The 62,084-nt window shown below is 42.6% G+C and overlaps 1 protein-coding gene across 1 annotated transcript; it reads right to left on the reverse strand.

Moving 5' to 3' along the window:
- Positions 1 to 3,699: 3,699 nt before the first annotated feature.
- On the reverse strand, positions 3,700 to 58,367 carry LOC118387817 (lysosome membrane protein 2-like). Its single transcript, XM_035776556.2, has 12 exons — positions 57,760 to 58,367; positions 47,671 to 47,828; positions 32,873 to 33,020; positions 32,322 to 32,513; positions 32,022 to 32,113; positions 30,074 to 30,193; positions 24,159 to 24,337; positions 10,213 to 10,331; positions 9,867 to 9,940; positions 9,634 to 9,685; positions 7,669 to 7,821; positions 3,700 to 4,054 (listed from the first exon to the last, which is right to left on the reverse strand). Exons 1-12 carry the CDS (start codon positions 57,880 to 57,882, stop codon positions 3,947 to 3,949), a joined length of 1,518 nt encoding a protein of 505 aa, XP_035632449.2. The 5' UTR covers positions 57,883 to 58,367; the 3' UTR covers positions 3,700 to 3,946.
- Between the last annotated feature and the right edge of the window lie 3,717 nt (positions 58,368 to 62,084).

Below are 62,084 nucleotides of genomic sequence, written 5' to 3' on the forward strand. Positions count from 1 at the left end.
CACACACACACACACACACACACACACACACACACACACACACACACACACACACACACACACACACACACACACACACACACACACGCACAGCAAGGATGGAGAGACACAGTGCGGGGCTTAAAGAAACTCTCCAAAACTCTTGAACGTGCCGTCCTTGGCCAGCTCTCCCGCTATCTCTCTCTCTTCTTGATCCAAATCAGTCAGGCTTCAAGACTAGTCATTCAACTGAGACTGCTCTTCTCTGTATCACGGAGGCGCTCCGCACTGCTAAAGCTAACTCTCTCTCCTCTGCTCTCATCCTTCTAGACCTATCGGCTGCCTTCGATACTGTGAACCATCAGATCCTCCTCTCCACCCTCTCCGAGTTGGGCATCTCCGGCGCGGCCCACGCTTGGATTGCGTCCTACCTGACAGGTCGCTCCTACCAGGTGGCGTGGCGAGAATCTGTCTCCTCACCACGCGCTCTCACCACTGGTGTCCCCCAGGGCTCTGTTCTAGGCCCTCTCCTATTCTCGCTATACACCAAGTCACTTGGCTCTGTCATAACCTCACATGGTCTCTCCTATCATTGCTATGCAGACGACACACAATTAATCTTCTCCTTTCCCCCTTCTGATGACCAGGTGGCGAATCGCATCTCTGCATGTCTGGCAGACATATCAGTGTGGATGACGGATCACCACCTCAAGCTGAACCTCGGCAAGACGGAGCTGCTCTTCCTCCCGGGGAAGGACTGCCCGTTCCATGATCTCGCCATCACGGTTGACAACTCCATTGTGTCCTCCTCCCAGAGCGCTAAGAACCTTGGCGTGATCCTGGACAACACCCTGTCGTTCTCAACCAACATCAAGGCGGTGGCCCGTTCCTGTAGGTTCATGCTCTACAACATCCGCAGAGTACGACCCTGCCTCACACAGGAAGCGGCGCAGGTCCTAATCCAGGCACTTGTCATCTCCCGTCTGGATTACTGCAACTCGCTGTTGGCTGGGCTCCCTGCCTGTGCCATTAAACCCCTACAACTCATCCAGAACGCCGCAGCCCGTCTGGTGTTCAACCTTCCCAAGTTCTCTCACGTCACCCCGCTCCTCCGCTCTCTCCACTGGCTTCCAGTTGAAGCTCGCATCCGCTACAAGACCATGGTGCTTGCCTACGGAGCTGTGAGGGGAACGGCACCTCAGTATCTCCAGGCTCTGATCAGGCCCTACACCCAAACAAGGGCACTGCGTTCATCCACTCTCTGGCCTGCTCGCCTCCCTACCACTGAGGAAGTACAGTTCCCGCTCAGCCCAGTCAAAACTGTTCGCTGCTCTGGCCCCCCAATGGTGGAACAAACTCCCTCACGACGCCAAGACAGCGGAGTCAATCACCACCTTCCGGAGACACCTGAAACCCCACCTCTTTAAGGAATACCTAGGATAGGATAAAGTAATCCTTCTCACCCCCCTTAAAAGATTTAGATGCACTATTGTAAAGTGGCTGTTCCACTGGATGTCATAAGGTGAATGCACCAATTTGTAAGTCGCTCTGGATAAGAGCGTCTGCTAAATGACTTAAATGTAAATGTAAATGTAAACACATAGCCATCAGGAGCATTCCTGAGGTCCTCCCAATCTGTGCAAGCGTAACCTTGACCGTGTGGCATTAACCCTTAACAGTGAAAAGAAGGTGTTTACATCAAACAGTTTGCAATGACTTCTCTCCCCATAGGAATACATTGCCTGCTCCACGAAATTCAACATGAAGCCTATGTGGGTTATGAATGCCTTATGAACGTGTCTTCGATGACAATTCCTCAGGTCGCTATGAGGTCTACCTGTGTTGATTCTAAGCTTCCTGGATCAACCGGAAGTGGTTAAAATCACCCTAAAGGTGTTTTGATGTACAAAACCTGTAGTTTGTGAAAATGACTGCATTCAACCCTGTGTAAATCAATTAATTCTTAACGTAACGACTTTAAACTCAGGATTCTGTAAAAGCCTACCCCAATGAGGATATGTGTTTACTTTCAGCTTCCTGTGCCAACAGGAAGTGCCTTAAATTGGGGTCATAGGGGCTGTTCGGAAGGGTTAAAAATGTCAGATCTTTCCAAAACTTCATATGTGTGATTAGGCAACCCTCATGAACTGTAAATCAGTCATTTCTCCCAACAGACGTCAAAAAAAAAACTCTCACGCACACACACAGCAAGGATGGAGTGACACGGTGCGGGGCTTAAAGACACACAGAGCCTGCAATGGCATTACCGTACTCTCTCGGCTGTGCCGAGTTCAACTAGATGCCCATCTTGACCGTAGCTCACTCAGTCTGAGCGCAGTGACCGTGATAAAACGCCAGGACAGCGGAGTCAATCACCACCTTCCGGAGACACCTGAAACCCCACCTCTTTAAGGAATACCTAGGATAGGATAAAGTAATCCTTCTCACCCCCCTGTTCCACTGGATGTCATAAGGTGAATGCACCAATTTGTAAGTCGCTCTGGATAAGAGCGTCTGCTAAATGACTTAAATGTAAATGTAAATGTAATAAAAGTAGGCCCATTGCGCACACCTGGCCCCTATTCCCACAGATTGTATTTGTATGTATGTGCCCTTTGTTCACCATAGTGGTGTCGATTATTGTCCGTTGAGTACCTGTGCTGTGTGTTTTGGCTTTCGTGCCATTCTGGATTGCGCAGATTATTACGGGTCTCGTCCAATTTGTTAATCATTTTGTGCATGTGTTATTTATTTGAGGTACTCCTCGCTCTTTTGTTTTGGGTTTCTACCCTGTGTTGCTTAACGTGTTTGTTTGGTCTTCGTCCCAGTGCCTTTACATGGCAGGGCGTAATTTGGGTTTAACAAAAAAAACTATTACGCATTCCTGAGCCTGTCTCCCGAATCTATTCATACTAACGTGACACTTGCAACCATATCACCATTTACAAGTTCATAGTGAAGGTAACCTATGTATTAGGTATGGACAGAGATATTTTCTGGAACATATTTTATAAACATAGTTAGACTTCATTTTCGTTCCTTACATATTTGAACTTATTCAACCAACCAACTATCAATTTAATCAGTGCATTAAAAACGTGATAAGCTGTAGCAATGTAATAATTAGAACATTTACAAAATTGCAGTGTTAATATGAATCCAAATTCATAAAAAGGACATCCTCAGTGCGTGAATTGTTTAGCCTTCGTTGCTCAATAGAGCATTTTACCACTTCCTTGACCTTCTTTGACACTCATGGGTAGAGAATTATACTACATTTTAATCCATCCCATGATGCACAAGGGCATAGTTCCTAGCATAGTACCTAAATGACTATACATACACCTTTAGGACACACACATGGAGTAGGGCTGGTTTCCCAGACAAAGATTAAGCCAGGTCCTTGGACTAAAAAGCTGTTTCGATGGAGATTATCCATTGAGAAGGACTAGGCTTGATCTGTGTCTGGGAAACTGGACCATAGTGATCAGCTGGATTCAAAAAACATGTTCCCTTCCCATCTCTAATCATGCAATATAGCGATGGCTTTACTTAGCCCTCCACCATACTGTTTTCATCCATTCAACCAGGGGAAGAAGGAAGGATGCATATTTTTGTTACAGGATATTGTATTTTTATTTACATTATATTACAATGAGATTAGAAGTGAATAACAGGTATCAACCAGTTTAACTTTTAGAGAATGTCTGAAACAGCAGGTCAAAGGGTCACGTGTATTATCAACCAATATTACAGGGACTCTTGGAAGAATAGCCTCCATTGTGGGTTAAACAAGATCCAAACAAACAAACAAATTGGGAGATATCACAATAATAGTGTAACTTGTGTCACATTGATCAAGACTATAACTTTGAGGCACAGAAAGGCAACAATTCAACTCTGAACAGCATCTCACACACAGAAGATCTGTGAATCTCAACAACAACAAAAACGTCCCATTCCCTCCTCAAGACTTTTCAATAATTGGAGTCATGCCAATGTAGGTGCTGACATTTTTTTCGTCACCCTCCTTGTTGCTCACAGGAGAATAAGATGTGTCCTCCTTTGTTGTCATCTATAGATGGAGAGAGTTTAAGGAGGGAGAGAGAGAGTAGAAGGAGGGAGAGAGAGAGTAGAAGGAGGGAGAGAGAGAGTAGAAGGAGGGAGAGAGAGAGTAGAAGGAGGGAGGGAGGGAGGAGGGAGGGAGGGAGGGAGGGAGGGAGGGAGGGAGGGAGGGAGGGAGGGAGGGAGGGAGGGAGGGAGGGAGGGAGGGAGGGAGGGAGGGAGGGAGGGAGGGAGGGAGGGAGGGAGGGAGGGAGGGAGGGAGGTTACAGAGTACAATATTAGTGGCAAGACATTGGACAAAAGAGCTTTTCAGGATCATAATCTTTCAGACACAGTATTTGTTGTCCAATGGCGCCGGAGGAGAGGGCTGCATCCTAACAAATTATGTGTGTTATTTCGCGTTATTTGTAACTTTTGTACATAATGTTTCTGTCACCGTCGCTTATGACCCAAAATAGGTTCTGGATATCAGGACAGCGATTACTCACCTCGTACTGGACAAAGATTTTTTCTTTAACGAGTTGGATGCAAAGGATTTACTTCAGACATCCGACAAGGACCAAATCCCTGTCATTCGCATGAGAAAGACACAGATATCGGGGACTAAGGTTGAGGTGCCTTGTAAGGATCCGACGGCGAGTGGGCAATCTGCCTCTATCATCAGTCCTATTAGGCAATGTACAATCATTGGACAACAAAATAGATGAACTACTATCATGAAAATCCTACCAACGGGATATTAAAAACTGTAGTATCTTGTGTTTCACCGAGTCGTGGCTGAACGACGACATGGATAAGATACAGCTGGCGGGTTTTACGCTGCATCAGCAAGATAGAACAGCTGCCTCCGGTAAGACAAGGGGTCTTTATGGAAGTCTCGAGTTTTTGCTCACCTGAGGTAGAGTATCTCATGATAAGCTGTAGACCACACTATTTGCCACCACAAACTGATGCTGGCACTAAGACCACACTCAATGAGCTGTATAAGGCGATAAGCAAACAGGAAAACACTCATCCAGAGGCGGCGCTTCTAGTGGCCGTGGACTTTAATGCAGGGAAACTTAAATCCATTTTACCAAATTTCTATCAGCATGTTAAATGTGCAACCAGAAGAAAAAAACCTCTAGACCACCTTTACTCCTACAAAGCTCTCCCTCACCCTCACCCTCCATTTGGCAAATCTGACCATAATTCTATCCCGAATCCTGCTTACAAGCAACAACTAAAACATGAAGAGGATTGTGGACTACAGGAAAAGGAAGGACGGAGCACTCTCCCATTCTCATTGACAGGGCTTTAGTGGAGAAGGTTGAGAGCTCCAAGTTCGTTGGTGTCCACATCACCAACAAACTATCATGGTCCAAACACACAAAGACAGTTGTGAACAGGGCACGTCAAAATCTATTCCGTCTCAGGAGACTGAAAGATTTGGCATGGGTCCTCAGATCCTCAAAAAGTTCTACAACTATCAAAACTCAGGAAAAAACCCAGAGGTCCGTAATCCAGGGCAGAGTCAATAAGGTACAGAACAGCAGGCAGGCTTGAGGTCAGGACAGGCAGAGGTTTGTAAACGGGTCAGAGTCAGGCAGGTACAGAACTGCAGGCAAGCTTGGGGTCAAGGCAGGCAGAATGGCCAGAACCGGGGAAACTAGGGAACAGCACTTGAGAAAGCACTGAGAAGGGAAAACACGCTGGTAAGACCTGACAAGACAAGACGAACTGGCAACAGACAAACAGAGATCACAGGTGAAAATACACTGGGGATAATGAGGAAGATGGGCAACATGTGGAAGGGGGTGGGGACGAGCACAAACACAGGTGAAACAGATCAGGTTGTGACAACAGCTGCACCATCGAGAACATCCTGACTGGTTGCATCACCGCCTGGTATGGCAACTGCTCGGCCTCCGACCGCAGGTCACTACAGAGAGTAGTGCGTACGGCCCAGTACATCACTGGGGCCAAGCTTCCTGCCATCCAGGACCTCTATACCAGCTGGTGTCAGAGGAATGCCCTAAAAATTGTCAAAGACTACAGCCACCCAAGTCATAGACTGTTTGCATGGCAAGTGGTGCCGGCGCGCCAAGTCTAGGTCCACAAGGCTTCTTAACAGCTTCTACCACCAAGCCATAAGACTCCTGAACAATTAATCAAATGGCTACCCAAACAATTTGCATTGTCCCACCCACCCCCTTTTACGTTGCTGCTACTCTCTGTTTATTATCTATGCATAGTCACTTTAATTCTACCTACATGTACATATTACCTCAATTACTTTGACTAACCTGTGCCCCCGCACATTGACTCTGTACCGGTACCTCCTGTATATAGCCTTGCTACTGTTATTTTACTGCTGATCTTTAATTATACATTTTTCTAAATTTTTACTTATCTATTTTTTACTCAACACTTATTTTTCTTAAAACTGCATTGTTGGTTAAGGGCTTGTAAGCATTTCAATGTCAGGTTGTATTCGGTGCATGTGACGAATGCAATTGTATTTTATTTGACCTATGTTATGCTGTACAAAGGTCTGGTTTTCTGGATACAGATTAGGCCTAGTCTTGGACTAAAAAGGAGGACAGAGGAGCCTCTTAAAGAAGAAGTTACAGGTCTGTGAGAGCCAGAAATCTTGCTTGTTTGTAGGTGACCAGATACTTATTTTCCACCATAATTTGCAAATAAATTCATTAAAAATCCTACAATGTGATTTTCTGGATTTTCTTCCCTCATTTTGTCTGTCATAGTTAAAGTGTACCTATGATGAAAATTACAGGCCTCTCTCATATTTTTAAGTGGGAGAACTTGCACAATTGGTGGCTGACTAAATACTTTTTTGCCCCACTGTATTTTATTCAAAATAGTGTATAATTTTTATCAATCAATAGCTCAAACATAAGAGAGGATTATGATTAAGCGATCATGCTAATTATACATGTAGGAAGGCAATGACATAAAGAATCAAGAATAAGCAATATATCCTAATGATAAAGGGAAGAATTATGTAGGATTATTAGGATTTACAGGAGCTGAATAGAGAGCTTCGCCAAAAACAATATGTTTAAATTTATTCTGAACAGAAACATAAAGGAAGCACATGCATACAGTGGACTCTCACAATGGTTTAAGATGCACTGGTTAAGACATTTACTGAATCATGGTGGCATCATAGTTAAGAAAATGATTAGTTACATAAACATGTTAGTAATTTAGCATTGTGTTAATGGGCGTCTTAAGACAACTGGAAACTTGTAAAAACAAAAAGAAGGTCAAATCACAACTTCAGTGATCTTCAGGTCAGAATGTCAGAGCTTTAGAAAGATGACAGAGTTTCTGACTTGTAATTCCAAGTTGGATGGCGGTTCAAACCGATTGAGGTGCTCTATGCAACACCCTTAAACAATTCCCTTAAGTAAGGGGAAAATATCCCTTAAGGGAAACACTTAATATGTTTTATCCAACCGAGCCCAGGACTTATTCTTGACCATGTGACTTGACCAGGAAAAACTCTGGGCCCTAACTATAGTAAATTGATTCAAAGACATGTTGTTCTGCTTCTACCTTACCTCACATCTCCCTCGGCTAAGCCCTCAACACTCCCACAGACACACAGGTCAGTGGTACCTTCAGTTTGCGTTCACAGACGATGAGGCAGATGAACACCAGCAGCAGCAAGACCCCCAGACCAACAATGATGAGAGGGAAGTTGGCCACCATTGTCACCATCAGCAACAGCTTTTGGAGCTTCGCAGCCGACGCGTCGTCTATCACCACCGTCTGAAGAAGGGGGTAAAGAAGGTGCAGAATATGTCAGCACAGACAGAGTAGACACTGTAAACTCACTGACAATGTACAGTCGTGGCCAAAAGTTTTGAGAAAGACACAAATATTAATTTTCACAAAGTCTGCTGCCTCAGTTTGTATGATGGCAATTTGCATATACTCCAGAATGTTATGAAGAGTGATCAGAAGAATTGCAATTAATTGCAAAGTTCCTCTTTGCCATACAAATGAATTGAATCCCCCCAAAATATTTCCACTGCATTTCAGCCCTGCCACAAAAGGACAAGCTGACATCATGTCAGTGATTCTCTCGTTAACACAGGTGTGAGTGTTGACGAGGACAAGGCTTGAGATCACTCTGCCATGCTGATTGAGTTTGAATAACAGACTGGAAGCTTCAAAAGGAGGGTGGTGCTTGGAGTCAATGGTCTTCCTCTGTCAACCATGATTACCTGCAAGGAAACACATGCCGTCATCATTGCTTTGCACAAAAAGGGCTTCACAGGCAAGGATATTGCTGCCATTAAGATTGAACCTAAATCAACCATTTATCGGATCATCAAGAACTTCAAGGAGAGCGGTTCAATTGTTGTGAAGAAGGCTTCAGGGCGCCCAAGAAAGTCCAGAAAGCACCAGGACCGTCTCCTAAAGTTGATTCAGCTTTGGGATCGGGGCACCATCAGTACAGAGCTTGCTCAGGAATGGCAGCAAGCAGGTGTGAGTGCATCTGCACGCACAGTGAGACAAAGACTTTTGGAGGATGGCCTGGTGTCAAGAAGGGCAGCAAAGAGGCCACTTCTCTCCAGGAAAAACATCAGGGACAGACTGATATTCTACAAAAGGTACAGGGATTGGACTGCTGAGGACTGAGGTAAAGTCATTTTCTCTGATGAATCCCCTTTCCGATTGTTTGAGGCATCCGGAAAAAAGCTTGCCCGGAGAAGACAAGGTGAGCGCTACCATCAGTCCTGTGTAATTTCAACAGTAAAGCGTCCTGAGACCATTCCTGTGTGGAGTTATTTCTCAGCCAAGGGAGTGGGCTCACTCAAAATTTTGCCTAAGAACACAGCCACGAATAAAGAATGGTACCAACACATCCTCTGAGAGCAACTTCTCCCAAACATCCAGGAACAGTTTGGTGACAAACAATGCCTTTTTCCAGCATGATGGAGCACCTTGCCATAAGGCAAAAGTGATAACTAAGTGCTTCGGGGAACAAAACATGGTCCATGGTCAGGAAACTCAGGAAACTCCCCAGACCTTAATCCCATTGAGAACTTGTGGTCAATCCTCAAGAGGCGGGTGGACAAACAAAAACCCACAAATTCTGACAAACTCCAAGCATTGATTATGCAAGAATGGGCTGCCATCTGTCAGGATGTGGCCCAGAAGTTAATTGATAGCATGCCAGGGCGTATTGCAGAAGTCTTGAAAAAGAAGGGTCAACGCTGCAAATATTGACTCTTTGCATCAACTTCATGTAATTGTCAATAAAAGCCTTTGACACTTGTGAAATGCTTGTCATTATACTTCAGTATTCGATAGTAACATCTGACAAAAATATCTAAAGACTAAATCTAAATGCAGCAGACTTTGTGAAAATTAATATTTGTCATTCTCAAAACTTTTGGCCATGACTGTACTATCTGGGGGTGTCAGCACCCTGTAAAGGGATACAGTACAATCGAAAAGGACAGAGTTGTCATTGCAAATTTGCGTTCAGTGCTCAGATAAAACCTTTTTTTTTAAATTAAATGTTATATTCTCCCAAAGTTGTATGTTTTTGTGTAGTCGATGTGATCTTACCTCATTGATAAACATGACAGGGAAGATAGTCTCATTCAGGGGTTTGGTTTTCCTGTGAAGGAGAAGAGATTGTAAGAAAATCATTCAACAAAGAAAGGAAATCATATAGAAATAATTGGTGGTTGTGAGATGGAAATCATTAAACAATGGAAGGAAATCATATAGAAACAAAGATTATAAAAGCCTTTAGCTATTTGAACTTGGGTTGTGGTTGTGGATTTGTGATATCTCACGGGAAGCCAGAGATTCTGTTGATGAGGATATTGATCTGAGCCTTCTTACTGGCACGGATAGGAACACCAGTGGTCTGGAAGTGTAGAAAAACACATACACACGTTTGATGAGCCATGTGAACTGCAGGTGTTATGCTCAATGTACTAGATACATGATTTATGTCTAGGTTAAACATGAATAAATATAGGCTGGGAGGTTGGGAACACTATTTAATGTTTTACAGTTGGTGCAATTCTCTATTCCACATTTGTGACACTAGGTGGTGCAACAATGCATTTTAAAGTCGATTATCTATTCTACTCTAGGGCAGACCGCCAGAGAAGTGAACACTAGAGGGTAGTGTACCGGGTTCAGGTCCAGGTAGGTCTGGTGGTGCTCTCTCACAGGACTCAGTCCTTCAATGGCGTTAGTGTACTTTTCTTCGCCCAGGTAGAAATGAGGGAAAGACACAACCACTGGAGCACCTGGAGAGCAATGGTGGTCAGTGCAGTTTCAGTGCAATTTTTTTCATGATCATCACCTTATTTCTATTACAGCATATTGGATGACTGTCACTCATATTCCATTCATCCAGTTAAAAGAAACAGCGATAGGTTTAGGCTTCTACATGATACTCAAATTTCCCCTATACTCATCATGAGGTTGCTACAACCTAGCCTATGAATGAAAGTTTACAACGTAGGTGCACACAGGTCAAGAGACAAATTTGATGTGTCAGACAGTGACACATGGACAGACAGTGACAATCAATACCGTCTTACACACTATTGCCTGTATCTAGCTGGTATTGGGTGTAATCATTAGTCCAACAGTTGCAAACAATAGATTCTATTGGACAAATTCAGGTACGTTTATCCCCGTTTTGTTCAGTTTGCTTCTGTTTAAGAAACATTTTCAACAGATTCGGCAGAATGAATACATATGTGACCAGGCGAATAAACCTCTCCAAGCCAAACCGCAACACACAGCCTACATCATTGTCACCATATTAGCTAAAGTAATGTCATAGCTAATAGAACTAACGTGTTAGTAAACCTGCTACAATCATGCAGTAACATTACAGTGTACAGTCAGTAAGCAGTGGCAATACATTTGTAAAACCAAAAGCTTACCTTAACTTAGAAGAGTTCCAGTGTTGTGTTGGATAGTCATAGCCAGCTAGCTAACATAGCAGCCCTCTGTTTGAGCAGGGTGTTTCAGTAGGCGTAACTAGCTAGCTGCATTTTCTAGCTAAGTAAGTGAAACTGAAAAAAATGACACTCTCTCTCTCTATTTCTCTCCCGTTTCTCCTTCATTTAGGAAAAAATGAATTTGTTCAAAACTGTTCAACTATGTTCTACTATTCACTACATTTTATGCACTGCAGTGCTAGCTAGCTGTAGCTTAAGCTTTCAGCACTACATGAATTATTCTTTGAACCATGTCAGTTCATGCTGCAAGAGCTCTGATAGGTTGGAGGACGTCCTCCGGAAGTTGTCATAATTACTGTGTAAGTCTATGGAAGGAGGTGAGAACCATGAGCCTCCTAGGTTTTGTATTGAAGTCAATGTACTAAAAGGAGGACGGAAGCTAGCTGTCCTCCGGCTACACCATGGTGCTACCCTACAGAGTGCTAATTGAGGCTACTTTAGACCTTCTTTGCAAAATAGTTTGTTTTAATCATTTATTTGGTGACATGACTGTATTTGGTATAGATTATCTAAAAATGATAACTTTTTAAATGTTTCAAAATAAAACAAATATGAAAGGATGGTCCTCCCCTTCCTGCTCTGAAACTCTGATGACGAGAAAAGGGAGAGGCTGTTCAAGCTCAGTGAGGAAGTAATCAAATGCGATTGGATCCTCTTGTTTGCAATATATTAGTGGAATATGTCAAATGTGAATGGGCAGCAAAAGAAACAAACCCTTGAGATGCAGCTAATACTAGATCAACACACAGATGGCTCAGGATTCACAAGACCAATAAAACTACATCCTAAACAGTGTTGTTGTCACGACTTCTGCCGAAGTCGTTGCCTCTCCTTGTTCGGGAGGTGCTCGGCGGTCGACGTCACCGGTCTTCTAGCCATCATTGATCCATTTTTCATTTTCCATTGGTTTTGTCTTGTCTTCCCACACACCTGTTTGCAATCCCACTCGTTACCTGTTGTGTATTTAACCCTCTGTTTCCCCTCATGTCTTTGTCAGAGATTGTTTTATTGTCAGCATAGTTTTAGGTTGTATAGGTGCGCGTGGGGTCCTCGTACCCATGTTTGTTTATGTCTGTACATTTTTGTGTTATGGAGCATGTTACGTGGTCAATTATTAAAAGACTCCATTTACACCCCATTTTGACTCTCCTGTGCCTGACTTCCCTGCCACCTATACACATGACGCTGACAGAATCTCTGACCAAATTATGAAGTCAGTAGGAGAAGACATCGCTCATGGAGGTGGAGGAATGCGTCATGGAACAAGCGGAGGCGATTGACTGTCTGAGTGCCGCCTTGGATCGCATTGTCCAGAATATGGACCACTGGGGAGAGACAGAGTTTCTCCAGCGCCTCCACCACCACAACCGGGATCTCCCTTGAACACTTTTCCCCTCCTGAACCTCAGAAGATCCATTTACCCCTACCCACGGGATACAACGGAGATACTGCCGGCTGCCAGGGTTTCCTTCTTAAGCTGAACTTGTATCTGGCCACGGTCTCCCCAGTACCATCGGACCGTGAGAAGTGTTGCGCCCTCGTCTCATGCCTCACCGGGAAAGCCCTGGAGTGGGCCAGCGCTGTGTGTAGAGAGGAGGATGCGGCGTTGGACCAATTTGAGTTCACCCACCATTTCAGGATAGTATTCGACCACCCACCCGAAGGCAGAGCGGCGGGTGAGCGCCTCTATCATCTGAGGCAGGAGACGAGGAGTGCACAGGAGTTTGCTCTGGAGTTTAGGACCCTGGCTGCCGGCACTGGTTGGAGCGACAGGGCCCTGATCGACCATTACCGTTGTAGTCCACGCGAGGACGTCCGTCGGGAGCTGGCCTGTAGAGACACCACCCTCACCGTTGACCAGTCCATCAGGCTGGACAACATGCCGTCTACTCCTGGACGTCTAGATCGGGTTCTGGTTGTTCCATGCTCCCGCACTCTCTCTCCCGAACTTATGGAATTGGGAGGGATGGTGCGCAGGGAGACTGGAGGGGGTTCCCGCTCGAGCACCATTCATGGTCGCAGAGGGCACACTGCTGGTTGGTGCCGGGTTGGTTCCTCTGGGAATAGAGAAGGCAGGGCACTCTGGCATCACCCCAGGTGAGTAGGCACCATTCTCATCCAGAGCCCTCTGTTGCACTAATGTTTGTCTCTGCCTCTTTTCCTGATTTTTCCCTGCATTCCCAGTATAAGGCGCTAGTAGATTCAGGCACGGCTGGGAATTTCATTAATAAAAGTTTAGCTCATAGTTTAGGGATCGCTATTGTTTCTGTGGATATACCTTTCCCTATTCATGCCTTAGATAGTCGACCATTAAGGTCAGGGTTTATCAGGGAGGTCACCGCACCTTTGTGTATGATAATGCAGGTGGGTCACAAGGAGAAGATGAGTCTTTTCCTTATTGATTCTCCTGTGTATTCTGTGGTGCTAGGCCTACCCTGGTTAGCTTGTCATAACCCCACTTAATTTCTTGGCCACAGAGGGCTCTCACGGGGTGGTCGCGAGACTGATCAGGTAGGTGTTTAGGGGTTTCCGTTGGGGAATGATCTATATGTCAAGGCTGAGAAATGCCTGTTCTTCCAACAATCCATCTCCTTCCTAGGGCATCGGATTTCCACTTCAGGAGTTGATATGGAGAGCGACCGCATTGCAGCCGTGCGTAATTGGCCGACTCCAACCACGGTAAAGGAGGTGCAACGTTTTTTAGAGTTTGCCAATTACTACCGGAGGTTTATCCGGGGTTTTGGTCAGGTGGCTGCTCCCATTACCTCACTGCTAAAGGGGGGCCTGGTGCGCTTGCAGTGGTCGGCTGAGGCGAACAGGGCTTTTGGACACCTGAAGACTCTGTTTACCTCGGTGCCTGTGTTGGCTCATCCGGATCCCTCTTTGCCATTCATAGTGGAGGTGGACACATCCGAAGCTGGGATAGGAGCAGTGCTCTCTCAGCGTTCGGGTACGCCATTGACGCTTCGCCCCTGTGCTTTCTTTTCGAAGAAGCTCAGCCCGGCGGAGCGAAACTATGATGTGGGGGACCGGGAGCTGTTAGCTGTCATAAAAGCCTTGAAGGCATGGAGGCATTGGCTTGAGGGGGCTAAACACCCTTTTCTCATCTGGACTGACATCCGCAATCTGGAGTACATCCGGCAGGCGAAGAGACTGAATCCTTGCCAGGCAAGGTGGGCCATGTTTTTGACTTGTTTTGTGTTTACTCTCTTACAGACCAGGCTCCCAGAACGTTAAGACAGACTCATTGTCTCGGCTGTAAGACACAGAGGAGCGGTCCATGGAACCCACTCCCATACTCCCAGCTTCATGTTTGGTGGCGCCAGTAGTGTGGGAGCTGGACGCGGACATTGAGCGGGCGTCACGTGCAGAGCCCTCTCCCCCTGAGTGTCCAGCTGGTCGTCTGTACGTTCCCTCTGCTGTCCGCGACCGATTGATCTATTGGGCTCACACGTCACCCTCCTCTGGTCATCCTGGGATAGGTTGGACAATACGCTGTCTTGATGGGAGGTACTGGTGGCCCACTTTAGCTAAGGAGGTGAGGATTATGTTTCCTCCTGCTTGGTGTGCGCCCAGTGCAAGGCTCCTAGACACCTGCCCAGAGGTAAGCTACAACCTCTACCCGTTCCTCAGCGGCCGTGGTTGCATCTGTCGGTGGATTTTTTGACTGATCTTCCACCTTCACAGGGTTACACCACGATACTGGTCATTGTGGATCAGTTTTCGAAGTCCTGTCGTCTCCTCCCTAACCCCTCGTTCCATGTGTCTCTCCTCAGGCCGGTGGTGGCTGGCCCGCTCCAGGAGGCTGAAGTGCGTGATGTTCCTCTGCCTCCTCTAGACATCGAGGGCGTCCCGGTGTACTCTGTTCGATCCATTTTGGATTTGAGACGTCGGGCGAGGGACCTTCAGTACCTCGTGGACTGGGAGGGGTACTGGCCGGAGGAGAGATGCTGGGTTCCGGTGGAGGACGTGTTAGATCCTTCCATGTTATCAGAATTCCACCGTCTCCATCCTGATCGCCCTGCACCTCGCCCTCCGTGTTGTCCCCCGAGGCCGGTGTCGACGCGCTGCTGGATCCGCGCGTCAGGGGGGGTACTGTCACGACTTCTGACGAAGTCGTTGCCTCTCCTTGTTCAGGCGGGGCTCGGCGGTCGACGTCACCGGTCTTCTAGCCATCATTGATCCATTTTTCATTTTCCATTGGTTTTGTCTTGTCTTCCCACACACCTGTTTTCAATCCCACTCATTACCTGTTGTGTATTTAACCCTCTGTTTCCCCTCATGTCTTTGTCAGAGATTGTTTTATTGTCAGTGTAGTTTTAGGTTGAATTTAAGTGCGCGTGGGGTCCTCGTACCCATGTTTGTTTATGTCTGTACATTTTTGTGTTATTGAGCATGTTACGTGGTCAATTATTAAAAGACTCCATTTACACTCTATTTTGACTCTCCTGCGCCTGACTTCCCTGCCACCTATACACACGACGCTGACAGTAGTTCTCAGGGGGTAGGTGTTATGGGTGTAAGATGGCACAGTGATAACATCTGTGTTTTACCGGTGTGCTTGAGATACCCGGGCGTATTGTGATGTACTGAACAAGACTGGTTACTCGCATCAATGCCTCTGTCTCGTCACTTAACATTCAAACAGCAGGGTCCTAAATATGCATCACTGTTATCATTCACCAGAGCAACAAGGTTTAAGACAAAACAGTAGTTGGCCTCTAACTTCCCAGCTTACTGAGAAGAGACCTCCCACACATAGTGGGCACATACTGATTGAATAAACATTGTTTCCACATCACTTCAATGAAGGAGGTTTTGTCCTTGAAATACTGTTGTGATAGGATCTGTCCCTTTCCCTTCAGAGCACGGCTAGTCATTCTATAGGTTATATAGTTGCCGTGGCAGCCTATGCAGAGAATCATGTAAATTCTGTACATATGTAATCATTTTCATGTAAACCTTTTATTTCTCATTAGCTAAAGGATTAGAATTACACATTCTGACGTCGGGTTGTTTTTCACCAACTGTGATCCAAGACGAGGATATACATGCAAACTTCATAGAGTCCCAATAAAGAATCTGCAGATGTCAGATACACCCTGATGACATCGAGCTGCCTGCCTGCCTGCCTGCCTGCCTGCCTGCCTGCCTGCCTGCTTGCCCTTGCACGTGTTGACCTGACCACCACCTCCGACCACCGCCTCCGCTGAGCATCTAGCTTCCGGATCTTCTCATGACCATCTGGAGGCACTCAGAAGCACTCAGACTTGATCCGACCATAAGCCGCTGCAGAGGGTACTGTATACGGCCCAGTACATCACTGGGACCAAGCTTCCTGCCATCCAGAACCTATATACGAGGCGGTGTCAGAGGAAGGCCCCAAAAATTGTCAAAGACTCCAGCCACCCAAGTGACTGTTCTCTCAGTCCAAAAAGCTCCTTAACAGCTTCTACCCCCAAGACATAAAAATGCTGAACAATTAATCAAACTGCTATCTGGACTATTTGCATTGACCCCTAACCCCCCCACACACACACACACTTTTGCTTTACACTGCTGCAACTCGCTGCTTATTATCTATGCTGAGTCACTTTACCCCTACCTACAGTACATGTACTTATTACCTCAGTTACCTCGACTAACTTGTACCCCCCGCACATTGACTCGGTACCGGTGCCTCCTGTATATAGCCTCATTATTGTTATTTTATTGTTTATTTAAAAGTGGTTTTACTTTAGTTGATTTTGTAAATAATTTCTTAACACTTATTTTCTTAAAACTGTATTGTTGTAAGTAAGCATTTCAAGGTTGTATTCGGCACGTGACAAATACCATTTGATTCATTCCATCCAACCTGTATACCCCAGACCCAGACTACAAAGACTTCAAAGACAACAAAAACAGCCTGGATCAAATGTGAGTAATCTTATTATGATACAGACTCATCACATCTCAGCTACAGGCACTAAACAATTTATCAGATTTGGCCTATTAGAGCTTTCAGTCCTAAACCTGCACTTAAACTGTAAATTAACTTATTACTAAAAGGCTCTCGAGTGGCGCAGCGGTCTATGGCACAACATCTCAGTGCTAGAGGCGTCACTACATACACTCTGGTTAGAAAACAAGCTGTATCACAACCAGCTGTGATTGGGAGTCCCATAGGGAGCCGCACAATTGGCCCAGTGTCGTCCAGGTTTGGCTGGTGTAGGACGTCATTGTAAATAAGAGTTTGTTCTTAACTGACTTGCCTAGTTAAATAAAGTTTATTTTTTTTAAAAGACGGATATTATGAGTTTATCTGAGACCTGATGAGTATGTGGCTCTAAATGAGGCATCTCCAATGGGAAATCTAGTGAATCAGGAAGAGGTAGTGGGATAACCTTCATTCAAGAGCCCAGACTATGTTTAAAACCTATTGCTGCTGCTGACTTTTCCTGCTTTGTGGTACTCACTCTGAACTATACCATACTTAAGGCAAAATACTACTTGAATTTTACAGGCCACCTGCTCCTTATACTATGTTTTTGCCAGAATTTTCTGAATTCTTATCAAGCCTTGTAATCCTATATGACAAAATAGTAATTATAGATGATTTTAATGTACATGTGAATAATAGCAGTGATGCCCTGGGAATAGCATTTTCCTCTCTTATAGAGTATTTTGCCTTTGCTCAGAATGTATTGTGCCCACCCGCTGTCATAGCCATACGCTAGATCTACCCCTATCCTATGGTATTGATATTTTAAATGTATCAGTCTCTCCTCAAAATCCTGTACTCTCAAACCATGTACTTAGAACTTTTTAAATTGAATTGATATTCCGCCCTAGAACTGAACCTGGATTTTATTTTAGCCACCTCCCAGAAATGATAGATTCTAGCATTAATACCACAATAGCATTCCTCCAAGCTTGAAGTATGCTGGCTGGCATGGCAAGACAGACAGCATCACAAATTACAAGCAAGCCTTAGGGTCTGCGCATGCATCCTACTCCTAAATTAATAGCTGATAACAAATAGATTAGATTTCTCTTCAGCACTGTAGCAAGTCCCACATAGAAGCAGACCCCAGCCTGCCTGAGCATTTTCTAGCCTCACCTGTAAGAGATTTTATGATTTTTTTAAATGAGAAAATTACTACAATTAGAGTTAAAATCTCAATGAAGTCATCTGATATGCCACAAACCCTACAGGAGTATGAGGAGAGCTATTCTGGATTGTTTAACACCCCTGACTTGGTTGAACTCATTATGCACTCCAAGCCTTCCACCTGTCAACTTGACCCAAAACCCACGAAGCTCGTCAAATAACTTCTCCCACTAATAATTGTAAACACATCTTTCCATACGGGAATAGTCCCTGAATCTCTTAAATAGGCTGTAATTAGACCTCTTAAAAAAAACATATTATAGGCCTAAAAAATAAAAAACAATTAGGCCAATCTCAAATCTCTGTTTCCTTTCTTAGATACTAGAGAAATCAAATCAAATCAAATTTTATTAGTCACATACACATGGTTAGCAGATGTTAATGCGAGTGTAGCGAAATGCTTGTGCTTCTAGTTCCGACAATGCAGTAATAACCAACGAGTAATCTAACCTAACAATTCCAAAACCACTACCTTATACACACAAGTGTAAAGGGATAAAGAATATGTACATAAAGATATATGAATGAGTTATGGTACAGAACGGCATAGGCAAGATGCAGTAGATGGTATCGAGTACAGGATATACATAGGAGATGAGTAATCTAGGGTATGTAAACAAAGTGGCATAGTTTAAAGTGGCTAGTGATACATGTATTACATAAAGATGCAGTAGATGATATAGAGTGCAGTATATACATAAACATATGAGATGAGTAATGTAGGGTATGTAAACATTATATTAAGTAGCATTGCTTAAAGTGGCTAGTGATATATTTTTACATCAATTTCCATTATTAAAGTGGCTGGAGTTGAGTCAGTGTGTTGGCAGCAGCCACTCAATGTTAGTGGTGGCTGTTTAACAGTCTGATGACCTTGAGATAGAAGCTGTTTTTCAGTCTTTCGGTCCCTGGTTTGATGCACCTGTACTGACCTCGCCTTCTGGATGACAGCAGGGTGAACAGGCAGTGGCTCGGGTGGTTGATGTTCCCTGATGATCTTTATGGCCTTCCTGTGACATCGGGTGGTGTAGGTGTCCTGGAGGGCAGGTAGTTTTCCCCCGGTGATGTGTTGTGCAGACCTCACTACCCTCTGGAGAGCCTTACGGTTGTGGGTGGAGCAGTTGCCGTACCAGGCGGTGATACAGCCCGACAGGATGCTGTCGATTGTGCATCTGTAGAAGTTTGTGAGTGCTTTTGGTGACAAGCCGAATTCCTTCAGCATCCTGAGGTTGAAGAGGCGCTGCTGCGCCTTCTTCACGACGCTGTCTGTGTGGGTGGACCCATTCAGTTTGTCCGTGACGTGTACGCCAAGGAACTTAAAACTTACTACCCTCTCCACTACTGTCCTGTCGATGTGGATAGCGGGGTGCTCCCTCTGATGTTTCCTGAAGTCCACAATCATCTCCTTTGTTTTGTTGACATTGAGTGTGAGGTTATTTTCCTGACACCACACTCCGAGGGCCCTCACCTCCTCCCTGTAGGCCGTCTCGTCATTGTTGGCAATCAAGCCACTGTAGTGTCTTCTGCAAACTTGATGATTGAGTTGGAGGCGTGCATGGCCACTCAGTCGTGGGTGAACAAGGAGCACAGGAGAGGGCTCAGAACGCACCCTTGTGGGGCCCCAGTGTTGAGGATCAGCGGGGTGGAGATGTTGTTACCTACCCTCACCACCTGGGGGAGGCCCGTCAGGAAGTCCAGTACCCAGTTGCAGAGGACGGGGTCGAGACCCAGTGTCTCGAGCTTGATGACGAGTTTGGAGGGTAGTATGGTGTTAAATGCTGAGCTGTAGTCGATGAACAGCATTCTCACATAGGTATTCCTCTTGTCCAGATGGGTTAGGGCAGTGTGCAGTGTGGTTGTGATTGTGTCGTCTGTGGACCTATTTGGGCGGTAAGAAAATTGGAGTGGGTCTAGGGTGTCAGGTAGGGTGGAGGTGATATGGTCCTTGACTAGTCTCTCAAAGCACTTCATGATGACGGAAGTGAGTGCTACGGGGCGGTAGTCGTTTAGCTCAGTTACCTTAGCTTTCTTGGGAACAGGGACAATGGTGGCCCTCTTGAAGCATGTGGGAACAGCAGACTGGGATAAGGATTGATTGAATATGTCCTTAAACACACCAGCCAGCTGGTCTGCGCATGCTCTGGGGATGCGGCTGGGAATGCCGTCTGGGCCTGCAGCCGTGCGAGGGTTAACACGTTTAAATGTTTTACTCATATCGGCTGCAGTGACGGAGAGTCCGCAGGTTTTGGTAGCGGGCCATGTCAGTGGCACTGTATTGTCCTCAAAGTGGGCAAAAACGTTATTTAGTCTGTCTGGGAGCAAGACATCCTGGTCCGCGACGGGGCTGGTTTTCTTTTTGTAATCCGTGACTGAATGTCGACCCTGCCACATACCTCTTGTGTCTGAGCCGTTGAATTGCGACTCTACTTTGTATCTATACTGACGCTTAGCTTGTTTGATTGCCTTGCGGAGGGAATAACTACACTGTTTGTATTCTGTCATGTTTCAGGTCACCTTGCCCTGGTTAAAAGCAGTGGTTTGCGCTTTCAGTTTCATGCGAATGCTACCATCAATCCACGGTTTCTGGTTTGGGAATGTTTTAATCGTTGCTATGGGTACGACATCGTCAATGCACTTTCTAATGAACTCGCTCACCGAATCAGCGTATTCATCAATGTTGTTGTTTGACACAATGCGGAACATATCCCAATCCACGTGATCGAAGAAGTCTTGAAGCGTAGAATCAGATTGGTCGGACCAGCATTGAACAGACCTGAGCGCGGGAGCTTCTTGTTTTAGTTTCTGTCTATAGGCTGGAAGCAACAAAATGGAGTCGTGGTCAGCTTTTCCGAAAGGAGGGCAGGGGAGGGCGGAAGTTAGAATAGAAAAATCCAGGGTTTTACCAGCACTGGTAGCACAATAGATATGCTGATACAGTTTAGGGAGTCTTGTTTTCAGATTAGCCTTGTTAAAATCCCCAGCTACAATGAATGCAGCCTCAGGATATGTGGTTTCCAGATTGAATAGAGTCAAATAAAGTTAGTTCAGGGCCATCGATGTGTCTGCTTGGGGGGGAATATATAAGGCTGTGATTATAATTGAGGATGATTCACATCACTCCAGTTACTCTGTGACGCATCAGTCTGATTTTCGATATTAAGGAACTCCTAACTTTTAAGTCACTGCATGCCCCTTCTTATCTGACAGACATGCTTGTTCCTTACAATCCAGTGAGGGTGCTCTCTATTAAAACACATCAGTTGTGGAATAGCTTGCCCTGTCAGGTAAGAGGTGCAAACACCATTGAGGTTTTTAAATTACTATTAAAAACACACCTCTTGAGCCAGATTTTAATAATAGATATTTTTGCTTTCTACGTTCTTCTATTATCGCTTTAATGCAAAGTATGTTGAATTCTAAATGCACTTTGAATTTTTTATTTGATTTGAGTTTGAGTGAGTGGTGGTGTGACTAAAATGCTAGCCACGGTCACCTGAGAGAGTGGGCATTAGCATGGCAAGCAAAAGACTTCATAACACAAGAGCTTTGTCCCAAATGGCACCCTTATCCCATATAGTGCACTTTTGACCACAGCCCACGGTGTCATTTTGGAGCATATACAGTTGAAGTCGGAAGTTTACATACAACATAGCCAAATACATTTAAACTCAGTTTTTCACAATTCCTGAAATTTAATCCTAGTAAAAAGTCACTGTCTTAGGATCACCACTTTATTTTAAGAATGTGAAATGTCAGAATAATAGTAGAGAGAATGATTTTTTTTCAGCTTATATTTCTTTACATACACTCAATTTGTATTTGGTAGCATTGCCTTTAAATTGTTTAACTTGGGTCAAATATTTCGGGAAGCATTCCACAAGCTTCCCACAATAGGTTTTTGGCCCATTCCTCCTGACAGAGCGGGTGTAACTGAATTAGGTTTGTAGGCCTCCTTGCTTGCACACGCTTTTTCAGTTCTGCCCACAAATTATCTATTGGATTGAGGTCAGGGCTTTGTGATGGCCACTCAAATACCTTGCTGTCCTTAAGCCATTTTGCCAGAACTTTGGAAGTATGCTTGGGGTCATTGTCCATTTGGAAGACCCACTTGCGACCAAGCTTTAACTTCCTGACTGATATCTTGAGATGTTGCTACAAAATATCCACGTAATTTTCCATCCCAATAATTTTCATTCCTCATGATGCCATCTATTTTGTGAAGTGCACCAGTCCCTCCTGCAGCAAAGCACCCACACAACATGAATGCTGCCACCCCCGTGCTTCACTGTTGGGATGGTGTTCTTCGGCTTGCAAGCGTCCTCATTTTTCCTCCAAACATGACGATGGTCATTATGGCCAAACAGTCATATTTTTGTTTCATCAGACCAGAGGACATTTCTCCAAAAAGTATGATCCATGTCCCCATGTGCAGTTGCAAAATGTGGCGGTTTATGGCAGTTTTGGAGCAGTGGCTTCTTCATTGCTGAGCAGCCTTTCAGGTTATGTCGATATAGGACTCGTTTTTACTGTGGATATAGATACTTTTGTACCTGTTTCCTCCAGCATCTTCACAAGGTCCTTTGCTGTTGTTCTGGGATTGATTTATACTTTTCGCACCAAAATACGTTCATCTCTAGGAGACAGAATGTGTCTCCTTCCTGAGCGGTATGACAGCTGCGTGGTCCCATGGTGTTTATACCTGCATACTATTGTTTGTACAGATGAACGTGGTACCTTCAGGCATTTGGAAATTACTCCCAAAGATGAACCAGACTTGTGGAGGTTTCCAATTTCTTTTCTGAGGTCTTGGCTGGTTTCTTTTAATTTTCCCATGATGTCAAGCAAAGAAGCACTGAGTTTGAAGGTAGGCCTTGAAATGCATCCATAGGCACACCTCCAATTGACTCAAATGATGTCAATTAGCATATCAGAAGCTTCTAAAGCCATGACATCATTTTCGGAAATTTTCCAAGCTGTTTAAAGACACAGTCACAAATCTTCTGACTCACTGGAATTGTGATACAGTGAATTATAAGTGAAATAATCTGTCTGTAAACAATTGTTGGAAAAATCCCTTGTGTCATGCACAAAGTAGATGTCCTAACCGACTTGCCAAAACTATAGTTTGTTAAAACTTCTTCAGGATCGGTGGGTCCCCCATGGGACGGTTGAGCTAACGTAGGCTAATGCAGTTAGCATGAGGTGGTAAGTAACAAGAACATTTCTCAGGACAAAGACATATCTGATATTGGCAGAAAGCTTAAATTCTTGTTAATCTATCTGCACTGTGCAATTTAGATGTGCAAAAATATATTACAGTGAACTAATACCATGCTATCGTTTGAGGAGAGTGCACAATTTTGAACATGAAAAGTTATTAATAAACCAATTAGGCACATTTGGGCAGTCGTGACAAAAAAAACAATTGAACATAAATGCTGCATACACTGCTGCCATCAAGTGGCCAACATGTAAATTGCGCCTGGGCTTGAGTAATACATTATAGCCTTTCAAAGATGTATTTCTTTGTATTATCTTTTACCAGACCTAATGTGTTATATTTTGTTACATTCCTTTCACATTTCCACAAACTTTAAAGTGTTTCCTTTAAAAAAGGGGCAGAAGAAGTTTTAACCAAAAGCGCAGTTCAAGAAGAGTCAAGAAAATATTTACCTAATAAACTAAAGTAAAAAATAATAAAAAGTAACACAATAACAATTGGTCCTAGACTTGGCGCTCAGTCTATTATATAGGTCCTGGATTGCAGGAATCTTGGCCCCAGTGAAGTACTGGGCCATACGCACTACCCTCTGTAGTGCGTTTAATTTATTTATTTTTTACCTTTATTTAACTAGGCGAGTCAGTTAAGAACAAATTCTTAACAGGTGGAGGTGGAGGTGGAGGTGGAGGTGGAGAGGAGGTGGAGGTAGAGAGCTGGAGCTAACTACCTTTTTTACACACGCTGACTTTGAGTACTCCACTACCCAGGCACTCTTTGGGGGAGACACAGAAGCCTTTGTTGGCTGGGTTCTCCTCCTTGCTGGCCAGCACGTCACGAGGAGGGGTGAAACGATATGCTGGGAGTCCCTTCACCTCCACATCCTTCTCAAACTCCATGAAGATGGACCTGAGGATCACAACAGAAAAAGTACTGTCTAACAGGGTGTCATGAGACCTACACAATAAAATACACACACATCAATATAAATCACAATAAAATACTAAATTACAAACATGATTATGAAAAACAAGCACAATGTTCACAGAGCATTCCCCACTAATGTTTAAAATGAATACAGCTCATAATATCTGCGGAACTATCTCGCTCACATTCGGACTGATATGAATGAATGGAGCCACACCAACAGTAAGGGTGGTCTTTTAGTTAAATTCAGTGTTGCATTCCCCCTAGTGAAAAGGGTTAAATTTTGCTAGTGAACTGCAGTGCACTAGACAATAAGATAATGATGTAGGCACCATAATGTAAACATAGCCATGGATTCTGTGGTGTTTAGAAAAGATGAATGCCAACACACAGTCTGAGCCAAGGCTGGAAGGATACTGTAAGCAGACCTGGGATCAAATAGTATTCGAAATCATTCAAATCCTTTGAAAGTTTGTTCTAAGCTACTTGGAGGCGATTGTGACGATTCTATTGGTTCCATTATGCCAGGCAAGTTGAAACAAGCCCAGCGAAAGTATCTGAAATTATTACAAATAGTACTTGAACCCAGGTCTGACTGTCAGGCCTTCAGGTAGGCCACCTGCAACAACGCTCTTTATTGTCTGAGACATGAGCTAATCTTTCAGAAAGCTGTGTAATGGTGAACATGTGTTGAACTACACTTGCTTCTACCCACACACCCTCCAATGTAAATGCATAGGTTAGTCAAGGGGTCACAGGTCATGTCACTCACAACAAGTCACCCACAGGGGAAATTACTTCTGGAGATTCCTGGGGTACTGGTACCCAGGTTTCTGATCAATTTCAAATAAGTTAACTCAGGGCAAAAACTGACATTCCAAATGTAATTGACCAAAACCCTAATGCTAACTCCAGATGATCTTTAAGTTTAACTAATCTTGAAATCCACAACTAGATCTTTAACTTTATTTAACTTTACATTTATATATTTATTTTTCATGAGAGATTAACATTCTTCCAATGTGGAATTAAACAGAAATTCCAAATGGAATTGACCCCAAAACTGGTACATCCAGTTGACTTGATCCTTCGGTCATTGCCAAAGGACATTTTGCCGATGTGGGACATAGTGTATCAGCTCTTCCCTAATTCTTAAAACAATGTGTATAAAAAGGACTTATCATTATCATAAACCTTTGGGTTACTGATTATGATATTAGTATAGTGAATGCTAATGAAATTGAATTATTTTTCCAGCATATTGGGGGCAGTCATTTTCTCTCTTTGAAATGTTTCACAGGGCTATGGTCTTGGGGAGAGCGGTGTGTGAGATTGAAACCGTAAACTACCAAATTAAATAAGGCCTGGCCTTTATTGTTTGTTTTTACCTTAAGGTTTGCAAATACCCACACACAACACACTTGTTATGTCTATTTGTTGGTGTTTTAAAATACTGTTTGATTTGTTGTGAGTGTGCTTTTTCATTTGGGTTTAGTGAGTTCTGTTTGTCTTTGTGCCAAGGTATCAACCTCTCTGGGATATGTGGGACGCTAGCGTCCCACCTGGACAAAAGCCAGTGAAAATGCAGAGCGCCAAATTCAAATAAATTACTATAAAAATCAAACTTTCATGAAATCACACATGCAAGATAGCAAATTAAAGCTACACAATCCAGCCAGCATGTCAGATTTCAAAAAGGCTTTTCGGCGAAAGCAAACGATGCTATTATCTGAGGATAGCACCTCCGTAAACAGAGAGAGAGAAGCATATTTCATCCCTGCAGGCGCGACACAAAACGCAGAAATAAAAATATAATCCATGCCTTACCTTTGACGAGCTTCTTTTGTTGGCACTCCAATATGTCCCATAAACATCACAAATGGTCCTTTTGTTCATTTAATTCCATCGATATATATCCAAAATGTCCATTTATTTGGCGCGTTTGATCCAGAAAAACACAGATTCCAACTTGCAAACAAACTGTAGCTAGCTTTCTGGTCATGCACAACTATCTAACAGAACACTTCAAGTTACCCTCGTTCTGGATGGCCGTACTTCTTCATTACACAAAGGACAAACCTCAACCAATTTCTAAAGACTGTTGACATCCCGTGGAAGTGGCAGGAACTGCAAGAAGGTCCCTTAGAAATCTTGATTCCCAATGAAACCTCATTGAAAAGAGAGTGACCTAAAAAAAAAAAATCTGAATGGTTTGTCCTCAGGGTTTCGCCTGCTAAATAAGTTCTGTTATATTCACAGACATGATTCAAACAGTTTTAGAAACATCAGTGTTTTTTATCCAAATCTAATCTAAATAATATGCATATCTTATCTTCTGGGGATGAGTAGCAGGCAGTTGAATTTGGGCATGCTTTTCATCCAAAATTCCGAATGCTGCCCCCTATCCTAGAGAAGTTTTTAAAGGGGCACACATACATGGATTTTTCTGAAGTTATTATTTTCTGAGTTTTAATTGAACATATTAATTATTTTGATAAGACAAGTACTGAAAACTTACTGGAACCCTAGGATACGAAATGTATGAAATGTTTGACTGTTTTTTATTAATTAGTCTAATATAGTAAGAAACACTTATTTGAAGGGTTTGTATGACCTCTGACCTCTGTCCTGACTTTCATGTGTGGTTTGATCACCCTCACTGGAAAGCCATTTGGATAATACATTTAAGGTCATTTGTAATACTGATTTGAAAGTAATTTGTAATATTGATAATTATGATGAAGTTTATAGTTAGCCATATTTGTGATTTGGACCAATGTGAAGAAGGAGAAGGCGTTGCCTTTGACTATGGGTAGGCTGCCTTAAGTCTATTTTACTATGACCGTATGGGTACAATTATTTTTCTTCATGGAGATATTAAGGGTAGTGATGCTAATTTGAATTTGTTATTTGAAAATATTTTTAAATTTTTTAAACCAGTAGTACTGTTTTATTTTTTAACACATTACTCACATAGTCATGTGTCAAAATTATGGGGGAGGTACTTGTCCTCTGAGGTTTTAGATTGAAGTTTACACACCTTGAGTGATACAGTTTAAGTCGGAAGTTTACATACACCTTAGCCAAATACATTTAAACTCAGTTTCACAATTCCTGACAGAAATTCCCTGTTTTAGGTCAGGTAGGATCACCTCTTTATTTTAAAAATGTGAAATGTCAGAATAATAGTAGAGAGAATGATTTTATTCCTTTCATCACATTCCCAGTGGGTCAGAGATTACATACACTCAATTAGTATTTGGTAACAATTGTTTAAGTGCTGTACAGAAACCCAGCCAAAAACCCCAAACAGCAAGCAATGCAGGTGTAGAAGCAAGGTGGCTAGGAAAAACTCCCTAGAAAGGCCAAAACCTAGGAAGAAACCGAGAGCGGCACCAGGCTATGAGGGGTGGCCAATCCTCTTCTGGCTGAGCCGGGTGGAGATTATAACAGAACATGGCCAAGATGTTCAAATGTTCATAAATGACCAGCATGGTCAAATAATAGTAATCACCGTAGTTGTCGAGGGTGCAGCAAGTCAGCACCTCAGGAGTAAATGTCAGTTGGCATTTCATAGCCGATCGTTAAGAGTATCTCTACCGCTCCTGCTGTCTCTAGAGAGTTGAAAACAGCAGGTCTGGGACAGGTAGCACGTCCGGTGAACAGATCAGGGTTCCATAGCCGCAAGCAGAAAAGTGGAAACTGGAGCAGACATAATGGGTGGTAAAGGTAGTGGTGGCTCAGGAGAGACATTGAAATTGGAACATTATCATGGGCCATCCACTCTACACACTGCTAAAATTATAGTAATTTAGATTAAGAATATATTAGGACACTGATCTGTAATTATAATCATGATAAGAATGTTAATACCATGTTAATACCAGAATTATAGGATAATTATAATGTATGTTAATATACATGTACATTCTGCCAATGTCGATGTGTGTTAAATTGAGGATTTTAAGTGATTGGTCCTATCACTGAGCAATGTCATTCTACATTTTAGTTGGATAATGAATTGGGTTCTAATTATGATTTGATTTGGTAACTGAATGATTTTTAAAACTGAATGATTGATTTGAGTTTAATATGTTAATAACTATATGAGTGAAGCAATTCATGTATTATGTATTGATTGTTTTGATTGCTGTTGTGAGCTAAAGATGTTGACACTATTCTCAGCATGCCCTGGTGAATGGAAAGGGTGAACTCTGATCCGGAGAGTGAAACTGATCCTAATATTTTTTATCTATAGGTATATATAAATAAATAGTGGCCTTATAAATAATGGAATCATGATGCTTGTCTTGGGTCATGTTCATTAGGCACAAACGTAATACATTTGACTTAAATCAGGAGCCACTACCTAGATTTGTCCAACAAGATTTTAGTTTCTGGGATGGAAATAGTTATTTCCACCTTGCTGATCCATTAGAGTGTGATAGAAAACGAAAGCTTATTTTATTAAATTCCATTGTTGCATGCACTGCATTATGCATTAAATATTAGATTTTCACTGTCTATGAAGATATAGCCTTGAATCATATAAACTGCAAGCAGGTGTCTGTGTATCAGGACCTCCCCAGACACATTGTGTTGGAGGTTGAAATGGGAGACAGTGCTAAGTTTCTTTGGAAAAGGCTGAGCCAGTGCTATAGCAGCCTGTCACATGCAGGAATACATGCAATGAATTATTGCTTTTATGCTTCTTGTTTTATGAAGAATGTATGCATTTTCTACAAGTGAATTAATGTTCTTAAATCTTGTAATTTTCTCTCAACATTGGGGAATGTGAGATAAATTACAAGATTATGTTGTAATACTGTTATTGCATCAAATGGTTGTTTTATGCCACAGAATAAGGGGTTGTTAAAACACTCATCTGTGTGTGTTCTACTGAGGATGGGCCTCTGGAAGATTTAACAATGACAGAAGATTTACGATGGATTAGTGATAAACCTAACAAGCCGACATTCCATAGCATGATTAGTGTCTGTGCGCCTGACTGGAAGGTACCAGGGAGAGATGGCTCGGGGCCAGACCCTGGTCTCTACACAATGATAACAGTGATTACAGCAGATACAGTCTTTGTATCTTTCATACAAATCTTAACCTTGTGACCCATTCCATACATCTGTTGTTTGTCATGCAGACTGAAGGAGGTGTATTTTGGCTATAAAAGACCTTTGTACCTTTGTCTCTGGGCTCTCAATGAATCATCTGAGAGTGATTCGTCGACCAGCTATCATTATCATAGCTCACTCAATCGATTCACTTTATATGTGTGTGTTGTATTGACCCTTATTAATAAGAGAATAAAGATTTTGTTTAAGTATAACTCTGATATACTCTGTGATAAATTTGTCTCTCCTCATTTGATAGTAAAGAAACTACCACAAAAGTCACACATGAGACCACAGGCCATCACTCAAATGAGCAACATCGCTCTGAACTTACAATTTTCTTGTGGGATCCATTTACCAAAGTAAAACTGTATATATTCAATACTGACCTTTGACATACTGTTTAGCAGAGTTGGGGTCATTTAACTTTCCTCATTTAAAAAAATTAAATTAAAAAATAAATAAATAAAAGCAATACTTCCTGGATTTGACCCCACCCTGTCAAAATGTGTGCATTTTAGTGACCTCTGAGATACAGTTTAGTGAGACATCTGTTCTGTTCTGATATGTAAGATTCTGTATTGTAGCCTACCTGCACAGGTCAGGACTGAAGATGTACAGTCTCTCCTTCTTGGACAGCAAGGGGTGGAAGGCACTGCCATCTGTACCGTTGATCATGTTACTCTGCTCAGATGTCCACAGACTCAGTTTGCTGAAACACAAAATGTATTTCTAAATGTAACTTCATTAAAGAAAAAATATACATGTACATCTTTATGATACCTATTAAATACAAATCGTCATCTAGCCCAATGCTTGATTGTTTAGGCTTGTGTGACTTATCAGTCAACATATTAAAGAAAGCTAATCAACATTTGTGCTTTATCTAATCAAAGGGGGAAGGAAAGGGTGCTGCATGATACATACTGGTAGGTCTGTTATTACATTAGAAGAAAGCTAACAGGAAGCCTTCATTGAGATCTTTCCAACTGGGCTAAGTACTAGGATGTGTCAAGCACACAGCTCTGTGCTCTGGGTTCTGGCTAGGCCAGGGGCCACTGGGGAGTCTCTATTTCTGGGGCTGCAGTCTACATTCCAAATTGCCATAGGGGCTCTGGTCAAAAGTAGTGCACTACATAGGGAACATTGTGCCATTTGGGTCATAACCCTGTCCTCTGTTTCTATCTGGCAGTATGAAGAAGTTCTTAGGAAACAGATGGACTGTTCTGTTCTAGTCCTTTACACTTACTCAATGATGGGTTTCATATCATTAGAATAAAGATATAAATCTTGGACAGAATGTCCAGTGTGTGTTCAGGGAAGATGATGTGCAGTATGTATTGTAGGAGGCAGTTACAACACAGCATCTTTTGGAGTGCTGTACATTTATTTCTCTAAAGAATTGACTAATGAGGATCCAGCAGTCAACTTTTGAGAATTATTTTTGAAGGATGGTCTGTTGATTTACAAATTGGTTCATTGATTTCTAATGCACTGTTCGGCATGGCACCCCAAAACATGTCATGATCTTCTGTCACTGGTCGTTTAGTCGTTCCAAAGATCAGAACCAAAACATTTGGTGAGGCTGCCTTAATTTTAAGTCACTATGGTCCTGGCCTTTGGAACAGTCTTACAGAGGATCTGAGAGCTTCAGAAACTGTTGACACTTTTAAGAAATATCTTAAGACTGTGCATTCAGAAAGTATTAAAATTGTTTGACTTTTTCCACATTTTGTTACGTTACAGCCTTATTCTAAAATGTTTTTTTTTTAAATCCTCATTAATCTACACAAAATACCCCATAATGTATTAAAATATAAATACCTTATTTACATAAGTATTCAGACCCTTTGCTATGAGATTCGAAATTGAGTTCAGGTGCATCCGGTTTCTGTTGATCATCCTTGAGATGTTTCTACAACTTGATTGGAGTCCACCTGAGGTAAATTAAATTGATTGAACATGATTTGGAACAGCACACACCTGTCTATATAGGTTCCCACAGTTGACAGTGCATGTCAGAGCAAAAACCAAGCCCTGAGGTTGAAGCAACTGTTGGATAGAGCTCAGAGACAGGATTGTGTCAAGGCACAGATCTGGGGAAGTATACCACACAATGTTTGCATCATTGAAGGTGCACAAGAACACAGTGTCCTCCATCATTCTTAAAGGGAAGAAGTTTGGAACCAGCAAGACTCTTCCTAGAGCTGGCCACACAGCCAAACTGAGCAATCGGGGGAGAACGGCCTTGGTCAGGGAGGTGACCAAGAACCCGATGGTCACTCTGACAGAGCTCCAAAGTTTCTCTGTGGAGATGGGAGAACCTTCCAGAAGGACAACCATCTCTGCAGCACTCCACCAATCAGACCTTTATAGTAGAGTGGCCAGACAGAGCCTGGACTTGAACCCGATCTAACAACTTTGGAAAGACCTGAAAATAGCTGTGCAACGATGCTCTCCATCCAACCTGACAGAGCTTGAGAGGATCTGCAGAGAAGAATGGGATAAACTCCCCAAATATGGCCACTATGTTTCAGTACCTTTCTCCTTTAAATCTGGCTATCCTGCCATAGTCCATGAAGTCTGCCTCCCCGGTATGGTAAACAACTTCACCATCATTGCTTCCATTTTTCTACAGAGTGGAAAAGAGAAGGAAAATCATTCTAAAAGGCCATTAATATTATTTTATTATACTAATATTTTATATTCAGGTGAAAGTGGTAACCACCAGCAGACACAACAGGTATCAAGGACCGTAGACAGTTTAAATGGTTCTTTACAGAACTTAAAAAAGGTTGAGTGTGTCAGATGTTGTATTTTATATTCACTCCCTGACCTACCTTATACATGAGGCCAAAGTACTCGTCGATCTCAGGGTTCATGGGGTGTATGCGGGACAGCAGAGGGTCCTTGAAGCCCCACAAAAGCTCATTGACGGAGTGCGTCATGAACATGCCCACATGCAAGGAGTTCATCCAGATAGACACCAAAGAACTCTTCCAGAAGCTATCCTTTACCTTGTTCATCACAGCCTGACCAGAGGAGGGAGGGGGAGGGAGTGTAGGATAGATAGAGGGAGAGAGATAGAGAGGGGAGATAGAAAGAGATAAGAGGGGGTAGACAGAGAGAGAGCGAGAGAGAGAGAGAGAGAGAGGGGGTTAATGGAAAGGGTGGGAGAGATTACTTATTGTCAAACACAATGACAAAAAAACAACTACTTAAAATAACAACAAGAAAAAAGAGAAAACAGCGAAAAATTTGGAAATTAATGGTATGCTTCAACTTAGGAGCTGTTAAACCATTACATAAACAACACTAAACATGATAGTTGGCTTTAGAAGAGAAAAATAAGAGCTCATAACAGTGTAAACACACACACACTTTTACTCACCACAGCTGGGATGTTGATGGTTGTGATCATGTCTATGTCAGGATCACCCACTGACCTCTCTGGCAGAAACACAAAGGTCTTGCATTGGTAGGCAGCGACCCTTGTCCCATTCTCTAAAAAGGTCACATTCTCCTTGGGCCTGTACTCCCTGGGACAGAGGAGACATGGGGAAAGTCAATATCTCCCTCCTGGAGGATCTGAGCCCTAGGACCATGCCTCAGGGCTACCTGGCCTGATGACTCCTGGCAATCCCCCGTCCACCTGGTCGTGCTTCTACTCCAGTTTCAACTGTTCTGCCTGCCGCTATGGAACACACCTCTGAATGACCCTGCTGTTCGTTTGAACTTCTTGAAGAAAAATCTGGCCTTTATGACCATGTACTATCTCCACAGCCAGAAGAGGACTGGCCATCCCTCAAAGCCTAGTACCTCTCTAGGTTTCTTCCTTTCTAGGGAGTTTTTCCTAGCCACTGTGCTTCTACATCTACATTACTTGCTGATTGGGTTTTTAGTCTGGGTTTCTGTATAGCACTTTTTAAATTTTTTTAATTTTACCTTTATTTAACCAGGCAAGTCAGTTAAGAACACATTCTTATTTTCAATGACGGCCTGGGAACAGTGGGTTAACTGCCTGTTCAGGGGCAGAACGACAGATTTGTACCTTGTCAGCTCGGGGGTTTGAACTCGCAACCTTCTGGTTACTAGTCCAACGCTCTAACCACTAGGCTACCCTGCCACCCCAATTTGAATATCAGAGATTCAGATAAAGAAACTGTAGGCTTATATAAAACCATTTCTGTACGGACCTTGCTTAGTGCACAGGGGCATTGTTACTGCTGAAACATGAAAGGGTCTTCCCCAAACTGTTGCCACAAAGTTAGATGCACAGAATCATCTACAATGTTATTATACGCTGCATCGTTAAGATTTCCCTTCACTGGAACTAATGGGCCTGAATCATAAAAAACAGCCTAGACCATTATTCCTCCTCCACCAAACTTTACAGTTGGCACTATGCATTTGAGCAGGTAGTGTTCTCCTGGCATCCACCAAACCCAGATTAGTCTGTCAAACTGCCAAGCATCAGCTGGAGTGGTGTAAAGCTCGCCGCCATTGGACTCTGGAGCAGTGGAAACGCATTCACTGGAGTGAGGAATCATGCTTCACCATCTGGCAGTTTGCAAAATCCTGATTGCGATCCAATGTCAAAGCAACTTGACAAAGCAACCTCAAAACTAATACCAGTAACAATAAAAACATCAAACAAGGTCAGGTATGGTGTGTCAATGACAAACACTGTGGATCACTAGTTTATATAGTGTCACACACATAGGTCTCCCTAGGAGAGGGGGGGGGGCATCATATATTTATTGTTAAAACAAGAGGCTGCCTGGATCGTTAATTTAAAGACCCTTGGTCCCTTTGGTCTCTGCCATGATGAGACACCTTTGATACTATATAAACTGGTCACCCGCAGTGTTTGCCATTATACCCTGATGAAGACAGCTTGTCTGTCGAAACGTTGGATATTATGTTTTTCAATTATTGCATCTGAGTGTGGGTTTCTCCTAGTGTGGGTCTCTCTCTTTCTTTTACAAAAACTGACGGACCTTACTTTTTTCAATCTTTACTAACGACATGCCACTGGCATGTAAAGCTGGCATGTCTATGTATGCGGATGACTCAACGCTTTGCACGTCAGCTATTACAGAAACTGAATTGGAACAAATCATTCACTAAACCCTAAACCCTCAACTAAATCTTGTAATGAATAATGTGGAAATTGAGCAAGTTGAGGTGACTAAGCTGCTTGGAGTAACCCTGGTTTGTAAACTGTCATGGTCAAAACATATTGATACAACAGTAGCTAAAATGGGGAGAAGTCTGTCCATAATAAAGTGCTGCTCTGCCTTCTTACTATCAACAAGGCAGGTCCTACAGGCCCTAGTTATGTCACACCTGGACTACTGTTCAGTGGTGTGGTCAGGTGCCACAAAGAGGGACAATTGCAATTTGCTCAGAACAGGGCAGCACGGCTAACCCTTGGATGTACACAGAGAGCTAAAATGACTATTATGCATGTCAATCTCTCCTGGCTCAAGGTGGAGGAGAGATTGACTTCATCACTACTTGTCTTTTTTATGACAGGTATTGACATGTTAAATGCACCGAGCTGTCTGTTTGAACTACTGCCACACAGCTCGGACACCCATGCATACCCCACAAGACATGCCACCAGAAGACATGGCAGCAGATCAGACTATGGGAGGAGCACAATATATACAATACATGGAACTCTATTCCACATCAAGTAACTCATGCAAGCAGTAAAATGTTATTTAAAAAACAGATAAAAATAAACCTTATGGAACAGCGGGGACTGTGAAGAGACACAAACACATGCACAGACACACCCGATAACATATAATAATAATAATAATAATATATGCCATTTAGCAGACGCTTTTATCCAAAGCGACTTACAGTCATGTGTGCGTACATTCTACGTATGGGTGGTCCCGGGAATCGAACCCACTACCCTGGCGTTACAAGCGCCATGCTCTACCAACTGAGCTACAGAACCACGATACCACAACATATGCACTATACACACACGTACACATGCATTTTGTGTTGTAGGTATGTGGTAGTAGAGTGGTGGTCTGAGGACACACACATAATCTGTTGTGAATGTATTGTAATGTTTTTAAAATTGTATTACTGCCTTAATTTTGCTGGACCCCAGGAAGAGTAGCTCAGCTAATGGGGATCCATAATAAATATATATCTGAGAAACATCTTCGTTCCCAATGCAAAAACATTGTGCTATCCTGAAGCTCGGACACAGGCTGCTTCCTATCGTTTTACGCAAGAACATGGAGGCTGTAGCTGTCGTACGTAGGCCCAGTGCCCAAACATAAATTATCAGTATTATCAGTATAGCCCGCAACATGTAACCAGCTTGTTTTAGCCCACGTACCAGCTCCAGGCATAGGCCCATTTGTACAGTTCTAGACAATATATCTATTTGTGGACATTCTGGTAATATCTGAAACTTGGCTAATTACGACTGCCGGATACTGATGTGTCTTTGACTGTTTATAATGTGTTTAAATCCAATAGAGTTGACAGAGGTGGAGCTGTCTCCATATTTACAAACGACAACTTAAATGTTTCTGTATCTCTCTCTTGTTAACAATGCCGAATTTATGCTAGTGGGAATTTATCGCCCTCCCTCTGCCTCAACATGTGCTCTGACTTGCAATCTAACTATGCTAAATCTGAATTATTAATTTTGGGTGATCCTAATCTGGATTGGTTAATGCCAGCTTTTGATAGGCTGAAATATATCTGCATTGAGCTAAATCTAACTCAGCAGATAACTGAACCAACCCGCCTTAACTTTAACCTTTTACTGCAGTGGGCTAAATCAGGGTCACACAGAATGATTCTTAGTAGACATAAACAAATATATTTTGAAACAAAAGTATACACCTCACACAAAGGGGCGCCATATGGAGGGGGGCATTAGGATGATTCTAAGGGCCTGTGACTGACAGGGGCCTTAAAAATGTATTAGGACATCAGGTTAAAAAAAATCAATATTAAATTATTAACCTATCATCATTAATATAATATTAACAAGCTATTCATACTAAATCATTTGTTCCTGCCCCTGCATGGTGCTAGGCCTAACAGGTGCAGCTTCAGGCTCAGCAGCCCTGTCTCCCCATCCCCATACCCCTGAACCAGCCCTGTCTCCCCATCCCCATACCCCTGAACCAGCCCTGTCTCCCCATCCCCATACCCCTGAACCAGCCCTGTCTCCCCATCCCCATACCCCTGAACCAGCCCTGTCTCCCCATCCCCATACCCCTGAACCAGCCCTGTCTCCCCATCCCCATACCTATGAACCAGCCCTGTCTCCCCATCCCCATACCTATGAACCAGCCCTGTCTCCCCATCCCCATACCTATGAACCAGCCCTGTCTCCCCATCCCCATACAGTGCCTTGCGAAAGTATTCCAATAAATGTCGTTCCATTTCATGATTGTGTCCCACTTGTTGTTGATTCTTCACAAAAAAATACAGTTTTATATCTTTATGTTTGAAGCCTGAAATGTGGCAAAAGGTCGCAAAGTTCAAGGGGGCCGAATACTTTCGCAAGGCACTGTACCCCTGAACCAGCCCTGTCTCCCCATCCCCATACCCCTGAACCAGCCCTGTCTCCCCATCCCCATACCCCTGAACCAGCCCTACTCCCAACTGAAGAAGGAGGTGAGCAGCATTGTGTTGAATGCCATGTCATTTTGCATAATTGCAGGGGGTCTGTGGGAATACATTTGTTTTTATTATTATGAAAAAAAGAAAAATGATTAAATCCTCTTCAATGATAAGAATTCAAACACTGTAATTATTTATCCACATGATGATCATTATATGAAACAAAAACAGCCAATAGTCTATTGGATGCTGGACAGTTTGAAGCATTTAGTGACAGCCAAAGTTAAAATAGTACCTTCAAGTCATATGGCCAAGGTATGGCTCCATGGCTTTGATGCAGACTGAAATATGGTTGTTTACTGACATCTAGTGGTAGTGATACACAACTGCAGGGAATTTGGGTCAATATTCAGTGCTGTTTCATTTTTTTCGTGGTGCATGCAGTTAATTTAAGTCAACAAAATGGTTGCAACTGAAATTGTGGTTATGATATTATTACAAATGGTATTATAACATAGGATATATTATCATATGCGTCATCTACACTCTACAGAGCCAGGACCCTCTTCAAATGATACAGTTTTGTCAGGGAGGAGTGTGGAAGTGGATGAAGAGGTGAAAGACAGTGCCGGCAGTACCAATGCAGATGATGTGGATAGAGCAAACGAGAGACGGTGCACAGAAAGAGACAGACAAAGTGATGATGTTGAAAAACAAGCTGATCAGTGACTTTCCTAGCAAGAAGGCTCAGCGCTAGGCTCTTGGTGAGTAAGGCTGAGCAAGGGCCAGTGATAACTGTTAAATAGCATGGCTATGGATATTGGATCACTACACACATGATGCCCAAAAGCACAAGACTGAGAACAGACTGAGAACAAGATATGTCTCAAGGTAATGGCTGGATTTCCATAAAATGTATTGTGTACAATCAAGACCCCAAGTGGAAGGAACCTATTGATTTGGTGACCACTTGACCTTTCCTCTAGCGCCACTATCAGGCCTTTTCATTTTGATTTCCATTTTGTTTGCATTTTTCATTTCCACTTTTACAGCTGCTTATTTTCTAGTTGGTGTGTATACTTACAGTGTGGCAAAAAAAGTATTTAGTCAGCCACCAATTGTGCAAGTTCTCCCACTTAAAAAGATGAGAGAGGACTGTAATTTTCATCATAGGTACACTTCAACTATGACAGACAAAATGAGAAAAAAAATCCAGAAAATTGACAGAGATCAAACGTTTTCTGTAAGTCTTCACAAGGTTTTCACACACTGTTGCTGGTATTTTGGCCCATTCCTCCATGCAGATCTCCTCTAGAGCAGTGATGTTTTGGGGCTGTTTGCTGGGCATCACGGACTTTCAACTCCCTCCAAAGATTTTATATGAGGTTGAGATCTGGTTGAGACCTTGAAATGCTTCTTACGAAGCCACTCCTTCGTTGCCCGGGCAGTGTGTTTGGGATCATTGTCATGCTGAAAGACCCAGCCACGTTTTTATCTTCAATGCACTTGCTGATGGAAGGAGGTTTTCACTCAAAATCTCACGATACACGGCCCCATTCATTCTTTCCTTTACACGGATCAGTCGTCCTGGTCCCTTTGCAGAAAAACAGCCCCAAAGCATGATGTTTCCACCCCCATGCTTCACAGTAGGTATGGTGTTCTTTGGATGCAACTCAGCATTCTTTGTCCTCCAAACACAACGTTTTTACCAAAAAGTTATATTTTGGTTTCATCTGACCATATGACATTCACCCAATCTTCTTCTGGATCATCCAAATACTCTCTAGCAAACTTCAGACGGGCCTGTACTGGCTTAAGCAGGGGGACACGTCTGGCACTGCAGGATTTGAGTCCCTGGAGGCGTAGTGTGTTACTGATGGTAGGCTTTGTTACTTTGGTCCCAGCTCTCTGCAGGTCATTAACTAGGTCCCCCCATGTGATTCTGGGATTTTTGCTCACCGTTCTTGTTATCATTTTGACCCCACGGGGTGAGATCTTGCGTGGAGCCCCAGATTGAGGGAGATTATCAGTGGTCTTGTATGTCTTCCATTTCCTAATAATTGCTCCCACAATTGATTTCTTCAAACCAAGCTGCTTACCTATTGCAGATTCAGTCTTCCCAGCCTGGTGCAGGTCTACAGTTTTGTTTCTGGTGTCCTTTGACAGCTCCTTGGTCTTGGCCATAGTGGAGTTTGGAGTGTGAATGTTTGAGGTTGTGGACAGGTGTATTTTATACTGATAACAAGTTCAAACAGGTGCCATTAATACAGGTAAATGAGTGGTGGACAGAGTAGCAGGTCTGTGAGAGCCAGAAATCTTGCTTGTTTGTAGGTGACCAAATACTTATTTTCCATTATAATTTGCAAATAAATTCATTCAAAATCCTACAATGTGATTATCTTGATTTTTTCCCCTTATTTTGTCTGTCATAGTTGAAGTGTACCGATGATGAAAATTACAGGCCTCTCTCATCTTTTTACTGTATTTCAAAATCGGTTTTATTTTTTTATTTTAGTTTGTTATGTCATTCTATTGATGATAATGATCATGTATTTGAATTGAAGAGGTTAATGTATATTTAAGTTATATTTATTTTAAGTTATTCATTACTGTTAAGAGAACTTTACCATTACAATTACATTTAGGCTGTAAAAAATGTCCTTTAGCACATTTCTAATAGAGGGTATCATTCTTGCATCAAATAGTGAATTCCACTGTATGCAGAATGTTGCATGGATGTCTGCACAATGCTATATTTTCCCAGCTCACTGTCAGTAAATATCTTACAGTAAATATTGGACAACTAGAGAGTTGCAAGCCTGTGAAGGTAGAGTTATTTAAAGCTTTGAATGGGTCGATTGGGTTTTGGAGGTGTGTGGTTACAGCAATTGCGCAGGGTTGGTGTGGCCTGTGGTGGTGGGGCCCAATGTGATATATTTGGGCCCAAAATCCCTGGCAGGGCCCCTGCTCACACACATGGTTATGGGCTTAAGAAATATACTACCTGTTCCATGTCAGATATAGTGTTGACATTTATTTAATTTTCATCCAAATATTACACTTTACATACATCACAAAATACAAAAAAATAACTACACTTTTTGATATAGAAAAACACCAGATTTTTGCCAGTATTTTTAATTAATCTTTATTAATTATGAAATTGTGAAAAATATTAATAACATTCCCCCCATGAGGCCAAATAGGGAGTTTTTGGTCATTGACTGCGGGAAAGGGCTACAGACCCTGAAAAATATTATTTTGACAAACGCCCCTCATAAGTATACAGCCAAGGGAATTTTTGCTAATGTGTTCAGTGACCATTGTCCCGTTGCCTGCATGAGAGATGAAAAGCTCCCTAAATCTCAGCCTCGCATTATGTAATGGGTGCGTGTTGGTGGAAGGGAAGTCAGGCGAAGGAGGATCGAACTTGGTATAAACGGAGTCGTTTAATCAGTGCTTCACAAAACTCTAAAACCAAAATACAAAATAATAAAAAGTGGGTACAAAACCCGTCACGCACCAACACATAATCCACAAACATACAATCAAACAATCTCCGACAAGGACATGAAGGGAAACAGAGGGGAAAATAAACAACATGTCAGTGATGGGATTGGAACCAAGTGTGAAGGAAGACAAGACAAAACCAATGGAAAATTAAAAATGGATCAGTGATGGCTTATTACAAAGAGAAATTATATGAATTTAAATTAGCAACAATTCTTGTGTGTTCTGGGATTATATGAATGGGGAGTTTTGTGTTAAGATATCTCTGACTTGGATCAGGCTCTAAATTGGTTTACTTATTTGCTCAACTCAATTTCAGGTAAGCATGGACTGGGTCGGCAGGGTAGCCTAGTGGTTAGAGCGTTGGACTAGTAACTGAAAGGTTGCAAGTTCAAATCCCTGAGCTGACAAGGTACAAAATATGTCATTCTGCCCCTGAACAGGCAGTTAACCCACTGTTCCTAGGCTGTCATTGAAAATAAGAATTTGTTCTTAACTGACTTGCCTAGTAAAATAAAATGAAAAAATAAACTAAGGGTAAAGGATAGAGCTAATCCTTGGTTTACCTATGAACTATCAGAGAAATGACAGGAGCTTGTACTAAGGCTGCCTGATTATATGTCTGACTGGCAGTCCTTCAGACACTTGAGAAATATATGTCTATCCCTGGTTAGAAAAGCAAAATCAACATACTTCTTGAACTTTGGATCTGAGAATAGTGGGAATCCAGCTGCCTTCTGGAAGGTAGTCAAAACTCCACCCTCTTATTACCGTAGCATTTTATGACAGCCTCTGGTTCCATATCAGATAAGATGGGCATTTGTGGTGCTTTTAATAACCACTTTTCCTCAGCGGGCCACCTATTTTGTGAAACAGCTTCTGAAAACTCTGATTCCAGTAGAGGGAGTCTTTTGCTCACATCGAGCCAGTTTGCAAAGAACGATACATTCCCAGATCCACATTCCTCATTGTCTTTTCAACCATTTGATGTCTATGATGTACTAAGTGCCTTATTGAAGATCAATGTCATAAAAATTCACTAGGGCTGACTCACTTAATCCATTTTTGCTGCTGTGGTTTGACCCACTTATTGCAGACTGGACAATGGCACAAGTCCTCCCCCTACATAAAGGCGAAGAGCCTTCTGACTTGAACAACTAACGTTCAATTTTCCAATCTTGCCTTGCCAAACGTTTAGAGACCCTGGCCAACTCTCTGCTAAGAATTTTTTTTACTTCTCGTTCTGGTTTGAGACATGAACACAACACTGTGGCTATACTTGTCTTAGATGATGTGCAACAGTTGAAGTCAGAAGTTTACATACACTTATACACTTAGGTCTGAGACATTAAAACTCATTTTTTAACCACTCCACAAATTTCTTGTTAACAAACTATAGTTTTGGCAAGTTGGTTAGGACATCTACTTTGAAGCGACATCTATATTGAAGCAACATCTCAAGACATCAGTCAGGGAGTTAAAGCTTGGTCACACACCTTTCGTAAGGTGAACTAGATTTGATACCGTCAGTAAGCTAGATACTGTAGTTTTTAAACCAATATATACATTTCACATTCTTAAAATATAGTGGTTAAAATATAATATAACCACTTTATTTTAAGAATGTGAAATGTCAGAATAATAGTAGAGAGAATTATTTATTTCAGCTTTTATTTATTTAATCACATTCCCTGTTCAAAGATTGCCTGAAATAGGCCTATATTGGTTCAAAAACTACAGTATCTAGCTTACTGACGGTATCAAATCTAGTTCTTCAATATTCCGAAAGGTGTGCTGCATGGGTCGATTTTGGGCCCTGTTCTCTTCAGTATTTATATAAATAATATTGGTCTATCTGTTGAAACCTCTAACATTCATCTCCACACAGACGATTCAGTTATTTACTCCTGTGCCCCCTCAGTACAGCAGGCCATTTATGACCTTCAGCATGGTTTTGACTCAATTCAAAAATGGCTTACTGATCTTAAACTAGTGCTAAATGCTTATACAAGCATGTTTATGTTGTTCTCTTGATCTTGTAATATTGACCCTGAGAACCTGCATATTTGCACACACATCTCTTTTAAAACACACATTGAAAAATAAAAAAAGCTGAGAATTAAGATTGCTTAGATAGAGTCAGGGATATGTTTTGTATAATTCTACAAAGTCCTAGTAAAAACATATATATTTTTTCACCTTTATTTAACCAGGTAGGCTAGTTGAGAACAAGTTCTCATTTGCAACTGCGACCTGGCCAAGATAAAGCATAGCAGTGTGAACAGACAACACAGAGTTACACATGGAGTAAACAATTAACAAGTCAATAACACAGTAGAAAAAATGGGCAGTCTATATACAATGTGTGCAAAAGGCATGAGGAGGTAGGCGAATAATACAATTTTGCAGATTAACACTGGAGTGATAAATGATCAGATGGTCATGTACAGGTAGAGATATTGGTGTGCAAAAGAGCAGAAAAGGAAATAAAAAAATAAAAAAAGAGTATAAAAACAGTATGGGAATGAGGTAGGTGAAAATGGGTGGGCTATTTACCTATAGACTATGTACAGCTGCAGCGATCGGTTAGCTGCTCGGATAGCTGATGTTTGAAGTTGGTGAGGGAGATAAAAGTCTCCAACTTCAGCGATTTTTGCAATTCGTTCCAGTCACAGGCAGCAGAGTACTGGAACGAAAGGCGGCCAAATGAGGTGTTGGCTTTAGGGATGATCAGTGAGATACACCTGCTGGAGCGCGTGCTACGGATGGGTGTTGCCATCGTGACCAGTGAACTGAGATAAGGCGGAGCTTTACCTAGCATGGACTTGTAGATGACCTGAGCCAGTGGGTCTGGCGACGAATATGTAGTGAGGGCCAGCCGACTAGAGCATACAAGTCGCAGTGGTGGGTGGTATAAGGTGCTTTAGTGACAAAACGGATGGCACTGTGATAGACTGCATTCAGTTTGCTGAGTAGAGTGTTGGAAGCCATTTTGTAGATGACATCGCCAAAGTCGAGGATCGGTAGGATAGTCAGTTTTACTAGGGTAAGCTTGGCAGCGTGAGTGAAGGAGGCTTTGTTGCGGAATAGAAAGCCGACTCTTGATTTGATTTTCGATTGGAGATGTTTGATGTGAGTCTGGAAGGAGAGTTTGCAGTCTAGCCAGACACCTAGGTACTTATAGATGTCCACATATTCAAGGTCGGAACCATCCAGGGTGGTGATGCTAGTCGGGCATGCGGGTGCAGGCAGCGATCGGTTGAAAAGCATGCATTTGGTTTTACTCGCGTTTAAGAGCAGTTGGAGGCCACGGAAGGAGTGCTGTATGGCATTGAAGCTCGTTTGGAGGTTAGATAGCACAGTGTCCAATGACAGGCCGAAAGTATATAGAATGGTGTCGTCTGCGTAGAGGTGGATCAGGGAATCGCCCGCAGCAAGAGCAACATCATTGATATATACAGAGAAAAGAGTCGGCCCGAGAATTGAACCCTGTGGCACCCCCATAGAGACTGCCAGAGGACCGGACAGCATGCCCTCTGATTTGACACACTGAACTCTGTCTGCAAAGTAATTGGTGAACCAGGCAAGGCAGTCATCCGAAAAACCGAGGCTGTTGAGTCTGCCGATAAGAATATGGTGATTGACAGAGTCGAAAGCCTTGGCGAGGTCGATGAAGACGGCTGCACAGTACTGTCTTTTATCGATGGCGGTTATGATATCGTTTAGTACCTTGAGTGTGGCTGAGGTGCACCCGTGACCGGCTCGGAAACCAGATTGCACAGCGGAGAAGGTACGGTGGGATTCGAGATGGTCAGTGACCTGTTTGTTGACTTGGCTTTCGAAGACCTTAGATAGGCAGGGCAGGATGGATATAGGTCTATAACAGTTTGGGTCCAGGGTGTCTCCCCCTTTGAAGAGGGGGATGACTGCGGCAGCTTTCCAATCCTTGGGGATCTCAGACAATATGAAAGAGAGGTTGAACAGGCTGGTAATAGGGGTTGCGACAATGGCGGCAGATAGTTTCAGAAATAGCAGGTCCAGATTGTCAAGCCAAGCTGATTTGTACGGGTCCAGGTTTTGCAGCTCTTTCAGAACATCTGCTATCTGGATTTGGGTAAAGGAGAACCTGGAGAGGCTTGGGTGAGGAGCTACGGGGGGGGCGGAGCTGTTGGCCGAGGTTGGAGTAGCCAGGCGGAAGGCATGGCCAGCCGTTGAGAAGTGCTTATTGAAGTTTTCGATAATCATGGATTTATCGGTGGAGACCGTGTTTCCTAGCCTCAGTGCAGTGGGCAGCTGGGAGGAGGTGCTCTTGTTCTCCATGGACTTCACAGTGTCCCAGAACTTTTTGGAGTTGGAGCTACAGGATGCAAACTTCTGCCTGAAGAAGCTGGCCTTAGCTTTCCTGACTGACTGCGTGTATTGGTTCCTGACTTCCCTGAACAGTTGCATATCACGGGGCTATTCGATGCTATTGCAGTCCGCCACAGGATGTTTTTGTGCTGGTCGAGGCCAGTCAGGTCTGGAATGAACCAAGGGCTGTATCTGTTCTTGGTTCTGCATTTTTGAACGGAGCATGCTTATCTAAAATGGTGAGGAAGTTACTTTTAAAGAATGACCATGCATCCTCAACTGACGGGATGAGGTCAATGTCCTTCCAGGATACCCGGGCCAGGTCGATTAGAAAGGCCTGCTCACAGAAGTGTTTTAGGGAGCGTTTGACAGTGATGAGGGGTGGTCGTTTGACTGCGGCTCCGTGGTGGATACAGGCAATGAGGCAGTGATCGCTGAGATCCTGGTTGAAGACAGCGGAGGTATATTTGGAGGGCCAGTTGGTCAGGATGACGTCTATGAGGGTGCCCTTGTTTACAGAGTTAGGGTTGTACCTGGTGGGTTCCTTGATGATTTGAGTGAGATTGAGGGCATCTAGCTTAGATTGTAGGACTGCCGGGGTGTTACGCATATCCCAGTTTAGGTCACCTAACAGAACAAACTCTGAAGCTAGATGGGGGGCGATCAATTCACAAATGGTGTCCAGGGCACAGCTGGGAGCTGAGGGTGGTCGGTAGCAGGCGGCAACAGTGAGAGACTTGTTTCTGGAGAGAGTAATTTTCAAAATTAGTAGTTCAAACTGTTTGGGTATGGACCTGGAAAGTATGACATTACTTTGCAGGCTATCTCTGCAGTAGACTGCGACTCCGCCCCTTTGGCAGTTCTATCTTGACGGAAGATGTTATAGTTGGGTATGGAAATCTCTGAATTTTTGGTGGCCTTCCTGAGCCAGGATTCAGACACGGCAAGGACATCAGGGTTAGCAGAGTGTGCTAAAGCAGTGAGTAAAACAAACTTAGGGAGGAGGCTTCTGATGTTGACATGCATAAAACCAAGGCTTTTTCGATCACAGAAGTCAACAAATGAGGGTACCTGGGGACATGCAGGGCCTGGGTTTACCTCCACATCACCCGCGGAACAGAGAAGGAGTAGTATGAGGGTGCGGCTAAAGGCTATCAAAACTGGTCGCCTAGAGCGTTGGGGGCAGAGGATAAGAGGAGCAGGTTTCTGGGCATGGTAGAATATATTCAGGGCATAATGCGCAGACAGGGGTATGGTGGGGTGTATAAACACCATGGGACCAACATAGGCCTATAGCCTATTTTTGTTTCCCTTACAATAAAAACATTACAGTGTAATTAATTTGATCAACCTTATTTGTAGATTCGATTCGTTTTAGACTTAAAGGAATTAATAAAGTCCAGTTATAGCTTATTTTGAAAAGTAGAAATGAAAAGATGATGATAATAATAATATAATCAGCCAGGTGCATGTGAAAATATTTGCTGTATTCCTAAACAAAAGCACCAGTGTATGAACAACTGGATTAATTGCATAAAGAAATATTAGTGGAAGTATATTCATGACAAGATATAAAAACACTCATTTGGTAATTGTATCAGACACTGTATTGTGCCCTTATACCCGTACCTTTACTCATGAATCAATCGCACCTGTTGACTTGACATTGTGTCTTATTTTTCCCGAGTGGGAGCTGTGGTGCTTAGGGAAGAGGGAGAAGAGGGAGAGCAGGACCTGTGGCCTGCTTGGCGGCTGTAGCTTCTTTCTCGGCTGTCATGTGGTTCTCACAAAGCTCACATGCCAGATCCAGTGGGATGCATGGTGCTGAGGATGCAAACACTCATATTTATTTTACATCTGTACACCATGAGTGTTGCTTTGCCACTCTCCATCACTGATGTGGAGTACAGCTCCACTGCTCAGTTGTTTTGCGCAGAGGGGGGTAGCTCCCACCTTTGTTTGTTCACTGTTCCGAGCAGTCTTATTTGCAATCAACTTGTCTGCCTGGCAAATAAAAGTGAAAAGTTGCCAATGGTCACATTTCTGCTTCCACGGGTCTCAAAACTACAGTCTCAGACAGTCACTCACCGCTGGCCTGGTTGATTTTTCACCCAGATATGCAAAGCAATTGAGCAAGTAGTTGGTTTCAACATCAGCTGACCAAAAATTAACTGAAGTTACGTGCTCCACTTTCAGTTTCCATCTAGTTCCTGGCGCCCTATCATCCATTGACTACAGAAGAGCATATTTCAGTTTTTTGTTAATTATGTTAGTTTTTAGTTTTACTTTTTGCTTATAGCAGCCAAGTAACTGTAAATGTTACCGCGCGAGTGGTCATGTGCTGAATGCATGGACAGCACGGATATGAGCAGTGTAAAATACAAATATTAGGGAAAAGTCAGGGAAGGAGCAGGACATAGCTTTATTGGTGTGCAGATCCTTAAAAAACGTCTCTAGTTTGGTCAAACTTTAAACTTATAAAGGCTTCATAATGGCTTCATAAAGGCTTTATGAGCACTACATAAATGCTTCACGTATCATTTATAAGCAATGTCATACCACATAAAGGGTGATTTAAAATATCAATATAGCTGGTGCTTTGCCTACATATAGCTGTAGGTGTATGAGCCAACCTCAGCGATAAACTAGAAATTAGCTTCATACATTATTCAAAAAGTATTTATAAACACTACATCAATTCATCACAAATCCTACCTGTATGTGTAAGGGCCAACCTGAGAGACGAAAGGCTTGGCTCCAGCCAGGAACTCGTCTGGGTTGGTGACGTTAAAAAAGAAGTACTGCATGAAGATGGGAGGAGGAGGGTTCTTCCATGTTTCAAACACACGGCTGCCCTCTGTCAGAGTTAACTCCTGAAAGACACAAACATAGAACCAATCAATCAAATGTATTTTATAAAGCCCATTTTACATCAGTTGTCAATTTGAATATGAAGAATGCTGAATAATTGTGGTCTGTTTTGTGCACTTCAACTTCTGTATTGGCTGCTCTTTGGTGTTTAGGCCGGTGAGAACATGGTGCAGTTGAAGTCGGAAGTTTACATACACTTAGGTTGGAGTCATTAAAACTTGTTTTTCAACCACTCCACAAATTTCTTATTAACAAACTATAGTTTTGACAAGTCTGTTAGGACATCTACTTCGTGCATGACACAAGGAATTTTTCGAACAATTGTTTACAGACAGATTAATTCATTTATAATTCACTGTATCACAATTCCAGTGGGTCAAAAGTTTACATACACTAAGTTGACTGTGCCTTTAAACAGCTTGGAAAATTCCTGAAATTGATGATGTCATGGCTTTAGAAGCTTCTGATAGGCTAATTGACATAATTTAAGTCAATTGGAGGTGTACCTGTGGATGTTTTTCAAGGCCTACTTTCAAACTCAGTGCATCTTTGCTTGACATCATGGGAAAATCAAAAAGAATCAGCCAAGACCTCAGACAAAAAAAACTGTAGACCTCCACAAGTCTGGTTCATCCTTGGGAGCAATTTCCAAATGCCTGAAGGTACCACGTTCATCTGTACAAACAATAGTACTCAAGTATAAACACCATGGGACCACACAGCCATCATACCGCTCAGGAAGGAGACACGTTCTGTCTCCTAGAGATGAACGTACTTTGGTGCAAAAAGTGCAAATCAATCCCAGAACAACAGCAAAGGACCTTGTGAAGATGCTGGAGGAAACAGGTACAAAAGTATCTAAATCCACAGTAAAATGAGTCCTATATTGACATAACCTGAAAGGCCACTCAGCAAAGAAGCCACTGCTCCAAAACCGCCATAAAAAAGCCAGACTACGGTTTGCAAATGCACATGGGGACAAAGACTGCACTTTTGGAGAAATGTCTTCTAGTCTGATGAATCAATAATAGAACTGTTTGGCCATAATGACCATCATTATGTTTGGAGGAAAAAGGGGGAGGCTTGCAAGCTGAAGAACACCATCTCAGCCGTGAAGCACGGTGGTTGCAGCATCATGTTGTGGGAAGGACTGGTGCTGGTCAAAATAGATGGCATCATGAAGATGGAAAATTATGTGGATATATTGAAGCATCATCTCAGGACATCAGTCCAGATGGACAATGACCTCAAGCATACTTCCAACGTTGTGGCAAAATGGTTAAGGACAACAAAGTCAAGGTATTGGAGTGGCCATCACAAAGCCATGACCTCAGTCCCATAGAACATTTTTGGGCAGAACTGAAAAGGATGTGTGAGCAAGGAGACCTACAAACCTGACTCCGTTACACCAGCTCTGTCAGGAGGAATGGGCCAAAATTCACCAAACTTATTGTGGGAAGCTTGTGGAAGGCTCCCCAAAACATATAATTTAAAGACAATGCTAGCAAATACTAATTGAGTGTATGTAAACTTCTGACCCACTGGGAATGTGATGAAAGAAATAAAAGCTGAAAATAATAATTCTCTCTACTATTATTCTAACATTTCACATTCTTAAAATATAGTGGTGATCCTAACTGACCTAAAACAGGGACTTTTTACTAGGATTAAATGTCAGGAATTGTGAAAAACTGAGTTTAAATGTATTTGGCTAAGGTGTATGTAAACTTCTGACTTCAACTACACATTTTACAAACCCCGTATATTTTACATTGGTTATCTTGTTTTTATTAGTCCCACCCTTCAGCTCCATTCAACCCCTCCCATCTATCTCTTAACACCATCAATTTTGGATTTCTACTTGCCATATATTTTTCAACTGTGCCGTGATGCTTCACAAAAGTACTGAACCTTTCTATTCTCATAGCTTCTACAGATTGTAAATTAAAGATAAAAATAAAATAATTATAATATTATTGCTTGATTGACTATGACTTTTCAAATCACCCAGTATTGCTATCTGCAGCGTTACAGTGCCTTGCAAAAGTATTCATCCTCCTTGGCATTTTTCCTATTTTGTTGCATTACAACCTGTAATTTAAATGGATTTTATTTGGATTTCCTGTAAAAGATATAAACAAATGATACTGTTACTGTTTGATCAGGTTGCAATTCCAAGGTCCATTTCAATAGCTCAGTGTTCTCATTTCACTATACAGTGAAACACCTCTTTAAGGAATACCTAGGATAGGATAAGTAATCCTTCTCACCCCCCCACCCCCTTTAAGATTTAGATGCACTATTGTAAAGTGACTATTCTACTGGATGTCATAAGGTGAATGCACCAATTTGTAAGTCGCTCTGGATAAGAGCGTCTGCTAAATGACTTAAATGTAAATGTAATGTAAATTAAATGTAATGTGATTCAGTTCGGATTTCAAAGCTACTTTTGCACTCAACAAGTATACACTTTGATACAAAGTATGAGGATTCAGGAATGAATCCTAAAGTAACTTCTTAATTAACATCAGCTCCACTGATGTAAACATCTACTATGCTCAACCATGTCAATATTTGATTTACGCTGGTACACAGTGCATTCGGAAAGTATTCAGACCCCTTCCCCTTTTCCACCTTTTGTTATGTTACAGCCTTATTCTAAAATAGCTAACTTTTTATTATTATTATTATTTTATTTTTTAATCTCATCAATCTACACACAATACCCAATAATGACAAAGCGAAAACAGGTTTTAGATTTTTGTTTGCACATTTATTCAAGATAAAAAACAGACCCTTTGCTAGGAGACTCAAAATTGAGCTCAGGTGCATCCTGTTTCCATTGATAATCCTTGAGATGTTTCTACAACTTGATTGGAGTCCACCGATGTGGTAAATTCAATTGATTGGACATAATTTTATTTATACTATTTGGAAAGGCACACACCTGTCTATATAAGGTTCCACAGTTGACAGTGCATTTCAGATAAAAAAGCAAGCTATGATGTCGAAGGAATTGTCTATAGAGCTCCGAGACAGGATTATGTCGATGCACAGATCTGGGGAAGGGCACCAAAAAATGTCTGCAGCATTGAAGGTCCCCAAGAACACAGTGTCCTCCATCCAGAAGGACAACCATCTCTGCAGCACTCCACCAATCAGGCCTTTATGGTAGAGTGGCCAGACGAAAGCCACTCCTCAGGTAAAAGGCACATGACAGCCCGCTTGGAGTTTGCCAAAAGGCACCTAAAGGACTCTCAGACCATGAGAAATAAGATTCTCTGGTCTGATGAAACCAAGATTGAACTCTTTGGCCTGACTGCCAAGCGTCATGTCTCGAGGAAACCTGACATCATCCCTCTGGCCCAGTCAGAGCCCAAACTTGAACCCTATCGAACATTTATGGAGAGACCTGAAAATAGCTGTGCAGTGATGCTCCCCATCCAACCTGCAGAAAATAATGGGATAATCTCCCCAAATACAGGTGTGCCAAGCTTGTAGCGTCATACCCAATAAGACTCGAGGCAGTAATCGCTGCCAAAGGTGCTTCAACAAAGTTCTGAATAAAACTTATGTAAATGTGATATTTAAGGTTGTTTTTGCTTTGTCATTATGGGGTATTGTGTGTAGATTGATGATGGGAAAAAAAAACAATTTAATCTATTTTAGAGGAAGGCATTAATGTAACAAAATATGGAAAAAGTCAAGGTGGCTATTAGGTGGCTTCCCATGAAAGGATACTTATTTACCTCAATCGAAACTCTTTAACTGCTAGAGCAGCATATCCAACGTTTTGAAATGGAAAGTTCCTTCCTAACTTTGAACGCCATGGCTGCAAGAAAACAAAAACATGCCTCCTGGGGATTTGGGAGTATGGCGATGGAGGGGAGGAGTGGTAGAGGGATGGAGAGGAAAGGCCCTCTCTTTGTCTACGGTAACCAATGGAAATCCTTTGACCAGCCAAGCTGACTGAGAGAGACACTATAATTTGTGTGTGTGTGTTGATCATGTGATTGGTGAGCTCCATTACACTGACATCTGGTTTGAACACACAAACTCACAGAGAGACATACTTAGCTCTGGCATCTTCCCCAATATTTGGAACCAAGGACTGATCACCCCAATCCACAAAAGTGGAGACAAATTTGACCCCAATAACTACCGTGGAATATGTGTCAACAGTAACCTTGGGAAAATCCTCTGCATTATTATTAACAGCAGACTCGTACATTTCCTCAATGAAAACAATGTACTGAGCAAATGTCAAATTGGCTTTTTACCAAATTACCGTACAACAGACCATGTATTCACCCTGCACACCTTAATTGACAACCAAACAAACCAAAACAAAGGCAAAGTCTTCTCATGCTTTGTTGATTTCAAAAAGCCTTCGACTCAATTTGGCATGAGGGTCTGCTATACAAACTGATGGAAAGTGGTGTTGGGGGTAAAACATATGACATTATAAAATCCATGTACACAAACAACAAGTGTGCGGTTAAAATTGGCAAAAACACACATTTCTTCACACAGGGTCGTGGGGTTAGACAGGGATGCAGCTTAAGCCCCACCCTCTTCAACATATATATCAACGAACTGGCGCGGGCACTAGAAAAGTCTGCAGCACCCGGCCTCCCCTGCTAGAATCCGAAGTCAAATGTCTGCTGTTTGCTGATGATCTGGTGCTTCTGTCACCAACCAAGGAGGGCCTACAGCAGCACCTAGATCTTATGCACAGATTCTGTCAGACCTGGGCCCTGACAGTAAATCTCAGTAAGACCAAAATAATGGTGTTCCAAAAAGGTCGAGTCACCAGGACCACAAATACAAATTCCATCTCGACACTGTTGCCCTAGAGCACACAAAAAACTATACATACCTTGGCCTAAACATCAGCGCCACAGGTAACTTCCACAAAGGTGTGAACGATCTGAGAGACAAGGCAAGAAGGGCATTCTATGCCATCAAAAGAAACATAAATTTCAACATACCAATTAGGATTTGGCTAAAAATACTTGAATCAGTCATAGAGCCCATTGCCCTTTATGGTTGTGAGGTCTGGGGTCCGCTCACCAACCAAGACTTCACAAAATGGGACAAACACCAAATTGAGACTCTGCACGCAGAATTCTGCAAAAATATCCTCCGTGTACAACGTAAAACACCAAATAATGCATGCAGAGCAGAATTAGGCCGATACCCACTAATTATCAAAATCCAGAAAAGAGCCATTAAATTCTACAACCACCTAAAAGGAAGCGATTCACAAACCTTCCATAACAAAGCCATCACAAACAGAGAGATGAACCTGGAGAAGAGTCCCCTAAGCAAACTGGTCCTGGGGCTCTGTTCACAAACACAAACACACCCTACAGAGCCCCAGGACAACAGCACAATTAGACCCAACCAAATCATGAGAAAACAAAAAGATAATTACTTAACACATTGGAAAGAATTAACAAAAAACAGAGCAAACTAGAATGCTATTTGGTCCTACACAGAGAGTACACAGCGGCAGAATACCTGACCACTGTGACTGACCCAAAATTAAGGAAAGCTTTGACTATGTACAGACTCAGTGAGCATAGCCTTGCTATTGAGAAAGGCCGCCGTAGGCAGACATGGCTCTCAAGAGAAGACAGGCTATGTGCTCACTGCCCACAAAATGAGGTGGAAACTGAGCTGCACTTCCTAACCTCCTGCCCAATGTATGACCATATTAGAGAGACATATTTCCCCCAGATCACACAGATCCACAAAGAATTCGAAAACATATCCAATTTTGAAAAACTCCCATATCTACTGGGTGAAATTCCACAGTGTGCCATCACAGCAGCAAGATTTGTGACCTGTTGCCACGAGAGAAGGGCAACCAGTGAAGAACAAACACCATTGTAAATACAACCCATATTTATGCTTATTTATTTTATCTTGTGTCCTTTATCTATTTGTACATTGTGTATATATATATTTATAATATGACATTTGTAATGTCTTTACTGTTTTGAAACTGTTGTATGTGTAATGTTTACTGTTAATTTTTGTTGTTTTTCACTTTATATATTCACTTTGTATGTTGTCTACCTCACTTGCTTTGGCAATGTTAACACATGTTTCCCATGCCAATAAAGCCCTTGAATTGAATTGAATTGAATTGAATTGAGAGAGCGAGAGAGAAAGAGAGAGTGGGAGAGAGAGCCCCAGTGTGTTAATGATGACCAGAGCTGGTCAAAAGCAGATCACTATATAGGGAATTGGGTGCCACAGCTCTCGCTGTTACCCAATAAGCCAGCCTATCATGCTGTGAAAGAGGCTTACCACACAAAGAGGGCCTACTACTGAGTTCAGAAGGGTTTCTGTGGTTTGAGTTATGAGCTCGGTTCTGTCCCAAATGGCACCTTATTCCATATGCCCACAACCCTCTTTCAAGACATGAGTTGATATGAGGAGTGGTCTCTCCACTATGCCGAGAGGTCCAAGACAATAACAAGTTTGTCTGCGCGTGCGTATGTGCGTTTGTGTCTGTGCACCTGTTGCATTTCCAGTATGTTTTCCTGGCCATCCCTCAGCATCACATAGTCACTCAGTGCACAATGCCTGCATCCCAAATGGCACACTTTATAGTGTACTACGTTTGACCAGGGCCCATAGGGTAGTAGTGCACTTTATAGGGAATAAGGTGCCATTTGGGACACAACCCTTTAATGAGTAATCTAATTAAACAAACACTAGAGGCTAAACAAACATTTGTTGTTTCAACATCCACATTTTGTAACATTCACTCCAGAGATAAAGTCCAGATTTGTGTGGTATATTCTTGGTCAGGTCAGTCACATCAGGACAGTGTGTGTGTTTATGTGTATGTGTGTCTCACATCAGGATAGTGAGTAAAGGACCATGGTTTGCGTGGCTGGCATAAGCTCTACATATCTCACGGTAAACAGGGGTAATACTGTAGATTTAGGTCAGTTGGAGCAGACGAGCCTAATTATCTGACAACATTTCCTATGTATTATTTGTTTATGGAAAGACATATGCACATGGGATGGTATGTCAGGGTGGCACAACTGTTACTACTAGTTCACATCTGGCTTATTTTACACTTGTCTGTCACCCAATTGGCTGATTCCTAAGATCTATAACCCTGGTCTGTCACCCAATTGGCTGACTCCTAAGATCTATAACCCTGGTCTGTCACCCAATTGGCTGACTCCTAAGATCTATAACCCTGGTCTGTCACCCAATTGGCTGACACCTAAAATCTATAATCCTTGTCTCTCACTCATTTGGAAGACTCAGAAGATTTAGAGGCCTTGTCTGTCACCCAATTGGCTGACTCCCAAGACCTAGAACCCTAGATGGGCAATGGCTGTGATTGGAGAAAGCTGAGGGTGGATACGCAACGTTGTAATTACTCCACAATACTAACCTAATTGACAGAGTGAAAAGAAGGTATACAAATATTCAAAAAATTGCATCCTGTTTGCAACAATGCAGTAAAGTAATACTTCAAAATATTTGGCAAAGCAATTCACTTTTAGTCCTAAATACAAAGTGTTATGTTTGGGGTAAATCCAATACAACACATTACTGAGTACCTCTCTCCATAAGCAGAGTGGTGTCTGCATCATGTTATGGGTATAATAATAATAATTTATCACATTTCTCTAGTGCTTTTCATAGAATCTCAAAGCGCTTCAAGAGCAAACATAAACAAGCAATATATCATGACAGGTCAACCAAGTCTTTGAAAGCTGCATCCTCCAAAGATGGAGAGGGTTAGTTCATAGCTTGAGCGAAGAGAGCTGGTCAGAGGAGGGTAGATGGTGATGGAGTCTGCTGATGATCTTGCAGAGGGCAAGTCTGGGAACCAGCCTGTGTCTTATAGCCAATGGACTTCTCCTCTTTCACTCTGTGTAGCACCCACTTGGGTGATGCCTCAGCAGCTCTGGGTGCCAGAAAGATCACCACACAAAGCTCAGAATAGTAGCCAGTCGTCCTCACTACAAGCCCCCTGCCTCAGCACTGCTCGATTCCTGTATCTCCCATTCCTCTTACGCTTCAGGCGACTCCTCAAATAATTTTCTCAGAAGATCAGGATTTGGCAGCAAGGTGAAACAAAAAAGCTGCTACTGTGTCCAAGTGCAAAAACATTAGCCAGCTAGCAAAATCCTAGAAGATAACCTGGTTCAGCTTGCTTTCCACCAGACACCGCGATATTAATTCACCTTTAAGGAGGCTAACGGGTGGCTAACGTTTGCTAGGCTAGGGGTTAGGGGTTAAGGTTAGTGTTAAGGTTAGGAGTTAGGTTAAAGGGTTAAGGTTCGGGTCACGGGAAGCTAACCTGCTAAGTAGTTGCAAAGTTGCTAAAAGCTAAAGTTGTCCGTGATGATATTTGAACACACAACCTTTGGGTTGCTACACGTTCGTGTTATATGCCTACCCTTCCACCATCCTTTCATGTTTGCTGTTTCGCTTTACACTCCAACATGATATAATAGGAAAACACCATCCTGACATGGTTTTGCAAAAAGGTAGCTGATATGTTTCTCAGTATGTTGCAGTCAATGGAAAAAGATGACTGTCGCAGGGTTAACATTTTTCTTGTTTATCTCATGTCTGTCTCTGTCTCACTCTCTACCTTCTCTTTATCCCTCCCTCGCTCATTATCTTCTCTCTTCCTCCCCCTTCTTTCACACCCTCCACCTCTCTCACCCTCTCTGTCTCAAGTTCTATTCACAATGGTATTCAGTTGGTAAGAGACAGACATTCCGTAAATACTAGGAATAGATTGTCCACCATCTATGCGTTATCCAGACAGAAAAGAGAAATAGGCAAAAGTATGTGTATTAGGCAAAAGTATTTCGATTTAGAGAAATAAAGAAATGGAATAAATTAACTGAGAAAACTAGAAACCTTTCAATATATAAATGTAAACATTATTTTAGAACAATTTAAATATAGTATATAGAAATGTTGTGGGACTACAGTAGATGAAGAATCAATATTTTTTAGATTGAGTATTTATTGGGTCATTATGCTAGTATATTATGTATGTTTGTAATAGTGTGTTATATGTGAAAGTGTGTTTGTATTATAAATTATATTTTAATGTTAAGGACTCTTGGAAGATTAGTCCAAATGGGAGTCCCTAATACAATAAAATCTCCCTTCTCTTTAGACAGACAGACAGACAGACAGACAGACAGACAGACAGACAGACAGACAGACAGACAGACAGACAGACTTATGTAACCATACCAAGTGTAACATATCATACTAATTTGAGAGTTCCGGATTTTCATTAACTATGTGACATCTAGTCTATAAGACCAGCCTGGTCTGGATAGAACCCCTAAAACTCAGTGATCTATGCATTGATTATGAGAAAACGTCAGCTGCAGTTTGTTGGAGAACTTCACACAGGGGTGCACTAAGCTACTTTGTTCTCTGTACCCCAAGCAGAATTATTCGGACAGATTGGTGCCCGATGATTTGCAGTCGTTAACCTGTATTTATGATTGCCTCATTAGGCAGGTGCTTACATTTGACCTATTTTACACATGTACATGTGTGTGAATTAGAAATGTTTTTTTTTGCATATCCTACTCCCCAGAAACACCCTCAGAGAGTGAGGTCACGGCCAGGGATCAGCCATTATTGACAGCAACCCTAGAGCAATTAGGGTTAAGTGCCTTGCTCAAGGACACATTGACAGATTTTTCACTCAGTTGGCTCAGGAACCTAGTCAAAAAATGACCTTTCGGTTAAATGCCCCAAGGTTGTTAACCCCTAAGCTACTTGCTCCCATGCCTCATGACATTGTAACACTGCTGTAACACTGCATTTTGATTTATTTGGCACCTGTGGAATATTTGACGTGCAAATATAACATGAAAAGTTATAAAAACTTGTGCATTCTGCTTAACTTACCTTTTTTAACCGGTTATGTATTACAGTTTGAAATACTTGAGCCACAAATAAACCAATCCCGATGAACAGCAGATGAGCGCAGACAATCCCAACTCCATATACAGCACAAGATCTTTGAGTCATGATGCAGGACAACGGCGCGTAAAAGTTGTAACACAGCAAGAAGAGGACTATACAGTTGAAATGTGGCACCTGAGCCGGCTGCGTTTTTATCTTCAAGTTCAAGCACAAAGCATCGTCAAAGTTGACCTTGTTGTCCTCTTTTGTGGTTTGTGGTCAGTTTTTACGTAACTTGTAAAGTGGTAGAACTTGGATTCTGTATTAGTTACCGATTTTATTTGTTTATTCTAGTCGACTATAATGGTTATCACTTCTTTACTCTTCTTAGTTTTAAGTCATTGCAAGAAAAGGAATGTATGCTAAATTTAGTTATCTGCTGCCTGATTAATAATGAGATTTTTCACAATAAAATGAGGTCGTCTGCAATCCCTGGTGGTGAAGGTGGTGAAACTGTATGAATAATCCCAGTGGATATTTGTAGGGTGGTGAGAAGGTCGCGCTTGTGCGCTAAGCGAATGTTGATTGGTCACACCGCAATGTCTGCTGTTCTCCCTTCAACACGTGTGTCAATACGGTTACTGTTTCTGCCTGATTGAGAGGAAAAGTAACAGTGTTGTTGTATTCATTCGTGCACACTGTAGAAAACGCTTTGCAATTAAAACGAGCGTTTGTTATTGGACAAATTCAGGTTAGCCGGTCTCCGCTTCGGCTTGTTCTTTTTGCTTCCTAGTGAGTACACCCCGGGTTGGCTGTCTTGCAACTCACAAAGGTTATGGGCAGACAGCCTACAATTCACCGAGATCCTTGCTTCATAATGGTGCATAAAAGTTCTGGATAAAATCATTTGAAGTCAAACAATTATCCATGTGGAGATAATTTAATATATATATATATTTTTATGTAATTAATTGTTTCACACTATTTGCATGGGTTGAAATTATCTGACATCAAACTACAAGGGCAAATTCAGGGCTGGAAGTTGTAACTCTAATGTCAAATGATAATTCCAACCCTGTCAACAAGTGTAATAAGTAATATAAGAACTTCTAGACATTTCATATAGTAACCTATTCAAATGTAAAGGTATTAGTTTAGTTATAGGATGTTTAAAAGACAATTTGTCAGTTGCAGAGTTCTCTTTAGAGGACTCTTAGACGGAAAACATGTTGACTCTACGCGAATAAGACAGTTTGTAAAACATTGCGTGTTAAAGCTTAGAGTGTTATTTCCTTTTCTCTCACAAACACATTTTCAGTTTAGTTTGCCCCTCATTTCGCACTGAATGTCTAATGTACAAATAATAGGATGGTAACGGGCCATTGAGGCCAAGGAGAGTCTTGACCCTGAAATACAGTGCTATCTTAAAAAGTTCTCTGAATACCCAGAAGGTCGGGTGTGGCACTGGCCAGGATAAATAATGTCAGACAATATACATTTGCAGCATGCATAATGAGCATCTATGTAAACTTGTATTTGTATGGACTAGTGATGCAATTACAAATAAAATAAAAGTATACAATGTCAGCGCATTTTTCTCTCTCTATCCATACAGTATGATGCACCTCATGATACAGACAGAGTGTATTCTAGAAATGACCCAAATGTTTTTTTAATCAGAACTTTTAGAGAGTGAAGAACTAAATATAAATATACAGCTACTGTATTTATCATGCCTTAGCCACACCTGACCTTCTGAGTCTTCAGAAGACCTTTTACCAACTTCGGGCAAAGAGTGATGGTTAGGGGGCCTTCTCATCAAAATAAATACTTTTAGAGGGGGGTTGAATAAGAGCTGCACCCATGTATTACACATACTGTATATAGAGGGCCTCAGGGCCATGAAATAGCCAGTTATTTCCTAAGTATGAGTTCTCTGCAGGGATCAAATTACATTTAGGCTATGAGGGGTAGGGCACCTCCATAACAAATCAGGACCACCACAAGTTTTGTAAGTGAGACTATCAACACATTCAGATAACAGTGTAACCCATCCCTTAATAATGCTCGCAGGAGCCTCTGACTTGTCCAAGCAACACGAGTCTGGCCAGCGAGACTTGTGGGGGCTGTTTTGTTAGACTTCAGTGTGGCTATTGACATTACCGATCATAGTCTGCTGCTGGAAAACATATGTGTTATGGCTTTACACCCCCTGCTATAATGTGGATAAAGAGTTACCTGTCTAACAGAACAAATAGAGTGTTCTTTAATGGAAGCCTCTCCAACATAATCCAGGTAGAATCAAAATCAACATCAAATAAAATCAAATGTATTGGTCACATACACATTGTTAGCCGATGTTATTGCGAGTGTAGTGAAATGCTTGTGCTTCTTGTTCCGACAGTGCAGCAATATCCAACTAAGGATTCCACATCAAATACCTAATACACACAAATCCAAGTAAACAAATACATAGATATTTATTTGATCAGTTGACTGAAGTTGACTGAAAACATTCTCATTTACAGCAATGTCCTGGGGAATAGTTACAGGGGAGATGAATAAGCCAATTATAAACTAGGGATGATTAGGTGACCATGATGGTATGAGGGCCAGTTTGGGAATTTAGCCAGGACACCAGTGTTAACATCCCTACTCTTACGATAAGTGCAATAGGTTCTTCTTTATGGGGAAGAAGGACAAGACCCTGTGTCCATGTATTGATTACTGGGGCCTCAATGACATTACAATCAAAAATCGGTACCCTCTACCTCTCCTCGACTTTCGAACATCTCCAGGGGGCTACCATCTTTTCCAAACTGGACCTTCGGAATGCCTACCACCTTGTGTGGATACGTGAAGGAGAAAAGTGGAAGACGACTTTCAACACTGCCAGTGGACACTGAGTACCTGGTCATGCCGTTTGGACTCACCAACGTACCCGCTATCTTCCAGACCCTGGTCAACGATGTTCTCCTGGACATCTTGAATCATTTTGTTTTTGTCTTTCTCTCATTCTGCCCAGGAACACATTCTCCATGTTTGACAGGTCCTTCAGTGCCTCCTGGAAAATCAGTTGTTTGTAAAAGATGAGAAGTGCGAGTTCCACCGTTCCCCTAACTCCTTTCTTGGATACATCATAGCTGAAGGGAATGTTCAGAAGGATCCAGAAAATGTGAGAGTGGTGGTGGATTGGCCCCAACCCACGTCCAGGGTGCAGCTACAACGGTTTCTGGGGTTTGCTCATTTCTACCGCCCTTTCATTCGGGGCTACAGCAACCTGGCGGCCACCTTCTCTGCACTCACCTCTCCCAAGGTACCATACGCATGGTCTCCAGCAGCGGACAAGGCTTTTGGGGATCTAAAGCACCGATTCACTACTGCCCCATCCTCATCCATCCGGACTGGACTCATCAGTTTGTGGTTGAGGTTGACGCTTCCCAGCTATCCATCCAGGACCAAAGGCTTCAAGATATCCCTCTAGTGGTGTGGGGGCTGTGCTTTGGCAAAGTGGGTGGGGTTATATCCTTCCTGTTTGGCCCTGTCCGGGGGTGTCCTCGGATGGGGCCTCAGTGTCTCCTGACCCCTCCTGTCTCAGCCTCCAGTATTTATGCTGCAGTAGTTTATGTGTCGGGGGGCTAGGGTCAGTTTGTTATATCTGGAGTACTTCTCCTGTCCTATTCGGTGTCCTGTGTGAATCTAAGTGTGCGTTCTCTAATTCTCTCCTCTCTTTCTTTCTCTCTCTCGGAGGACCTGAGCCCTAGGACCATGCCCCAGGACTACCTGACATGATGACTCCTTGCTGTCCCCAGTCCACCTGGCCATGCTGCTGCTCCAGTTTCAACTGGCCTGGGCCCTAGGACCATGTCCCAGGACTACCTGACATGATGACTCCTTGCTGTCCCCAGTCCACCTGGCCATGCTGCTGCTCCAGTTTCAACTGTTCTGCCTTACTATTATTCAACCATGCTGGTCATTTATGAACATTTGAACATCTTGGCCACGTTCTGTTATAATCTCCACCCGGCACAGCCAGAAGAGGACTGGCCACCCCACATATGCTCTCTCTAATTCTCCCTTTCTTTCTCTCTCTCGGAGGACCTGAGCCCTAGGACCGTGCCCCAGGACTACCTGACATGATGGCTCCTTGCTGTCCCCAGTCCACCTGACTGTGCTGCTGCTCCAGTTTCAACTGTTCTGCCTTATTATTATTCGACCATGCTGGTCATTTATGAACATTTGAACATCTTGGTCATGTTCTGTTATAATCTCTACCCGGCACAGCCAGAAGAGGACTGGCCACCCCACATAGCCCGGTTCCTCTCTAG

This window comes from Oncorhynchus keta, unplaced genomic scaffold (assembly GCF_023373465.1).
Source record: "Oncorhynchus keta strain PuntledgeMale-10-30-2019 unplaced genomic scaffold, Oket_V2 Un_contig_20057_pilon_pilon, whole genome shotgun sequence".
In the NCBI taxonomy this organism is placed as follows: Eukaryota; Metazoa; Chordata; class Actinopteri; order Salmoniformes; family Salmonidae; genus Oncorhynchus; species Oncorhynchus keta.

Excerpts from the sequence above, each read along its gene's own strand:
- LOC118387817 (XM_035776556.2), bottom strand. The coding sequence starts at position 57,882 with ATGACTCAAAGATCTTGTGCTGTATATGGAGTTGGGATTGTCTGCGCT. Across the intron at positions 47,829-57,759 it reads TACATAACCGGTTAAAAAAG|GAGTTAACTCTGACAGAGGG; the intron begins GTAAGTTAAGCA and ends TGTGTCTTTCAG. Across the intron at positions 24,338-30,073 it reads TTCAGTCCTGACCTGTGCAG|GTCCATCTTCATGGAGTTTG; the intron begins GTAGGCTACAAT and ends TGTGATCCTCAG.